This window comes from Argentina anserina, chromosome 3, assembly GCF_933775445.1.
Source record: "Argentina anserina chromosome 3, drPotAnse1.1, whole genome shotgun sequence".
NCBI classification, from domain to species: Eukaryota; Viridiplantae; Streptophyta; class Magnoliopsida; order Rosales; family Rosaceae; genus Argentina; species Argentina anserina.
Genome location: NC_065874.1, coordinates 5,875,410 through 5,936,357, shown reverse-complemented (window position 1 = coordinate 5,936,357; position 60,948 = coordinate 5,875,410). Strand labels below are relative to the sequence as shown.

The following is a 60,948-nucleotide window of genomic DNA, read 5'->3' as shown; positions in this document are numbered from 1 at the left end:
TTGCTTTCGAATAAATATAAAATTATTAATATAGCTTCAAAAGTTGTGAGGGATGCATCACTCATTCCATCTTCTACCTCTTCTCGAAAACTAAAAACCCAGTTTGCTTCATTTTTCTTCACCATCATCTCCTCTTTCTGTTTCTCTCTCTCTCTCTCTCTCTCATTTTTCTTTCTCTACTCTATCTTTATCTCTATCTCTACCTCTATCTCCAGTTGTTTGTTCCTCTCTTTATATCTGAAGTCATAGGAGCAATTTTATAAATATGATGCAATGATATTAAGGAATTTAATTTCAGATCTAGAGTCAAATAAAAAATAATTTCAGATCTGTTGTTCTTTGGTCTTCTTATTCAACTTCGGCCAATCAATGGTAATAAAGAAGTTTTTACTTTCTAGTTGTTGTTTACACTTGATCTCTTTGTATTACTCATCTACTTTGTATCTTTGTTGGCAAGGGCAAGAAGAGATCTGGAAACAGATGCGGTTGTGGAGGGGAGCTTACATCATAACACTCTAAACATATGCTTAGATTAAGGGAACAAATGAGATATGGTAATTACCTCTCACAAGTTTAGCCGATTATATGTATATTTTTCTTCTTTTATTGATTTTTGTGTGTATCTCTCATATGAAAACTCAGAGTTGGCTATCATGGAAAATATTTAGATAATTCAACTGGTAAGGCAAATATTTTATCAATTTATTTCTTGAGATTCAATTGAGTGAGCCTTGATAATATATGTTTCATCTAAATTGCAGAAATTCAGGTTTCAGATAAAGGATATGAGCTCATGTATACTGGTTGATGAACACCTCGTAGGAATTGACATTAAGTCTGTAATGGGATCCATCTCAAGAACAAATATGATCTAATGGACTTTTTGAACAATAAATTGATTTAATAAATTTTGGGAGAATTCAAAAATGAGATCCAAAAAAGAAAAACAATTTAATAACCCTCCTAATCAGAGGTAGTGGAACTTTTCTGCTGTAATTGCAAGTGGTGGGACCCAACATGCAGAGATTAGGAACTCTCTCACGAATCACTTTTGTTTTGTGACGATTTGAGCAATACCCACGGCAGTAAAGCCGACGATCGTGTTAAACGTCGCTGCATCGTGGCCACGGGGTATGGCCACAGTAAAACGTGCGCATTGCCCATATTCCCCACGAATAACAATCGTGCCCAATGTTAAATTTTTTTGTAGTGTAACGTGATGGTAAAAAACGAAGATACTGTATATTCCATTTCTACTTTCTTCTCAGAGTTTCATATTTGAATGCAAGCAACAAACTCTATCTACCTCCTTAGCTTGCCGCCACCAGCAGGGGCGGATCCAGCCCAAGGCTTGACTGGGCTGGAGCCCATGCTTAAATTTTGGGTTTCAAAAATTTATTATATATTAGCTAGCCCAAGAAAAAAAAAACAGATTAGATATTTGGATTTTGGAGTAGTTCTCGTCGCAACCAATCGTTCTTCCTTCGTCTCTCTCCTCACGCGAAACCCTTTGCTGCTTGCTGGTCTGCTGCTCAGCGCCCACTGCCCAGCCGCCCACTGTTTTGTGACTTCCGTCTGCCTCTACTCCTTCGCGCCTTCCGCCATACGTACACACAGTCCACGCTCCTCCCACCCTCACCTTCGGGCTCTGTCGATTTCACCACAAAAAGGTTCTCTCAGACTCTCACTTCTCTGATTTCAGATTTTCAATTTGATTGATTGATGTAATTTATATCAAATGGATTATGCAATTGTGACTGTAATTTGGGGAATTCCGTTCTGTTTTTGATAATTATGATGATTGATTGATTGATGAGGATGATGAAAATGTAGGATTATGATTTAGGATTAGGCTGACTTAGAATTTGATGAGTTTCAAGGGATGGTTGTGAAATCTGTTTCATCATGCTTGAGTGGAACTGTGGAACTAAAACTCGCGCAACATTTTGAATCATATGTAGTCATCATTTTCAAGCTCACCGGAACTTAAACAGAAAAAGGAATGATCAGCAGTGCGATTTTGATCTTATATGTTAAGTGAGTGTGTCTAGTAAGAAATAGGGGGAGTTTTCGAGTTGCGATTTCGTGATGTTATAAGAGAGTCTTTTGCATAAATCGTCTGTAGAGGCATGGTAATAATCATATTTGACAAAGTAAGAGGAGAGCCTGGATGCAGTATAGTTGTCGGGAGTGCTATTTCCGAATAAACACTTTGTAATGCGGATACTTTATCCTCACCTTTCCGTAGGTTGTATAGTTATCAACCATGGCCAGGAATGCCTGTTGATTGGGTTGTGATTTCTATCATCTCCCTGACTCTGTTTCATATGTGTTGCTTGAAATATTTATATTTGGTTTGGTTGCTAAGCTTCTTGTTTACAATATTTTGCAGATTTGCTTCAAGGTTCATAGCTTGGATTTTAAGTCGCGTATTAGGAGCATTGGTCGAATTTCGGGTTACTGGATGGGTATTTGTTAGGGATATTGTGGTGAAGTTTAAAAAGGTTTCCTCTTTTGCTTCTATTTCCTGTTCTTCATTATTATGACTTTAGTTTGGATGTTTTGGTTATTTAAAGATATCTATTTGCTGAGGAGATTGTTGCATTTTTTATTATATTTTGAGGTTGCACTCCTAGTACCTAGTATTATCTGAATGTTACTCTTATAGAATTACTTGTTCACTTATATTCTAAATAATTATATATATATATATATATATTAACGGAAAAGAGGTTCTCCTTTTTTCCTTCCCAAGTTAAAAGCTCATAATGTTGCTTGTCTCACTCTTTGCTGAATCACCATTTTTTGTAGGATGCCAGTATTGTACATGCGAGCTTGTTTATGTGATATATCTGTCAGAAGAAAACCTGGTTTCTACGAACTGGAACTCATATAATGAAATCTTAAATGTTACTCTTCTCTCCCCGCCTCCAAATATGGTTCTCCACATATTTGAATTAGGTTCTTTAGTAGACCACTGCTGATAAGATGATGGTATCTGTCTTTTAATGATTATATAAATTTATTTCTAAAGATCCAAAGTTGCAAGTGTTAATATCTGACTTAGAAATTGATTACTTCTTGTAGTTGACTAGTTGTGTTTGTTACTTTATTGCATTGTTGAAATTTAAAGTATGTGATGATTGTGATCTCATTTTTAGTATGATTTTGTGTTGACTTCAAGTTCATAAGCTAAAAATCTGTGTCGTTGTGATCTCATTGTTAGTATGCTTAATTTCAGAATGTCAGTTGAGCCGACTGAGAGTGCCAAACGATTGAAAACTTCATTGATTAGTTCGTGGTTTAGCAGAAGCAATGCTCAGCCATCATCTTCACAAGTCTCTGTAAGTACTCCAATAGCAATTGGAGTACCTGAACATCCTTCTTCTGACTCGCCTTTACATGGGTCGCAGAGAAATGAGTTTGATCCAAATGGCAATGACAATGCCATTGAACGTGATCCTGGAAAACGATGTCCTATATGGAAGTATCCTGTAGATAGACGCGAAGCTATCCGGAAAGCTTACATCTTATTAGGTCCTTGTCAACCGAAGCTCCAAGCTTATAAACTTTCACAACATGGGAAACAAAGGCGAGCATTTAAATATGAATGGTTTGAAGGTCACCCATGGCTTGAGTACTCGGAGGAGCATGATAAGATCTATTGTTTCCCATGCTTTCTTTTTGATAAAGAAAATGCTACTCATCGTGCTTTCACCAAAGATGGGCAAAGAAATTGGAAGCAAAAGAGTATCCTTAAACAACATGCTGGGTCTACAATGGGTGTTCATCATGAAGCTATGGAGAAGTGGTACTCATTGAGGAATTTAGCTACACAAATTGAGAGAGTTTTTGTGAAACAAACATCAAAAGAGGTGGAGCATAATCGCTTTAGGTTGAAGGCTACAATTGAGAGTGTAAGACTATTAGCCAACCAAGGACAAGCTTTTAGAGGCCATGACGAATCCGAAAGCTCTCGTAATGCTGGAAATTTTCAGCAAGTTAGGAAGTCTTATGCAAGAATGGCTAATGATGATGATAGAGCTATATTGGAGGGTGGTCCTGGAAATGCCAAGTACACTTGTCCAATTATTCAAAAGCAGCTTTTGAATATTCTTGGTAATAGGGTGAGACAAATGATTCGTGAAGAAGTTGGTAATGCAAAATTTTGCATTCTTGTTGATGAAGCAGTTGATGAGGGTGGTAAGGAGCAAATGTCCATTGTTTTGAGGTTTGTTGATCGTTATGGTTTAATACGAGAAAGATTCTTTAAGATAGTGAGTGTACCCGAGACAACCTCATTGACTCTTAAATTGGCTATAGTTAAAGTTCTTGGTATGTTCAATTTGCAAGTGGAAAACATCCGTGGTCAAGGATATGACGGGGCCAGCAATATGAGTGGTATTTGGAATGGCTTACAGGCATTATTTCTTGAAGATTGTCCGTATGCCTACTATATTCATTGTTTTGCTCACCGTTTGCAGTTAGCACTAAATGGGGCAGCTAAGAGTGTTCATGATACTTACCGCTTCTTTTCCACTCTAGTTATGATTGTGAATTTTATTGATGCCTCTGCTAAACGTAAGGGTGAATTAAGATCTGCACGAGAGGAGGAAATCCAAGATTTAGTTGCTCTTGGTACCCTTGAAACAGGTAAAATCTTTTATTTCATTGAGCTCCCAATTTCATATGTACAACTTACCAGTCATTGTCATATATAGCCATATAGATGCTTGAATTATAGATGCTACTGACCTACTACATTATATATGCTACTTACAATATATATTCTAATGTAATATACGTATATATGCTACTGTAATATATATCCTAAATTCCTAATGTAATATATATATATATAATGCCATTGTAACATATATTGTAATGTTACTAATGTTATATTTGACATGTATATTTTTATTTTGTATCAGGGAAGGGTTCTAACCAAATAAGTACCTTGCAACGGGCATGTACTACCCGTTGGAGCTCTCATTTTCGCTCTATTAAGAGCCTCATTGAATTATTTAGTTCAACCTTTACTACTTTGGTTGATATCATGGAGACTGCAAAAGTACTTGTTCAGGGAGAAGCTAGTGGTATTCTTAAAGCAATGAGAGCCTTCGAGTTTGTGTTTTGTCTGATTTTGATGTATAGAATCATGAAAGTCACAGAACATCTTTGTCAAACACTACAACGAAAAGCTATTGACATCCGAGCTGCATTGAACATTGTGGCACATACAAAATCGCTTCTTCAAGAGATGAGAGATGATGGTTGGAATGATTTTTTGGTAGCCCTTACTTCATTCTGTGAGAAACATAGCATCGATATGCCTGATATGACTGCTCGTTACTTGGATGGCACGGGTCGTCCATGTCAACAACAGAATTTTATCACCATTGAGCACCATTTCCACATAGAGGTATTCAATGTTGTACTTGACTATCAATTGAGTGAGCTAAACAAGAGGTTCAATGAGCGGTCTTGTGAACTCCTTATGCTTACTTCGACTTTGGATCCTCAAGATAAATTCAGCCTTTTTGAAACTGAAAAGGTACTTCTTCTTGCTAAAACCTTTTATCCTCAAGATTTTTTGCAAGATGACTTACTTATTCTAGAAGTGGAGTGTGCATATTATATGAATGATATAGTTGAGAATGCAACATTTCACAACTTAGAATCTATATCTGATTTATGTCGGCAACTTGTTCAAAAAAGGAAGTCAGAGTTTTTTCCGATGATATATAGATTGATTTGCTTAGTGTTGACCATTCCCGTTTCTACTGCTACCACTGAAAGAGCTTTTTCATCCATGAACATAATAAAAAACAAACTCAGAAACAAGATAGAAGACGAATTTCTTGACGATTGCATGGTACTCCACATTGAGAAGGAATTTGCTGAAGCGGTTGATAATGAGGTGGTGATCAAAGATTTTGAAGAGTTGGTTCCACGTAGAGTAAAATTTAGTTAATTTTTATTTATGTGCCTTTTATATTGTATTGTATTGCATGTTGCGCAGAGTGTTTATGAGAAAGATTTGCTACATTATTTTTATTTAATTTGTACTGTTATATAAGACGTTATTAAAGCCCCTGCATCATTTCAATCCTGGATCCGCCTCTGGCCACCAGTCCAGTGAGTCCACCATGATTCCAGCTTTCGAACCCTCTAAGCTTACACATCACTTTGTACAGCAATTAAGTTACTCAAGGAAACCAGCCTCTTCTATCACTTGCCGTTGATTGCAAGCAAAGCAATGATTTCATCACATGAAAGAACATAAGAACAAGATTGATTTACCATCTCGCAAGGAAATGTATGTACTAAAAATGATACCTGAATCCACATGCCTTGCTAATGTGGCTCAGCAATATCTCAAAAATGAGGAAAAGATCGAAATGATTTCTACCCAAATATGTAGTAGAAGTCTCTTCCATGTACCTCGTGCTTTTAAATGCTATACCATTTTTGCAGGAAGCATTCACCAGTGCTCATGGCTTTTATTCGATGTGTTATAATTTATAAACCAGAATTAACAGAACGGGTGAGGCAACCTATCTCATATATCTTCGATTAGACATTACAACACAAAGAGAATAATGCTCCATATCCCTTGATCTAGCATTCGATTGGCTCTGGGTCAGTATGATTAGTTCTGGAGACCTAAGCCTAAGCGCAGTTGGTAGCTAGCTAAGAACCTTTGTAATCCCACCACCTTCTGTTGCTTAAAGTTGGGACAACACCCATTTATCCATATAATTCCGTGGACCTAGCTAAATCTCCTTATCTTACCAGAACCACTTGTAACTTTGGTTCCTAATTGCCTTTAGCTTGCTAGGGTTTTCCGTATCCTTCAGTAGATATACTAGCTTCATGCATGGAACCCTGCAAATGGATTTCAACTTTCAAGGAATTCAAGCTATCAGCTTCCCTTATGAGTCAGGATCATAGAATCATATCATAACGTATCTATATAGAATTACGAGTTTTGTTCACATGGAAGCATAGATTTTAAATCAATCTGATCTCCACGTACATATCGTTGCAGTTGTGATCGATCTGCGAGCTCTGATAAAGGAAAGAGTCCGAAAGACAACGAGATGGAATAAATGACCTGACATACATAGTCTAGGGTTATTGATGGTGAAATTGCATATCATTGTTGTTGAGTCGCAATTCATTACGTAATACGGTAATAGCTAGCTAGACTAAAGTTTTCTTAAATAAAATACTAAAGTTGATACATGGAACTAGATATTAACATTCATGATTTGGTAAATATTACAAGTATATATTAGGTAGCCTTTCTCGATCGTCCACTAGCTATATATAATTTCTCAAGATAGGAATTAAGAGGTGTGGAGATAATTAAGCTCTAGTATTTTCCGAAAGAGAGCTAGTAGCTATAGGTCTGGATGTGAAGAAATGTCTCAGTGTCTCGGAACAACCTGAGCAAAGACAAATACACACATGCACTAGTCAATATAGCCACCACGTACTAATGCAAAAGCCATCGGAACCATAGCGCGCCATTGACGTCACTGAAGAAACAAGCCGATGTATCACAGTAATCACACTGTCGGTCGATCTGTGGTCGATCTTTTAATTTCCATTCTCCACTTCGATAAAGTTGAAAAATAGCTAAAAATACTAAAATCCAATATATGTTGATGGATGGTTCGGGGTATCCTTATTGTTGTAGTAAAAAGTAATTCACAACTCGATCGATGATTTTCAAGATGCAAAGTTCTGATACAAGTCTTCGAAGAAATTTACCCAATTTTCAGTTTTTAGGGAGGTCTACTTCACGAGACAAGAGCATAATCGTGATCTTGTCCCTATTCAAAACACCCTAAATCCTACGGGATTGATTCATTCATTGTCACTGCTTCAAGAACTGTCTAATATGTGCCAAAACATAGAATTCAGTTCTGGTTAATATTTCCTCTCGTCTTATTGCTTAACTATATCTTCCAAACTATTCCTACAAAAAAATAGTCTTGTTTTTGTGTGGTCTGTAACTATAAGTCTCGTTTGCCAAAACACTGAATCATATGGCTAAACATGTTCGTTGTTGTTTATCTACACCCCCAGAAGTGCACTTATTATTGATCGATATGAACATGTCTCACATTTTGTACCCTTTCAGCCCTTGCTAGTCAAACATGAACAGCTAGTTTTCATATCTCTCCGACTATGAAGAATTACACAGATAAACAAAAACCGCCAGAATTACTTCATATACTGTCTCTCCTTCTTCCATCTCAGGATTCTCAGCGAGTGAAACTGTGAGCCTACCCTTCTCTAGCCGTGTGGCCCGTGTATCTTTAAACATATATATGAAGCTTATATCCAGCGTAAGGTCTTGTAGTCATCCTCTGCATTGGCGGGATCAGAATAAATAATATGACACTCCACTACAAAAATCAAGTTTTTAAGGTAACTCCGTCGCAGCTTAAAGACGATGAAATTAACCAACTACTTTTGTTAATTGTTATATCAGTATGTCAGACGGTACGGTTTGACCAATATAAATTAGAGCACTCCTTGGCGTCGTGCTGAATCAGCGCTTCAATCATATGCCACGTAACATTAATGGGTTAGTAATTAAAATAATTATAAAATATTATTTTTAAATAAAAATAATAATTATATCATTATTTAATATTTATTTATTATAATTATTAAATTTAAAAATATTTTCATTTAATAAAAAAGAAATTTTTTATGGACATAATTTGGATACCATATTTAGTACATAAAAATTAAATTTAAGATGATTTAGTCACCTTATTACATTTATTCGAAAATTATTTTATGATATATGTTCAAAAAGTTACCTTAGACCTTATAAGTGATGAAAACAAGATTATAATCTTATGACAATTTATTAAATTTTATGAAACAGGACAGATAAGGTAACAAATTATTTTTGTCCATGTATATACTAATTAAGATTAGATTTTTTAATAATGAATGAAGACTAGTAATGTATTACAATGGTAATAAAAGAAAATTTCATCTTCCTGTCACAAAAATATGAAAAATCTCTAACAAAATTATTTAGGACAAAATAGTTTAATTTATTTTAAAATATTTTTTACGGATGAAATAATTTTATTTTAAAAATATATATGACATGTCACATATAATTGTGACGCCAAAACATGGGTAAATTCCTCCTATGGTACCTGATGTTTAGCTACTTGGACAATTTGGTACCTGATGTATGAAAGCGGACAATTTGGTACCTAAAGTTCTCAAATTTAGGTCATTTTGGTACCTCTATCAATTTTGACCATATTTTCAGGGTTATTTCCGTCATTCTAATCCTAAATTCATTAAATTCACATTTTTCTTCATTTATTCCTATAATTGTCTCTCTTTGGAGATAATTAAATTGATATATCTACTCCACTTAGCATCTACTTCGCATATATCGAAAATAAATTTTTTTCTTAATATACTTATTGTATCCTAATTATTTTCTGCAAATGAAATAAATTGCCTTTATGCAATTGTAATTTTTATCAAATTTTTTTAAAAATTAATTTAGATTAATAGCTACATTATGAAAACTTATATACGTAAATCATCACAGATACTAAGTGGATGAGTTATCAAATTTTTAGTGATAACTTAGAGGCAATTTGGAGGTATTATAAAAAAAATGAAGTAAAGTTGAGATAAGATGACGGAAATAACCCTGAAAATATGGTCAAAATTGACATAAGTACCAAAATGGCCTAAATTTGAGAACTTTGGGTACCAAATTGTCCGTTTTCATACATCAGGTACCAAATTGTCCAAGTAGCCAAACATCAGGGGAATTTACCCCCAAAACATTTTAAGTTATCTTCTAAATATAATATTGATTTGATTAATTTAAGGCGAGGTAAAAATATCTTGGTCAGGATCGTTTTATAGGGTTTCAATACTTTGGTTTGGTTAAAGGATCATAGGGTTCATGTATAGTGCAAATTCTTTCTCCATAGACATAGCTAGCTAAAGCTTTTGAGCATCGTATGTATGTTAAACGAACTGCTACTACAGTGTTTGAATCGTCAACAATGGAACAGGCGGAATTTTGGTATTGTTTTCTGTGATTCAAATGGTACGTTACGCTGCTTCATTTCCAGCTATGCCATCTGGATTCTTGCCGAAATCTCTTCTCCAAAGCATGCCAACTTCCATGCTCTGCAGGAGGGACTTCTATTTATCATGCCCTCGTCCTCTTTCTCTTCTGTCAAGTGTGAACAATAAAGGGCTTCTCGATCTATTTTTTGGTAACAAATTTTTTTGCTCTACGTGAGTTCTTCCTTAATCCCTATTGGTAACAATATATGGTTTAGCTCATTTACTTGCTGGGAAAGGGCAATGCATCAGAATATGTTCTCATTTCAACTAGCTAGCTAGCTCTGAGCTCTCTTAAGTCTTGAAAGTTCAAGAAGTTCAGATTTCATGGAACAAATGATCTAATTAGAAATAATTAACTTAACTACGAGATTACTTAAAACTTCTACGCACTTAGCCATGAAATTCCTTTTCACGTTCGATCACTGATCAAAAAATCAGTTGAGACACAACAACATGAACACAAGAGCTAATTAAAGATCTAATATTCATCATCTGCTAAATATTTTAAGGCTAACCACAGAATATAAAGGCCTGGCGTTCATAGTACTAAGTAGATTAGCAGTTCAACACTGATAGCGGCATCATGGATCCTCTCGCAGCAGTAGACGAAGCTCCACCAAACATAACCCCATTTGGTTGAGCCGAGACACCCCCACCCCCAGCACCACCGTAACCTGAACCGAAATTACCACGTTGCCTTTGTTCCTCATGCTGCTGCAGCAGTTCTGTCCCTTGTGGTGGCAGTGGCTTCTTTCGCTTCTTCTTCTCATAAGCAATCCCTCTAGCCTTGGCCTGCGTATCCCTCACTTCCCTCAGGTACAGCCTCACCGCGCGTGCGCCGAACGGGTTTGTCTCAGGCAGCCCGCCGTTCTCCTCAAACGCCGCCCTCAGCCGTCCAATGAGCGCGTCCAGGCTTCCCCACGCCTGACGCAGAGGGCAAGGACACGGCGCCGGAGGGTTGGGGTGGCCGAAGAAAGGGCAGCTACTACCGTGGACCTTAGTCTTCCCGAACTGGTCCAAGTACCTCAGAAACTCCAACACATGGGCCCCGCTGCACCGTGACAGTGTCAGCGGCGGGCGGTGGTTTTTCAGATACTGCCCAAAAGTGATCCAGTCCCTCCTCTTCTGCGACTCGTAACGACTCAGCTGAGGAACCACCGGCAGAGAAGGCGCCATGAAAGCTTGGTGATGATGGAGATGGTGGTACGTCTCAGCGCTGGAACTGCTGTTGCTGGAGCTCGAATGGCCCAGCAATACCGCTGCAGCAGCCGCAGCCGCCGCTGCTGACATGTTGAAAAAGAAAAGCTAGGAAGATAGGATCGCCGGTGATATACAAAGTGATGGATGGTATATCTGGGAGAAGAAAATGGCTTGGAGTTTGGGGAATGGGGTTTTGGTTCTAGCTAAGCTAATAAGCCAGCAAGATATGAAGAGATAGATGAGTTATTGATAGAGGGGGAGATATATAGACGTGTAAGAATACATAAAGTAGGGGCCGGGCAAGGAGGAAGGAGTGAAGGAGTGAAGGAGGGAAGGTAGAGAGGGCCATGGAGGAGGAAGGAGACAGAGGGAGGGGAGGGCCCGACGCAAAGCGATGACAGTTTGAATCTCATCACTTCCAAAAACGTCAAATCTCTCATGTACGAAGCTAGGACCTTTAATTTTCGATCTGCTTCTTTCTGTGAATAGTTAAGCACTAGAGGCAAAAACTCGATCAATAATAGATATATAAGTCTGATTAGGCAATGGACGTGACTTCTTGGTGGAGACCTCTGTGACCTAATTTTGCCATTTTGGTGTGGTAATTTATATTGCACAGTACATTTTGTGTTCGAGAACACTTTTGACTGTTTAAGGTTTATTAGGCAGATAAGATAGGAGTCGTACGTTTACAAGCACCGATTAAATTAAAGCACCCAAATTTAATGAAATATACACGGTAAGAGTTAATCGAAATTTGAGTCGTATTGAAGTGAAAATGTACACTTTACAATAGGGTTTACAAAGCCGATGAATTTTGTTTATGTAAGTGTCTTAACAAAGTACTTTGGGTGCATGTTTATTTGCTGGTATTAACTTAGATAGTATTATATAAGGATTACAAAATGGTTAGTCCCGTGTTTGTGCTAACAGGTATAAACTTAAATAGCCTTACGTAAGGCAGTGTTCTCAAATTCACCTCCTTAAGGGGCATTAAATTGGGTACACCTTTTCATCACCCTTAGATAACGAGGTTGCCAATTGAGAGCGCTTAAGTTTATTCTTCTTTTCTCAACAGAGCATTGTGATCTCTTCTGCAACATGTAATTTCATCTATATATGTGTCTCTCTCTTCTCTACTTGTTTATTCTTTCTCTTCTATGATAGATCCATAGATAGTTGATCTCGTAGAAGAAGAAAAAATCTGAAATTTGAGATTAGGGATTTGTTGGGAAGTTGATAGCTTTTTCTTGTTGATGTCTTGCTGGGTTCTTATTAATATGGTAGTGGTGGGGTTATTAGCAAGAATCAATTGAAACTTTAGCCAGAGGCTCTTGAACGCACACCTTACTTACTTGCAACATCAATTAAATCAATTTAACTTATGAATCTTTTGTACGTCCGCTCAACACAACTTGCAACATCCTTGCACCATCCGCTTCCCTCAATATGAACCAACCAATGGTTAATCCATGCACCAAATCCCTCATATGAGTTTCAAAGAACAATAAGACTAATCATCATATGATTTTCTTAATTGTTGTGATGTAAAGCAATTAGTATTCTTATATGGTTATTACTTGGTATTCTCTCTTTTTCATTGTTTTAGTGGTCTTCAAATATTATAGGTATCTTGGTTTATGCTTGACAACACCAAACATAGTACAAAGTTAATGTAGTTTAAGGCTATTTTCATGAGTGTAAGACAATATTAATAATTAGTGAGGTACACACTGAGGGGTACCAAACGTGCACTGTAGATCATTCTTATATACGTTCAGTGTTTATTTTACGGCTCAATATGAAACTTATTATTTTCATGCACAAGAAACTTGATACAAATAGAAGATAAATATACGTTCAACTGTTAAGGTTTACAAAATAAACTTGTGCAAAAGAATAGCTAAACCACTTAGGTCCCGTTTGGTTGGCAGGAAATCTTACTATGGAAAGATAATTTATTTTAATTTTCATGCCTAAGTATTGTTTGATTGTAATTGAATATTGGAATGAAAATAAAAAAAATATGATTTGACTAGAAATTGACTCTCTTTCTTAGAGCCGAAAATGAATTACATACCCAGTGTAGTATTATATTTCCATTCATATCAACAAAAACTTTTAAATTGCATATTCTTTCATTAAAAATGAGTTTTAATGAAAATTTTAATTAAATATTTCATTTTAATTACTTACGAAAATCATTCTAATTTTAAATTCCGATATATAACAAAACTCATTTGGAATTAACAAAAATCTTTTATATTCCATATTACCTGGAAAAAAATCAAATCATTTTTTTCCTCGCATTCCATTTAAACAAACGGGACTTTAGATGCATGACATTCGGACTTTTGATTAAACTTAATTATTTATATTGATTAATTGTTATGATTTCTTACAAAAAGTTCGACATAAAATGATATTTATATTTTACAATGACATCTACATGGATAACACGTCTTATCACTCATGTAAGTCTCTTTTATTTCACGATCACCTAAAGAATTTTGATTTGGACATGGTGCTCACTGTAAGATGGGAATTATCAGTTTTTATTATCAGATAAGTAACATTATGAATCACACCACAGTAAAAAGAGTGTGAGCTTTTTAGCAAGAACAAAGTAAAAGTGTGGGTAAATTAAAAAGATAAAAGTGGCGCGTAAAGAATCCTCAAAAGAAGCATTTGTGGAGATAAAGGCAATCAAAACCCCAACATGATTAGAGTACACGGATCACTCATATTGATTGACAGTGCAGTAGCAACCCCGGCCCAAAGACTTTTGTTGCTTCCTGCTTTGAATCTTATTAATTGTAGAGCACTGAATATGAATGAGTTGGGTAGATAGATCAAGTAGAATTGAGCGAGCATGAAGGTGGGGGCAATGTTCCATCTTGTCAAACATGTCAAATCTGATGAGACTAGGGTACTCCATTTTTCGTCCTCTCTTTCTTTTTCTCCTTCTCTTATTTTTCTTTCTGTCCACTGGTTCTGGTTTTTCCAATTGAATGGATCGATCACAGATAGGAAAGGACTCTTAACCCTAGTGCCACTTTACATTGTTGCTTGCCAGATTTAGCTACCCAGCACTGGATTTCCGATTTTTCACGTGGGTCACCAAGATCTCACCTGCAAATCCCTTATTTTGGTTTTAGGGTATTTAGTTCTATTTCAAAAGCTGGAACAGTGCACAGTGCACAGTACACAGTCTTGGTGTATGCCTAAAAGGGTTTCATCCTCATGTGCTTTTGCGACCTGTAACGATGGGTGCCGTTTAAACTTTAAAGAAGCGGCCCTGGATGAGTGATTGTTCTTTGCACAAAGGTTTTCAATTTCGTGCAAGAACTATAGGGTTGGTAGCTAGACAAATTAAGCTGTCTGTGTCACACGTACCCAAGATGACAAATTTGGTTGTGACACTCGCATCAATCGTAGCATTTGAAGTTTTCAATACAATGAAATGGAAGAAACATGAGATCATAAATTAATGAACTATACGTTGTATGACTTGTAATGAAATAACATGTATGATACCTGTCCCATGCCACACCAAAAATAATGCTCGATAAGACAGGCAATGAAATGATAACTGATTTCAATTTTCAGTCGGAGCAATGTTTTAGCAAAAAATGGATGCCAAGAATTTAGGGAACTAGGAAGGATCGGGTCATAATACTCAGAAACAAACATCTTAAATCCTTACATAAATTAAGGGTCTTACTAAATGAACTAGTCATATATCTTAAAACACCTAGCAGCATCACAGTTCTATAATCATGCATATATTTTGAATTTGTCATAACCTGAAGTATTACTTGCCCAGCGTCCTCCTCTATCTTTAGATGTTGTAAATTTCACGTAGTTTCGACATATTTTTGAGCTTCCATTGAGGTTAAACTTTGATATTGTGAGAAAGAGATTCTTTGCAAGTTTGCAGCCCTAGTTGGAAAGCAACGCTAATGGTTCTCCGTGTCTTTAATTATTTCTCAGTGTGAACGTGCTGGTGTCAAGAAGAACAGATGAACAGATCAATTCAAGGTCCAATTATTCCAAAGAGAGTAATTGACCACAGTAGCATGACCTATACTTGCAGAGATATATGCTAAGGAACCCATTAGAGATTCTGAGATAATGCAATAAACATCATCTCCATGTACGTACAGGGTCAATAACTAAGTGACTGACGTCTAATTGCTTCTGTCATTAACTTGACTTGTGTTTCTACATGTGCACGAGCCAATGATCGAAGAAGGGTAATAAATATATACAGGTCTAGTTTATGGTGGAAGCAATTAGATGCAGGGTGTGGTTGGATATATCGATTTAATGAGGGATTGAGGGGTGATCTAGGTTGGAAATAGCGGATATATCTGCTAACGAGGTTTGGCTCATTTGACAAGGCGGACTTTTGGTATATCACACAGGTTCGATTCTCGCTGACAGTAGGCCTTGTTGGCTCGCAATTTGTAAATTCTCCTGCGAAAATCTATACATAAGGGCTGTGTGACATGTATGTGTCCGTCATAGGTCCTTCAGGATTGAGATTGTGGGTATGCCCTGATGATGGTGGTGTAGCATAACCAAACTCTCACCAAAACTTTTTATAACAAAAAAAAAGAAATAGCGGATATATCTTATTATGTTGCAAAGCCCCAAGAAATTATCATTACAAAACCATTTCAGTGAGAGAGTAAGTCAACTTTTAGGTTAGAGTTTTTTTCACCAACAGTCCCTCAACTCTGGTGTACCTACCAATGTGATACCTCAACTCTTAATCGTACCAATGTGATACCCAGACTCTAGTATTGCTATCATTGAAGTACTTCCGTTAGTTTTTTTAAACTTTTCCGTTATCTTGGTGACGTGGCAGGTACGTGAGGCCCACAAAGAGGGTTAAAAGACAAAATTAACCTCATATGAGAGGAGCAATGTTTTTCCTGCCCTTTACCTTGAGAAAGACACCCAACAATTCCAATTTTGGCGCCAATTTTCCCTCTCTACTCCTTAATTTGTGTCTAATATCTAAACTAAAGAACTACCGCCAACCAGTCGACCACAATCTGATAAAACCTATATCAATCTCATTTTCTATTTTTACCCTAGCACTTGTTAAACTAACAGAATAAATATATAAATTTATATGGAACATCTCATTTCCACAATCACATAAGAATATAAAAACACATAACTTAACGAAATTCAAATACATGTTTAAGTACCATTAGTTGCCACCTTTTATGTTGATCTGCCATGATTTTTGCTTGTAAGAACTACTGGTACATGTAGTTGAATTTCGTTAAGTTATGTGTTTCTATATTCTTATGAGATTGTGGAAATGAGATGTTCCATATAAATTTATATATTTATTCTGTTAGTTTAACAAGTGCTAGGGTAAAAATAGAAAATGAGATTGATCTAGGTTTTATCAGATTGTGGTCGACTGGTTGGCGGTTGTTCTTTAGTTTAGATATTAGACACAAATTAAAGAGTATGTAGTGAAAATTGGCGCCAAAATTGGAATTGTTGGGTGTCTTTCTCAAGGTAAAGGGCGGGAAAAACATTGCTCCTCTCAGATGAGGTTAATTTTGTCTTTTAACCCTCTTTGTGGGCCTCACGTACCTGCCACGTCACCAAGATAACGGAAAAGTTGAAAAAAACTGACGGAAGTACTTCAATGATAGCAATACTAGAGTCTGGGTATCACATTGGTACGATTAAGAGTTGAGGTATCACATTGGTAGGTACACCAGAGTTGAGGGACTGTTGGTGAAAAAAACTCTTTAGGTTATGACAAGTTGACAACAATCTATGGTGCACCCAATTTAGATAAGGTAAAAATTCCAATATCATGAAGGTCATCACTCAACTCTTCTCTCACTCGTTTAATCATTCAGGAAAAATTATTATATGTATCCGATATATAATTTATGTAGCGTACAATTTTAATGTTATTTGATTCATTTTTAGTTTGTTTGTTTCTGATTGGTTACTCATTTTAAATAATTTTTTTCCTTTTCACCGCGTGCATGTTTACCACACTATGAAATAATATAATTAACTGGGTACACTATATGACAATACCACGTGATGTTCCAGATACACAGAATGATTACTCCTGAGTGTTACTCATTAATCATTATCCTTACGATCACGACCTTCCAATGTAGTGAAATTAATATTGTCACACCAATATGTCATAAGCAAATAATGGTCGGAACTAAAATACTTCATTAAGTTACAATGAAAGGAAAAAACTACAAATGAGAGGAACAAGTCCGGCAGCAAACCAAAAGCACATACACTAAACTAATCAAACAAAGCAGCTAGACAGCTACAAAGGCATAGGAAGGCAACCTTGAACCTTTCCTCAAAACACATACACAAAGCAACGAGACTGGGAGCCTCTTAAATTTCGTTTTGGCAAGCTTGGCCATTGCGTCGGCAATATGGTTGGTCGATTTCGATTGAAAAATAGGCCACTAATAATATATCATCATATCATGTACCTGAAGAAACAAAATCACATGGTTTTCAAATAACAAACCCCACACTTAATCATCCACTTTACTCTTCTAATTATAGCACATTTAACATGGGGGATTTCTAGTTTATTCTCATCATCTAGTTGGCCAGTTGCCCTATTAACTAATCACATAAACAAAAAGACTTTTATCTAGAAGCAAGTCGTTGGGCTTTGACTGAGCTATTCTTGGGCCATACTCATCCTCTCCAAGCCATCTCCTCCACATTTCATAAACTAATTTTTGTAAAAAACCTCTCCACCTCTGACTCTCTATTCTCGAGTCTTTTGACTCCTCCCTGCATTGCAATTCCATCAACCTTTGGCTTCTCCACAAAATCATATCAAAGACCAAACCTTTAACCCATCCCACGTAATCTGACGTAAGTATATTGTGACCCAAGTCTTTTGTTTGATTGATCAGACTTGGATTATGTGAAAGTTTCAATCTTTCTTGTTTCTAAGTTAGTTAATGTATTTACATGTGTAGATTTGATGACCCAGATGTGAATGGTGTTTTATGGCTCACTCTGATGTCCTGACATTGCTGTTGGCTGTTGGAGTTTGGTGCTTTGCTTACATCGCCGTTGCCGTCTTTGCCTCGTTTCGTGTCATAAGCTATGTTTGCAGATGCGCGCTATGAATTTGGTGCTGAATTGGAGATGGGTTGTGGAGCATTTGCAATGGTAATTCACAAAGCTTTAAACTTGAATCTGTGGGTTTTTTTTACATTGGTAGCTACTCTTGTTGCTATTTACATTTCTGCAATAGTTCATGATAGTGCCGGTGAATTGATTTGGTGATTGGTTCATTTGGTTATGAATTGCATTGCGATTGATAGAGTTTCCCACACATGAGTTCTGCTTAGTTTAGTTTTTCCAATTTGGTTCGGTGGCCTAATTGAGTTCCTTGTGATCCGGACTGTGGAGTTTTGTTGTTAGAGTTGAATTGATGCATTACTACCAAGTTTGCAAAACTTCGTGGTTGCGTTGCTTACTGAAAGTCCAAAGATCTTGCTGCTTTTTATCATTAATATGATAGGTTCCAAAGTGCGACATGATACTCTTTTTTGGATTAGTGTTTGAATTTCTGTTTGGGTTACTCAATATGATTATGATTTTTTGCTTTGCGTAATAGACCAAAGGGAAGTGTACCCCATACAATAATTTCTGTGTGGAGGTTGGAAATGGAACTGAAACCACTAAGCCATCAGAGAAACGAGTAATGGGGTTTCTGAATGAGTTGTGAGGAGTAAGTAGGAAGCATGGGTGAAGGAGGAGGTGATGGAAACAAGAGGCTTCCAACCGCCCTAGTTTGGTCCTTCAATTAGGCTGATTAATCTAAACTGCAACAGAAGCCTGCCCAGGTGCTTGTTTTCTTTGTATATGTGCAGCAGTGACCTGAATAACTAAAGATACTAGATTTTGAGCATATTTGTGCTGATACGAAGCAGGTCTCATGCTGCTGCCCTTTTGAGGCATTAGACTTGTATGAAACAAGAATCTAAGTTTTCATTTAAGCTCGACTATAGATGATCAATGCTACCTGTATAAATAAATAAGAGATTCTGATTTTAAATTGGTGAAATGTGGATATTTTTTCTTTATTTTTGTGTAATGGATAGTTTTAAGAATCATCAGTTATTTTTATGAGTATCTTATGGGATGTATCACAAGTTAATTTTGTATGAATGTCTAGTAAGACTTTAAAGTTTTCATCACAGAATTAGCTTCGGACTAGATCTAGTTTTTCTAACCCAATGATCTGTCCACATAATCAGCTAGAAAATCTACTTTGTACATGGTCAAGGGTTATTACGAATGAGAGTTGTTATGTGGCTCAGATAAGCCAAAATTAGATTTTGAAAGCCCTTGGCCAATCCACCATGTCATGTGTTATGGCTACCGGAAGTAACACGTTATATTTATTAAATGTTCTAAATTTATTCACTCATACTGGTGACAGCTAAGAAGCCTACTTACATGAGAATTGTCGTTAAATGTAGAATTAACTTAAGTACTTTAGTGCTTTGATATGATGAACCTACCTGAGTTGTAGGAAAGCTTGTATCAATTAGCAGTCTTGTTAGTTTGTTGGCTGGCTTTTCTCTGTGTATATGGCTTCAGAATTAATAGTTATCTGCAAGTTGGATCTTTCTAAATTACTAAACCCAGCCAACAATATGTATATTGACTGATACCACATGTGGTTAACCCTGACATTTTCCTTTCTGCAGCGTACAGTTCTTCTTGGCCCGAGGGGTTTCTCTATGGAGAAGATCCGGGAGGAGATTCGACTAGTCACTAATGGGATTGAGAATATCACAGTTGCTAAAAGTTTCTTTTGTAAGATCATGCGAAGTCTGATAATGAATTAATTAAAAATCAGGCATTCATGCCAATGTGAATAGTTAATTAAAAATGAGCTTGTTTTAATCAATATTTAATATAGCAGCATCATATGGAATCAATTTTCTCAAACTGGGTCTTGTTATTTCATCTTTTTGCATACATCTTTATTTTTTGGGATCAAGTTTTGTGTCTGCCAATCTCAAGCTTTACAGGCAAAAGAATTAGTAGTACTGCTTCTACCTTACTCTTGGAGGCTAGATTATCAGATATACCTAGAATGGGATACTGCTATGTGTAGCTTGCTATGTGTAGCTTGCTATGTATCTCTGGTTCTCTACTTCTAGTGTCAAAGTAATCGGCCGCTGGTATATCAACCACTGCTTTGCTTGCTGTCTGCCACATCCATCACTATGACACCTCAACCATTGTAACAATCTCCAAGTGATTGCTTGTCCAAACGACCCTACATCCATCCACCATTTCTAATATATAAACATTTCATTGATCTCTATTTGATAGTGAGGCAAACATTGCATAGAACCGTGTGTTGGATGAGACTCTAAAGAAGTTGCACAGTTCTTGTGCAAGTAATAAGCTACGGTTTCATTAAGGTGTTTCTAGTTTTGACTTCTGGTGATTTTTGAAGTATTAAACAGAATCCCTTTATAATTTTGCCAGAAAACACAGAACTACACCAAGACGTTGCTTCTTACTATGGAAGATATACATATTTCCTAATGAAGCTTACTGAGATGGTAAGCCAAAAAAGTGTTCCCATCCAATGCACTACTGCACATTTAAACCAAAAATTGTTCCCATACAACTGTTCTTCTCTTGTTTACTTTTTGTTCAGAAGATGGGCAAGGTATCGAAGTTCTTCAAATGCATGCATTGTGTCTGCATCAAATCCTCCTGCAAACTGCATATGAAACAAGAAATATATCTTAAACTTTAACAATAAAAAGATAGATTACCCAAAGAATGAGCAGCACTTCCTCTTTGTGCTAACTAACTAACCTGATGAATTCTAAAGGCAAATCTCACTCCCTGAAGCAGCATATAATCCATTGCAGGATCTTTTTCTGCTGCTGCCTTTGACTGTAGTTCCATAGCCACCCTCTTCATATACATCTTTGCTAGCTTGACTGAGCCAAATTTTATCTACAGAAGTAGGCTTTCAATTAGATGTAATGAAAATGTGATTAAGGCGTTTGATATTCTGTTAAAGGCTGTTAAAGGCTACAATAAAGTCTACCTTGCTTAAAATGCCATTGTCAAGCATCCAGTCTGTTGGTATCTGATAATCCCTGCAATGACGCATCAAGGACTCTCTTGTTCGGAGAATGTTGTAAACTGTACGCTCCATCCTGTGAGAGGTAAGAAAAATCTTGTTAAGTTTATTTATATGACGCATATTACTTGCTAGGAAACAACACTAATAGTTGCTGCGTACTTTTCAGACAAGGCAACCATTTTCTTGAGTGCAATATCACATGGCAATCGAGTATCATCTTTGAAAGAAGACACTTCAAGGTCCAGTTTCTTAAGATCTCTATACCCAAAAGCTGCTTCTCGCAGTGTGTCTGCTTTCTTTTCTGGCCAATCAAAGTGCTTTAGGACTGCTCTTTCATCCACCTTCAACATAAGCAAAGCATAATAAGCAGGAGTGAGCACGCAGCAGATACACCATATGGTAAGTTTGATAATATGCAGATCATTTACGAACTGGGCATCTTTATACATGATATATGTGTGTAATTCATGCTAAGTATCCTGCTGCCATTTGAATACTTCCACCTTTATACTAGAGTAGGCAATTTATGCTGCAGACAGACATTTAGATTGTTTTTCTAGTCATGTTTCAAAACAAAGATCAACTTACAAGAAAGCAAAGCTCGTCATCAAGCCACTTCACAAAAGCCACAACATCTTCAATGCTATGATATACAGCATTGTTCACCTCTCTTATCAATGAATTTACAAATTCTCCTTGAGTCTCAACATCTGCCTTTATCTGCATTAGAAAGTGGTGATCACAATCAGTAAGGACTTGCACTAGTTTACTACATCTGACTTTTGACAGTAATTTGGTTCTACACCATCTCACTGTCGTGAAAAATTAGACATAGACCAAATATTTGCTGGTTATATCTATTCTAAAAAACGAGCATTCAGTAGTTTGATAGAGTTTAATTGTGCAAACAATCAGCTTTGGAAGTTGAATTATTAATGAAAGAAAAAAGATAGCTGGAGCAGAAAACTTCAGACAGATAGAATTCAACAATGAGGTACGCAAGCACTTACAGCAAGCAAATGTGATGATCGGTTCTCAATTTCGCCAATCATATTACTACGAACGTTAGCAACATCCGGTTGATCACATATTCCTCCAGTGGAAGAATCCTTCCTGGAATCTCTTTTCATGAGAGAATGATAGAACTCAACTACTTGTGGGGCTCTTTGCACAGTTCCTGCAGTACTAGTCCTTGCTGAAAACTTAGGAGGAGGTGGTGGAGGCGGAGGCGGTGGTGGTGGAACCTTCATTGAATCATCTGCTTTGGTTCCGCTAGAAATAGAACATGAAGGCCTAGGAGGGGGATTCGGAATGCGCAATGCCCTTTTCTCAACATCAAATGAAGCCGGAATTTTATGAATTTCATGGCATTGAAGCATACCCAAGTCATATTTCTGTGAAGCCACTGGCTCTATATCCTTCTCAATTTCTGGAGGACACATAAAACCATCAGATTGTCTTCTCTTATTAGTCAGCACCAGCTCTTCCGCAAAGCACTTGGATCCGCTTATCGAGTGTCTTCTCCTAGGACTTCTTCCTTCATCTGAATCAACCCAACTTTTATCCAAGAGCTCATCTGGGGATGAATCCACATTAGGCAAATCTTCATTTGCAATAGGCCACTTCCTCAGCTTCTTCACCAAATTCAGTCTCTTCACACTCTTGTATTCCAAATACTCATTGCTCCTACTTGATAAATCTCCAGCTGATTTACTACTCCTATCAATTGAATTCGGACTCTGCAGCTTTTCAGAGTTCTGCAACTCATTTCTTAAGCACGAATTGACCCACCTAAGGTAAGCTAGCTCCTCAACCTCATTCAACCTATTCATCTGTAAGCCTTCAACTTGTTTGCACAAATCTTCATTCGTATGCCTTAACATAGACGCCTCGGCTTTGATTTTCTCAACAATGTCACTCTGATAACAACCAACACAAATTTCAATAACCAAGAAGGCAAGAACATATCAACCTAAGCATAACCAATCACAGAGAGAGTAAGTAAATGAAATTAAAAGTAAGTACCTCAGAATCTTTAGCTACAGAAGCCAGTTGGGCTGTCACAGTTGAAAGTTTACAAGCAAGGTTTCTCTTCTGAAGCTGCAGCTCCTTGTTGAGTCTTCTCAACTGCAAAACCTCCATCTCCACACTCACTGACGCCGAAATCACCCCACATTCCTGCTCTCCTCTCTTTAACACCTCTTCACTCCTCTCTGAAATCGACGCTAATTGCTCGGCTAGACTAGCCTTCTCCTCTTCCAGCACCTCAACTTTCTTCACCACCCCCTCCAGTTCTCTCCTTTTCTCCTCCAGCTCCTTCTCCAGCTCCAAAACCCTCGGATTTCGCTTACATTCCGAAAGCTCTGCCTGCAGCTGAAACTCCCTCTCTTTCGAATCCTGGAGCAGGTTCCTCAGGTGATCAAGCTCGAGAAACAAGTCCCGCGAAGACTGTCTCCGGTGGGTCTGGTACGTTTGAGGGTGCACCTGATTAGCATTGCAAGATAAGTCTCCGATCAGCGAACGCTTGACTCGTGAATGAGCAGGGGCTAGTGGCATTTGGGGCTTCGGATTCGCTAAATCGCAACCCATCAGCGGTGGCTTCTTGCTCGTTACAGCGCTTAGAGCCTTGGCCTTCTTGTCTCCTCCGAACCCTTTGACTATATGAGACCCCCATGAAGAAGCAGACTTCAATTTTGAAGTGTTGCTGTTGCCCTTTGTGTTCTGAGACTTTGGTGCTTGGTTTTGGTCGGAAAATTTGGTTGCTCTTGCTCTGGTTTCAGATGGGTTCTCTTCTCTCATCGTGAAAGTTCAAACTTTCTACTTAAATGGCTCAAAAATTGATCTGTGATTGAAGCATGGGGTTGGTCTTGGAACACAGTGAGCTGGCTACTTACTTGACTTGAGATGGGTGTGAAGATAATCAAATTCAAACTGGATGGGATTAAAGATTTGAACTTTGAAGTGTAAAGCTTGAAATGGAGCCTTCCTGAGGTTGTAGGCTTGTTTTATTGGAAGCTCCGATTCCGAGGTTTATGCGAGAAAAGTGGCAGCTTTGCTTTATTACTGTCCAGACTTGAGAGTTGCAGTTTGAAAGTTTGAAATTTGAATGTCTTGGACTCTTGGTACGAGGGAGGCTTATGCAACGGTCGTGCTCTGTGCCCAGTACCCCACGTCCATTGGGTCCTTGTCATTTAGCGACGAGGGACATTAACTATATATTTTTACTTTTTAATTTTATTTCTAGTAAACTTTCAAATGTACTTCTTGTTTCTTACTCAATTGCCGGAATGCGGTGGTGGCGGCTAGTGACGGTGGTAGGTAAGATGGCGTCATGGCGAGCCTACTATTTGGTCCTTCATTATTATTAGTAAGATGGAGACTCTTTACCTCTATAGAAGCCGCTTTTCTGTCGATGGGTGCTCTTGGAGAGTCGGATGTAACATATAGAGGTGGGTAATTGGGCACTTTGTATAAAAGAATATATTGAAATTTTGGACCATGTAGAATAATAAATATGCTGTAGTGTATGAGGCAGACATATATGTCTTGCATAGTGCATCATATTACTACATTTTTAGCTTGCATATATGAAATTGGTTTCAACACACAACTATATAAGTCGAATGATTTGAATTTCATCGTGTGACAATCCAATTTTATATTCTACAATAGTATATTGCTGAGTTGGGCTTCTCATGATGAGTATGTAAAGTTGTAAACGGGTATCAAATATATCATCATACACGATTTTAGTTTTATAAAATAAATTAAGAGTAATTCGTTTTACACCCATTTTTTAGACAACCTTTTAAAATAAACCCATACATTAATTTGATTCAATTTACATTAAAATATTAAAAAATTTGATAATATATTGCCTTTTGTTTTATTAAAATTACATACTGCCTCTATTTAATTTGATTATTAGAATTACATTCTAGTTTAAATATCTTAATTGTAGATTTTTTTTGTGGTTTTAGCAGTTTTCTTCAACTCATTAATATTGCTAAAATTAAGGAAGTTGCTTTACATATATCTATATCAAAAGGTTTATATATTTAAATCAGAATAAATTTGCGTAAATTATTATTTTTTATCTTAAAGGTACGTAATTTTTGAGTTTCAAAAAAAATTATTTCGTATGAACCTTCAACATTTTGCACTAACTATTTCTTTTTCTTTCTTCAACTTGTAACCTAATTCAAAGGTAGATATCAATCAAAAAGAAATCTTTAAAGTAGAAGTTTTATGTTCTTAACCTAGCTAATAGAGTTTACTTTACTTACAACCTATATATTAGACGTGCTGGTTTATATGATACACTTATCTATTAGACAAAAATACCTAGAACAAAAATACTTGCAATCAGAACAATAAAAGAAATCAATTTCAAGAATAATATACCTTATTAGTAGATACCAAAGAGAATGTAGACATGAATATGCATATGTGATAGTGTGATACAAAAGTTCACAACAAAAATAAAGGAATTGTCACGGCTCCGAAATTCGATTTCAAAGCCATGAAAACTCTAAAACAATCTCAAATATATTGAAATCATCTTATCATAACAGTGTATCGAATCTGAGTCCACAACATGACTTAGTCGACTTGAATAATACATAACCAGTTTATACCTCAGTATTATAACCAATGGAAATGTAAAATTCACTCAATCCTCACCACAAAACAGAAGAAAGAAATCTTCAGAGTAAACCTTCCGAATCTGCTAATCCCCACCTACAGAACTATCCCCTACACCATCGAATTGGTGCACCGGGATTGTAAACACAAACCCGGTAAGCTTTTCAGCCCGTATGAGTAAACTAACAGTAAACATACATCGTATACAAAGGAAATATGTCAAATAACATTTGAAGACAAACGTACTCATGTGACACTGGGCAACCCATATGTTACCCAAAATTATTTAAAAATATGGGTACTCATGAGACTGAGAGAACCTATATGTTACCCCTCATGCAGTACACCGACAAGCACTGGGCAACCCATCTGGTTACCTAAAATCATGTAAAACATGGGTACTCATGAGACCCATGTACTCATCTGTTACCCCTCATGCAGTACACTGACAGACACTGGACAACCCATATGTACCCAATGTCACTAAAAAATATGGGTACTCATGAGACCAGGCAACCCATTTGTTACCCCTCATGCAGTACACCGGTAGATAGACTAGAGCTCTAACTGAATCATAAACGACACCCGGCCAAGGCTCGGTTCCGATTACTGCCAATATGTCGGAAGACAGAATAACACGTCTGAAGACAAAAAACATGTCCGAAGACAGATACAACACGTTCGAAGACAAAATTTTTTTTAACAAGACTCAATGTGAAAACCACGTACAATAACAATCCACCCATGTTATTGTACTACAACAAAGTGGCTCTTGCTCAAATAAAATAAATATAGTTGTCATAGTATAATTCATTTGGAAATAAGAACGTGACAGTATATAATATAGCAACCCATATATATGTATCGTATTTACCATTTTATACACACACAACCCACTATATCATATACATGTCCTAGTTCGGTCTTTTAACAAAAAAACGTAACTATGAGTCACCACCAAGAGTAGACTCGTCATAGTGAGATTTACTCACATTCACCATAGTCCATAATCACTAAAACATTTTTAAAATCATTTATGAAAGTAGCGTTTCACTTACCCATGAACTGTAGATGATTAAGTTCACGAATTTAAGCCAAAACACATTTCTTTAAAAATAATTTTTATAACTAGTGATGCAACGATTATGGTAAGAACTCAAACTAAATTCAATAATTATAACACTACTTCGACCATGATGATCAGTGTGAGGTTTACTCACCTTTTTTCCCGCATGCAACTTCCACGACACCGAAAGCGATTCCCTCACTTGTTTCGTCGGTCACCTAATAGTATGATAAAATGTTTAGAAAAGGATAGGTAAAATATCAGGTGACGATTAGCTAAATGATGTTCATAAAACACCATTCACAGAACACTGTTCATGGTATAATATTTACAAGTTTACATAGCACTTCACAATTACTGTTCATGAACACTGTTCGCAGTACTATCCATGAACACTGTTCATTATATGCCACTGTTTCCCGACCACCACCAATGAACACCAAATTTCACCACTACAATCTAAATGACATTCTTAACAACTTTCTAGTTCACCACAAAGTCTAATTCTGAGCCTAAACAATTCAATTTAACAAAAACCGAAAAGTCCCAATTTAAAACTTATGATTTCTTTTCTTCGATTATTCTAGCATACAACGATTTGGGTTAAATCTTTTGGAGGGTTTGTAGTATGGAAGGAGACCTTCAAAATGAGACAATAATCTCACTGATTGGTTGCCGGAGGAGGGAGATCCGACGAGTTGAAGTTCGGCGAAATATGCATTTCCGGGGGAACTTCCAGGTTTCACCGGTCCCTAACGGTGACGAGATGGCGGGTGGCGCTGTCACCAATCGACAAGGGACGCAACAACATTTCAAACGTGACCGGTGCGCCGCTCTATGGTGGCCGGACGACGGAGATCCGGCGGCCCAAAGTCGGCCGCTTGGGGACAGAATTTTCGGATTTTTTTCGGGGGTGAATAGTACCCATGAACAATACTGATCCGAATTTTCTGATTTTTCTCCCAATTTTTCTCTTTAATCCCTCTATTTATACTATTTTCCAAAAATGTGCAAATACATTTTGATTCATAACTTCTTCATATGAACTCCGATTTAGGCGTGCCGCGTGTCCACGAATTCGGATTGACGAACTCTACAACTTTCATGAATGATATTTTCTGAGATTCCTAACAGATTAAAAGTCAACTCTTGACCCCTCATATTAACGTTTCTGCGTATAAAACGCTCGAACACTTTCGTTTTCTCCATCGTACTATATAATCGGATTACCACCAATTTAAATATCTCCGAACAATAATTAGAAAATAATTATAAAATTCCGGGATATTATAAGAATGCATTTTTCCTCTTTGCATTGGTTTAAATGAAATGAATTGTTTGTATATAAAGGTTTTTTCAATGCAAATTCGACATAAATGTTTGCACAAATTATGCCATAAATCACATACTCTCAAATTGTTATAATCATACAAAATAACTCTACATGGAAGGTCATCAAATGACAACTCACGCATACAGAAGAATACAAAATATACACCAAAACTCGAAAAGGAATATTGCCTACGTGGATTGGGTATAGATTAAAAGAAATATATGTGGGCTTCTTTTCAAAATTTGTGTAGAAAATTGGGTTTTATTCTAATATTCTCAACAAAATTATGATAAGAAACTCAACCATACGTCTCTTACTGCATGGCATTTCTTTCCTTTTTCCCACCTAAAAAGATGGACACTATGGCTATCAATCTGAGTTTCTACTCTACTAACTCTAAGTCTCTTGTTTCCAAGATCCATTCAAATAAGTGACAAACGATGTAACGACCCTAAAATTTTGAGCATAAAAATTCAAAATATTAAAGTCGTACAACACTAAAACAATCTCAACGAATCGAAATCGTTTAAATGCACAACGGATCATTACTGAGTTCACAATACAACTCAGACAACCAATTATTACAAACCCAATTTATAATTCAACATTACATAAAATGGAAATGTATAATTCTCACAAGAAAGTCGCACAAAATCCTCACACAAGCTGGAACTAAATATCTTCAAGTCCTCTGAGCGGTCCGTCAATTCCCGCTAATCCACACATGCGGAGTATCCACTACACCATCGAATTGGTGCACCAGGATTGTAAATACAAACCCGGCAAGCTTTACAGCTCGTATGAGTAAAAACAACAATAAAACTCGCATATCAATATATACGGAAATCCACAAAAACATCAAATATAAATGCACTCATGAGTCGATGGACGGCCCGTCTGGTTGTCCAATATATGAAAACAAAAGTGCTCATGAGAAATTGGACAACCCTTCTGGTTACCCAAATGCATTTATAATACGGGTACTAATGAACGCTGGTACAAATATGTTACCCCTCACGTAGTACACCGCCGATATTGGGCAACCACATGCTACCCAACATCCAAAAATATGAGTACTCATGAGCCGATAACCACCTGTTACCTCACATGCAGTACTCCGGCAGACAGACTAGAGCTCTAACTGTATCGTAACTTTCGCCCGGCCAAAGGCTAGGTTCCGACTTGCCAAACACGTACAATAATCTCACATCATATTGTACAAAAATCAAGTCCAAAGACAAATCAACATTTTAACAATCTCCATGTTAAAATCACGTACAATAATCACACATCATATTGTACAAATCAAAATCACATGCTCGATATATAATCTCGTCATCAAAATGACATCATCACGATAAAATCATAACAGTATATTATATAGCAAACTATATATATATATGTACCTATTTACCATTTATACAATATATATATAATCCGCTATATCATATACATGTCATATTTCATAAACACGTCCGAAGACAAAACGTTTTAACAAACACCATGTTAAAACCACGTACAATAATCACACCTCATATTGTACAAATTAAATCACATGCTCAATATTTAATTCTCGTCATCGAAATGACCAATTCCAATGAATTCATAACAGTATATAATATAGCAAACTATATATATATGTACTTATTACCATTTATACATATATATATTCCACTATATCATATACATGTCGTTTTCCAATATTTAAAACTCTTGCAAAAATCTTGAAATCACCGCAAGGGTAGATTCGTAATTATGTGAGATTTTACTCACCTTATAAACTCGAGCGTAATTCCACAATTTCCAATGATAATTCATTTTCTTGATTTATCGATCACCTTGAAAAGATAAGAAAAAAATTTAGAATCGTTTCGTAAACCTTTAAATGCCAAAACAGTAATAATCAGTAATTGTTCAGCAATTTTCGGTTTTACGAATTTACTGTTCACCGAGTACTATTTACTATGTACTATTCACGCATTTACTATTCATGTATTACTGTACAAATACACATCCAATACGTATTTCTGTACGAGTACATACTGTTTACATATTTTGTACGTATAAATACTATTCAAATGTACGTAATGTCTCAGTAAATAATAATTACTGAATTACCCTTCCAAAATTACTTTTTACAATTACTAAAAGTAATTTACATTTACATTTACCGTACGTAAATAAAATTTACATTTATCGTACGTAAATCACATTTTTATATTTACCGTACGTAAAAATAAATTACAAAATTACATTTCAGAAACACTGTTCACGCGCCGCCGCACGTGGCGGCGCGTGGGGCCCACGCGCCGACACCACCAACGGCGCGTATCACGCCACCGCCGCCCCATATCTCTTCCTTTCTCCTCCCTCTTCTCCTCCACCAACGGCGCGTATCACGCCGCCTCCTACTCCCTCCACGCACGCACACGCGCCGCCTAAGGCGGCAGTAACCCCTCCTCCTCGATCTACTCCAATCTTCCACAAATCCATCCAAAAACACAACAACAACACCACAACAACTCGATTCAATCAACCCTTACCTTGTTTGAACCGTGGGGAGCACCGGAGAGGCTAGGCAGCGGCGGAGGAAATATGCAGAAACTTGGCGACGTCCTAGCGACTTCGCGACGGCGGGGCACGGGCTAGCGAGCTGGAGGGTGGCTGTGGGAGTCCTTGCGACGACGTTGAGCTGGGCGGTGCACGTCACGGCGGCCCGGAGGGTGGCAGATCGACGAGAGGAATTTTCGGAGGGAGAGAGAAGTAGAATCGGGGAGAGAGAGAGAGCTGAGGGAGGCGGGTGAGAGGTGAGAGAGTGTGGTTTCCAGAAATGGAAACCCTAATTACAAAAATGCCCTTTTTATACTCGTTTCCAAAATCGGAAACTAACTTCCGATGCTAATAACTTTCATGTACGACCTCCGATTCGAACGCGTGAAGCGTCCACAAACTCGTATCGACGAGCTCTACAATTTTTGTGAAGGAAGTTTTCGCAACCGAGCGACGAAATAAAAGTCGATATATTCGTTCGGAAACGTAACGTTTTTTCTAATTAAACGTTCCGAGAACGTTTCCGTTTCCGTTTCGTAAAGTCGCAAACAATCAAATTCATTTTAATTGAATTTCACAACTTTATAGAATTCAAATCAAACTAAATATTGTTTTGAAAAATAGGGTTATTACAAACGATAGAAAAATCCCATGAGAACTGCAAACTCTCTTGTAACCAAGATGTAAGCATTCTCTCGATGAAAACCAAATGTTAGAAGTTTAAAATGTCACAAAATATATTTACTGAACTAAATATTGTAATGCAATGTCTTACTATGTTGCAATAATATGACCTACTACAACAGTAATATCATCGACCTTACCTCCTATGCGCTCCTTTCCAACCTTCAAAGATGCAAAGCAAAAAGGACTAAACCTGTTTACATCCTCGGAGTTCCGCAGAGCCAGCTGCTCTGCTATAGTCCAGGCCAAATGCTCCGGTTCCACGTAACCTTCTATGGTATTCTCCTCCAAAACTTGCTCTATTTCTTCCGGCCACACATTGTCCAGCAATCCATCTGTCCCAAGAACTATAACATCTCCGGGAATAACTTCAATCGGGTTTATCTCCACAGCAGATTGGGGACCATTCTTTGCTTTTCTCCCCAATTTTACAGGACAGTTAAAACTACGTATCTGTATTTCAGACTTGTAGATACACTTCTTGTTTCTAAACAACATGAAACCGCTGTCCCCAACATTCACAGCATGCAATTTTCCATCTTTGTTATTAAGCGCAACAATGCAAGCTGTTGATGACCCATCAACATCTTTGGTGTTTGCATAAGCCTCATTCAAGACCTTCCTGAGATCAACACCATTACTATCTCCTGATATCCTAGGTTGATTATGTACGGCCTTGACCGCATTGTTCATGAGCTTCCTTGCGTAAACTCCGGAATCAATGCCCTTCTTCCTAGTACCACCCACGCCGTCCGCCACGCCTATAATGTTCTCTTCTGCACAAATGAAGTGAGCATCGTCGCCCTCAATCGGCAGGTCTCTTCGTTCTTTGGACAAATAAAATGACCCACAAACCATTTTCATAGTGGTTCTCTCTTTGAGAACGACGTACTCAGGTCGAGTTGGTTCACCATCGCTTAAGTCGACGGGATTGATGCTCTCAACCCTAGGCTTCTTAATTGAGAACGACGTACTCAAGTCTTCAGCTTGGCAAGGTTGCTCTCCTCCTCCTCCCATAACTTCCATAAGTTATAATCCTTAACAAGTCGAGATACTAGTCACTTCCGACAAACGTACTTACTGTACACTTCTGAAAGGGTATCGGTCGTGCAAATCTAAAAGTTGATTCAAAGGTTATACGATGATAACATATATAAGCGAACTAGAATCCTCTCCCTAGCTACTTTGTAATCCTTTTTACGTTTTTTGACAAGCAGTAGAACAGTGTTCTACTCTTCTCATGTAATTGGGATGGCCATAAGACCAAAACAAATAGGGTTTCGTAATCCGATCCGCATTATATTCACATTTCAAAACAAATAGTTGAAAGAATCAAGCCAAATTGTTTTCTAACCTGCTAGGGAAGATGGACAAGCTTAAGCTTGCAGCGTCAAAACAGAACAAATCGTGTAGAGAAACTTTGGCCTATTCTGTAGGATACGGATAGCTGAATTTCGTTATTATTTTATATCTTTTCCGGATTTTTAGCTTTGACTTTTTTCCACAAGATTCATAAATCCTATGAATACGCTTCTATATAGATTTGTATTGAAATTAACAAAATACATGGAAGTGGTATCCTTACCAACAGCCATCTATAAGCAATTTGATCAGTGTTTTAATTCCATGCCTAAACAAATACATGGTCTTTATCTCAAATATTGTCATTCGTCTCAAATTAGGTTGCCCTATCTCCCATCGATAGCATCATCACCTATACAACCATGACTGCCGGCGCGTTAATGGGGTTCGACAGTAGGTATGATAAAGGCTGCAATGGTGGTGCAGTACGTTGCTCTTTTCTTGCTTTAAATCTGAAGCTCAGCTGCTCAAGAAGACTACCCGAATCGGTGATCTCCCCGACTTTATATTTCAGATAACAGGAGTTAAGAAGGTAACCGCACCTAAGTGTATGGGAGTGGAAGGAAGTGGTGGATGGCAACGGACACAAGGGTGGACAATGGTGCTTGATTGTTGACAGTCTTTCCATGAACGACCTGGTTTTAAAGCATATCCTTTGATCTCTGAAATAATTTGCGTTATCGTCAAGGGTTTAAGGTGCTGTGTTTTTACCCATACAATGAGGATGTGGTCTTTGTAGCGACTGAGAACCCAAAGTGGATTGCTCTGTGCAATATGAGCGAAAGGACTCTAGAGATTTTTGGTACTGCAACCAATTTCAAACCCGAGTTTTGGTCTTCGTATTTGGGACATAGATACGTGTACCCATTTGTTATCTCCTGGTTGCCAACACCTGTTCCTAAACTCTAGCTCATCTATCTAAGAGTGACATGATCATCTATCTTCACAACAACTAATTAAAGGTACGTATGCTCTTGAAATTTTTCTAGGCTTACAGCAGAGCAGTGTTCTATTATTCAAGCACATCATTCATTGTTTTGTTATTTTTTGTAAGTGATGCCTACATGGAATTTAACTTAAAAGGGGTCTTTTGGCTTTGAGAATAGATGCTTTAGTACCATCCAACAATGGGTTGATGGCTAGTAAAAAAATTGTTAAAAAAAAAAGAGAAAAAAAAAAGAGAAAGCCAAACCCAAAAAGCATGTGCAGCATGCATAATATGGTGGCCAAAATAAGAAATCATCTTGAACTTGTAGATCAATTGCAAGCAACCTAACATCCGCAAACATCCAAATTAAGGTTTGAAAAAGTTAACAAAACTGACTGATGAAAAGTATATCTAAAATTAAAGACAGCGGGGAAATGACATTCAAACTCATCAAATCCACGGATCAATTAGACAATGGTTTATTGTCCAAAAAAGAATTAGACGATGGTTGATGGGGGAACTGCAAGATCAGTCTCCGTAGGTGATAACACCAAACTGCAAAAACAGCAAAACAAGCAGGATTAGAAGTTGACAAAATCAAGCGGAAACAAGGCAATATAGACCATTAATTTAGAAGAATATATATATATATATATATATGTATCTATACATTTCAGACTGTAATTTGGTTCTCCACGTTAGCCTATATAATAGCTAAATGATCGATCACTAGAAATGAATGTGCAAGAAGTTTAACCAGATTGAGAAATCATTAGAATAGCTTAAAAGATGAGACAACAAATTTACATGGAGCTAACAAAGATGAAGGCTTAACTTTTAAACTCACAAGGGCATCCCCAGAAAAAGTACATACATTGAGCATTTGATGCAAAATAGACAACACACTATAATGCCAAATGAAAAGAATTAGTAGGACTAGAAGTTAACAAACTATATTTACCGTGTTGAACCTTGGACGATACATGTATACCCTCAGCCGATTCAAGCGGAACTGCAAAGTAACAACAGAGACAATTAATGGATCCATGCCATAAGATAACTACTCAAACAAGAGACAATGTACAGAAAAAAAAAGGTCCTGTATAACTAAGACAGTACCCTGGGGAGCGGATACTTGAACTTGGCACATAGAACTCCAGTGTCACCATGAGGCCTTGTAATCTTTCCGCAAATGCGACGTAAATGGCTTCCGTTTCTCTTCACGTTAGTCCTGTAGATGTAGGCAATGTGCTTTCCAATGTACCACTCAGCTTCCTTCCTGGTGTTGACTCCTACTATCACAATCTGTGCTCGATTCCGGTACAGTTTAATCGCTTTTGCTTTGACATGGAGTCTCATTCGCCCACTTAGCAGTCGGTACCCCCTCAACTGAGTCACCTCACTTTCCAAATCCTCCCACATTTCTGCGTTTGATGAATACACTCTGTTGAGAAACGCTTCAATATCTTCGAGATCATCACTATTCCTTGTATACTTTGTCAACACTTCGTTTACCCTTCTGCCAACACTCTTCTCCATCCTTGCTTCCATATCCCTAAGCTCCGCATGCAGCCATTTTACTGATCTGTAATTCCTAGAGAGCACCATTGACCCTTGGGGAAGTAGTGGAAAGCATAGAAGAGCCTCCAGCTTTGCAATAACTTCTATGATCTCATCAAGGAGGTCATAAAGAAACCGATCACGCTCCGCTTTATTGTCCAAATTGATCAAAAGGTCTTCAATATATCCTAGACTCCCATCTGGTATTGTTGCTCTCTCAGTAACCTGTAGCACAAACTCTTTGTGCGCGTGTCTCAAAAGAGCGTTGATCCTGTTATAAACCACTCCATAATGTTCACTTCTTCCGGGCCATTCAAACGCATCCTCTAAGAAACTGAACATTTGCACAGTCTCTCTGAACTCATTCATCATGTCCCTTTTGTTCTCAATGTTCATCACCACCATCATCCTCATAAGATGCTTAGAGACTCTCTGACCAACATGACTTGCTTGTGCTTTTATGTTATACAATTTCCTACCCTCATCCGATTCTAGATCAAATTCCCTGAGCAACTGCATGAAGCACCTGTCCTGGCCAATTCGGGGCACACCGTAGCCAACACGACGAGCGCAGTCATAGTACCGGGGCTCATCTGAGGCAATGTAGCTTACGCCATACGACACTGCCACGCGGTTTAAATCTTCGAGAATCTTGATCACCTGGACCTCTGTTACCTCACTGTTGGGATCAGAAGACATAATCTCTGTCAAGCGTGCGGTGAAGTCCCGCTTAAACTGGTGCTTATATAGCTCCCTCCCTTCAAGTTGAACACCATCATCACCGCCACCTTCACCTTCGTCGGCCATTCTTTACTCTCTTGAACTATAATCAAAACTATCAATTCGACTAGGAAATTGTATACAGAAAAATGATACAGTAGCTAACATTTCAGAAGAGGTAAAGTTACTCGTACCGAAGAATCTGCAGAGACTCTCCTTGTTTTCTCCTGAAATTCTTCAACAAATCCAAATATAGGTGAAAAGACAAGAATTGTATCAGAAAAATTAACCATATCCAGATTCACACACTCAAGAGAGAGAGAGAGAGAGAGAGAGAGAGAGAGAGAGAGAGAGAGAGAGAGAGAGAGAGAGAGAGTACTCTGTAAGTTTCTCTCTGAATTCTTCAACTGATTCCTGTGATTGTAGAGGGCAAGAAATCAAACAAAACAGAGGAAGAGGAATCGTGTAAGCCTTATTGAATATTAAGCAAGAAATTAAAGAAACTTGCAGAACAAGCTGTGTGAGAGAGAGAGACGTACAGAGTGTCACAGTGAGAGTGTGAGGAGAGGGAAGCAGAGAATTTCCGGCTTTATAGGGAAGTCACAATTTGGTAAGCTTAATAAAGACCAGCTGTCCATTTCTTACATTCTCTCTGCCTTTTCTGTTGTTGTGTGACACGAAATCGTTAAACGTCACGGTTAGACCTTCGGTGAACTTAAGATTTAAAATATCGGTATAGTTAGATATATCGTTTAAAAAAAAGATATCGGATATGTATGAGATATTGAAAAAAATATATTATTTTTCTTCTGAAATTATTTATTTATTATTGAATTACATACAAATACTAACTTTATTTAGTATAAGAAATATGCTCTAGGTGCTTGAAAAAAAGCGCGTTGGTCAACGTAGTATAATCTGACTAAGATATACGAGCCATATAGTACAAATTGTAATGGTTAACATGATAGTCATAGATTTTTTTCGAGCTGCCAACAGTTTCTCCGAGAATGAGATAGAAAATATGAATTAAACTCGATAATTGATCATATACTTCTCCAAACTGACCATAATCGTAAATAGGATAACCAAATTGATAGTTGACTTTATGAAATTCTGGATATTCTCGTATGGCCTTATGGAACTACTCTGTGACTGTGACCCTTTTATTTTAGATTCCCTCGAGGTCAAGGAGAGCACTTGTCACTGATATGACTTGACTCTTAAGAGTTAAGACTTGAACCTTCACTTCTCATTTGAATATCTTTTACGAAAAATTAAGAATTAACCGATTGAGAGATTACTCTTCTAGTCTTCTTTTTTATATCTCTCGAGGCTTGAGGTGATTAATTAATCAAACACTTCTCTCTGAGAGTCTGAGAGATTCTCAAGTTGATAATTTGTTTTAAGTGAAATTGTTTTAGATATTTCTCCAAAATATCAAAGATATATCAGATATATCGTAAATATCAGAGATATTTTATGTTATCAGATAAATATTGCAGATATGAGAAACAATAAGATATTTACTCATACGATATATTGTTTAAAAAAAAAGAGATATCAGAAATATGAGAGAGATTTTGAACCTTGGGTGGACTTATTATTGTTCACTACTTTCGAACCGTTATTGTTACGGCCGCTGTTTATTAATCCAGGCTTCAGTCGCCGCCGCCGTAATGAAAAATTTGCTAACTTGTTCCCAAGTATTACATGCATGGCTTCATTCGATTCATACGGAATGAAGTTTGAGCATTAAACAATGTTTTAAAAGGCTCAGACGTATCTAAGGCGTTTTCGGAAGAGTCTGACCTAGGCATAAGGCTTAAGGCAAAAGACGTAAGACTTATGAATAAATTCATACACTTATGCATTCATTAGTCTTATATATAGTTAATAGAGGTGGCAAGGGGGTCGAAAAGCCCGAACGCGGCACAGGCCCAGCCCATTAAAAATCAGCCCGGCACGGCTCGAGTGCGTTATTGTAATGTGTCGGGCTAGGCCTAGATATTTTAGCCCATAGGTCCGGCCTAGCCCAGACATGATAAATTCATGGGCCGGCCTATAAACTCATAATTTTATATTATTTATATAAATATTTAAATAATTATAATAATGATGATTGAATACTAGACCTTTTAAATATAAACCTCTTGATTATTTTATTATTTTAATTACATTATGTCACAAATATCATCAAAGTAGTGATAAAAAGTCATAATTTGCCATATGTAACGTTTTAAAAATTAGATTATCAAATGTGTTGTAGTATTTGATTTATTTTACTATTATAAATAATTATATAAAAAACAAATATTCTAATTACACAATTTTTTTATGTTAATTGTGTCTTATAATGCTAATGGGCCAGGCCGGCCCGTTTCTTGGACCGGCAGGGGCCCGATCCCGTCCCAACATGGGCTTGGGTCAGGCCGAGCTTAATATTTAAGCTAATGGGCCGACTGAACCCGGCACGAAAAATAAATGGGCCGGCCGAACACAGGCACCGTTTTGGTTCACTTAAAATGAGCCGGGTCGGGCCGGCCCCACCCGTTTGCCACCTCTAATTATATATATATATATAACATGATTTGTAACCAAAATAAACATGATAAAATAGTCATTCCTTTATAACAAATACATATCAAAACCGTGCAATTAATCAAATCAAATCACATTGCATAATATAAATCCATATATCAAAGTACTAATTAGTCTTGAAATATGATAGGAGCATTTTGTGCGACGTTCTTAACATGTTTTTACCTCAATTTGTACTTTACTTAGCCCTTATTGTTGTACTATTGAGTCATTGAGTCGTAGTAAGAGTCGTGAGCGGTATTGGATGCATTTTTGTGCTTACATGAGTTAAAACGCATAATTAGTTTAGAGTCCTAGTTTGACTAGGAATCCTTGTTAGGTTTTGAAACTAATTATCTCTTACTTATGATTTTATTTTCTTATTTTCAGATTGGATTGAAGAGATAATTAAAGAAAAAAAGATGGAGCCAAATCATGCAACAATTAAATAGAAGATGATCATTAAAGACATAAAACATGGCATGTTTTAGGGATTAAAGCATGGCATGTTTTAGGGATTAAAACTTTCCATGATTTAAGGGATTAAAGCATGACATTATTATAGGAAGAAAGAAGCAATTTCAAACCCTCCATCTTTCCTCTATATATAGATGGCTTCACCTCTCAAATATCATCACTTCTCATTTGCATTCAAGAGCCAAACCTCTACCAAAATACTACCTCAAACATCCTTCACGAAAACAGCAAGCCATTCTCCCCATATACAAATTCCGTCTCCACCGAAATCACCATTGAAGACACACCTCCAAGGTTCCTACAACGTGTGATTCTCGCAACTCTTCTCCACGGGTTTGTTCGTTTTTGATTTTTTTACAATACTTTGTCTATGAAGATTGTAGTATGATGTTTGTGTGAGATTATTGTTTTGTATTAAGAATCGAAATTTTCAAATTGTTTTATTGGATTTTTGGTTCTTTGCCAAATTGATGGTTTCATATAATTAATGAGTTTGTATTTCTATTGTTGTGTTCTAATCATCTTTCTCATACTTTTAGATAATTTTCAGATATGTGCATATGAATTTAGTGCTTGGATGCATTCCCTAAGATTGTGTTTGAGTGCTAGATTCATCAACCATATTGACACAAATCGAATCATGCCCTAAGTAGGTTCGATTTGTGTTGATTAAAAGTGGTAAAAATTCTGGAAATTTGCATGTGAAACCATGGTGGGTGACGCCATACATGAAACATGTCTTCAACAAAGATTTGGTGCTTAAATGTAATCTTGTTTGATTTCTACTCTAAGTGTTATTGAATTCGATTGCATGCAAATTTATATTAGGCCCTAAGTCAAGCTAAATGTTAATTGAAATCTTGCAAGATTAGATGATCCCCTAAGGCTCTAGTTGTATTAGTGTCTAAAAAGTATGTAATTGGTCGAATTAGAATGCATGATAGGTTCGAACTTGTAATTATGTGGTGTAATGGTAAATTTGGTTTAAGTTTGTTAAAGAGAAGTCGATCATGTAAATAGAAATTTAGGTTTTATTTTAGTAGTTAATAATCAATCTCAAACCCCCATTATTTGTTAACACTAAAAGTTTAGAGTTCTCTTCAATTCCCCGGAAAGAACGATCCCTGCTTATTCTATACTAACGATGATGTTTTACATGGTTTGTTATAGACGTTTTAACAAAACGCTCTATCAAAATATCAAAGTACTAACTTCAAGCTTCAAAATCGTCATCATCATCAATTAGAATATCACAATCTAATCATCATCCAAAGGTGCTACATCACCTTTGCTATTAATCAATGGTGTTTAACCTTTTGAGCAAACTAGTAGTATCACCTTTGCTATTATTCAACCACATTGATGAATGTATTGTTTTACTAGCCAGTCTACCCATTGTTATTGATTATCTTGTTTGATGAACATTGATACTTAGTCAAGTAACATAAAGATGATGCATAAAACAATCAGTTTTAATGGCTATCATGGATGTATAGCAAATACAAAACTCTCTTGATCATCAAGCACTTAAGAACGCAATGAGAAACAAAAGCCTCCACTCTCACAACTCCTTATCTTCTTGATCACTAGTATAAATGGATTATTTATGAAGAATTAACCAGTCAAGAGAGGCAATAAGAATCAATCCCAAATAGAAGTAAGAATATATGATAGCAAAACTGTAACAACCCCAAATTTTCGAGCTTAAAAACTCAAAATTTCAAAGTCGTTAAACACCTAAAACAATCTCAACGAATCAAAATCATTTTAAATGCACAGCGGATCATCACTGAGTTTTCAATACGACTCAGAAAACTAATTATTACAAACCAAATTTATAATTCAGCATTACATAAAATGGAAATGTAATAATCCTCACAATCTCTCACAAAACTCACCAATAGGTCCTCACGATTTCTCACACACAATTCTGAATGAAAACCACACCACAAACAAGATAATGACAACTTCGAGACTCCGGAGTCGTCTCTAAAATCTCCACTAGTCAACACCTGCAGGATTATCCCCTACACCATCGAATTGGTGCACCGGGATTGTAAACACAAACCCGGTAAGCTTATAGCTCGTATGAGTAAAATAAAAATATAATTCGCATATAAAAATATACGAAAAATCAAAATCAACAAATATAAATGTCCTCATGAGTCAATGGACGGCCCATCTAGTTGTCCCAAAAATATATGAAATGAAAGTGCTCATGAGAAATCAGGCAACCCTTCTGGTCACCCAAAAACATTTATAATACGGCTACTAATGAACGCTGGTACACATCTGTTACCCCTCACGTAGTACACCGCCGATATTGGGTAACCACCCGCTACCCAACATCCAAAAATCTGAGTACTCATGAGCCGATAACCACCCGTTACCTCACATGCAGTACTATGACAGACAGACTAGAGCTCTAACTGTATCGTAACTTTCGCCTGGCCAAAGGCTAGGTTCCGACTTGCCAAACACGTACAATAATCTCACATCATATTGTACTAAAAATCAAGTCCGAAGACAACTCAACATTCTAACAATCTCCATGTTAAAATCACGTACAATAATCACAACTCATATTGTACAAATCAAAATCACATGCTCGATATAATCGCGATAAAATCATAACAGTATATTATATAGAAAACTATATATATTTGTACTCATTTACTATTTATACAATATATATATATAATCCGCTATATCCTATACATGTCATGTTTCATAAACACGTCCGAAGAGAAAAACGTTTTAACCAACACCATGTTAAAATTATGTACAATGATCACACCTCATATTGTACAAATTAAATCACGTGCTCCATATATTTTTCTCGTCATCGAAATGACCAATTCCAATGAATTCATAACAGTATATAACATAGCGAACTATATATACATGTACTTATTTACCATTTATACAATATATATAATCCATTATATTGTATACGTATCATAATTTAATATTAAAAACTCTTGCAAAAATCTTGAATCTCTGCAAGGGTAGATTCGTAAATGTGTGAGATTTTACTCACCTTATCGACTCGAGCGTAATTCCACAATTTCCGAAGATAAATCATTTCCTTGATTTATTGATCACCTTGAAAAGATAAGAAAAGAATTTAGAAACGTTTCGTAAACCTTTAAATGCCGAAACAGTAATAATCTGTTACTATTCAGCAATTTCTGGTTTTACAAATTTACTGTTCACCGAGTACTATTCACTACATACTATTCATGTATGTACTATTCACGTATTTCTGTACAAATACTCATCAAATACGTATTTCTGTACGTATAAATACTATTCAAATGTACGTACTGTCTCAGTAAATAAAACTTAATGAATTACCCTTTATAAATTACTTTTTACATTTACTGAAAGTAATTTATATTTACATTTACCGTACATAAAAATAAAATTTTCATTTTTACCCCTCAGGAAACACTGTTCACGCGTCACTCGCCGGCGACCGCGCGTGGGGCCCACGCGCCTACTCCGACGCCGGAGCGTATCACGCCACCGCCGTGCCCAAACTCTTCCCTTCCTCCTCCTCTTCCTTCCCACGGTCTCAGACCTCCCCTAAGCTAACCCACGCACCCTCACGTGCAGCCTCTAGGCGGCGGTAAGCCTCTCCTCCATCCTCATCCGATTCTCCACAAAAACTTCCACAATCAATACAATAACATCACAACCCATTCAATTTCACAACCCTTACCTCTTTCAAGCTTTGGAAGCACCGGAGGATCGATGATGAGCTTGAACCAGTCGATATGGGCTTGGTGACGCGCGACGAGACTCCACAACGACGAGAGACGGTGCGTCGACCTTGGGTTCGATTGCAGGGGCCGTGCGATGCTCGCTGTGCCGGCGGTGTGGCTCACGGACGCCCGGTGGTGGAGAATCGACGAGGGAGCAAGATCGGGGAGGGAGAGGGAAAGAGAGAAAAGGGAGGCGCGCGGGGTGAAGGAGAGGGAGAGAATGAGGGGTTTCCAGTTTTGAAAACCCTAAACTGATAAGTTTTCCTTTTATACCTATTTCTAAATCGGAAACTAACTTCAATCGCTAATAACTTTTACGTACGACGTCCGATTAGAACGCGTCACATATCCACGAACTCGTATCGACGAGGCCCTACAACTTTCATGAAGGAAGTTTTCACAAACGATTGACGGAATAAAAGTCGAAATATTCATTGTGGAATGTAACGTTTAATCAATTTAAACGTTCCGAAAACTAGGGTTATTACAAAAACTAAAAAAATGTAACTTCATCACTTCAGATGATAGCAAGCAGCTAAACATTTTTCAAACCTTAATTCAATACATGTTCACTGTCCTCATTTGTTCGATCAATTTACAAACGTGTAGAGGACAATGTCTAATCATGATCCAAAGATCCAAACCAACAGAAATGACCGAAAAATGGAAGATAACATGTCTAAAATTGTAAACATATGTGAAGAGACACATATCCAATTCTCCATGCAGGGGAAGTGGCAGATCAACAAGACTAGACAGAAGTCCCGGGAACTACAAGATTAGCCTTCATAGACGATATAAGTCCTACCAAACTGAATAGAAGAAAAGGGAAATAAGCAGGATTATAATTGCAGCCGATAAAGCCAACCAACATCAAGGCAATAAGGACCATTTGTTGGAATTAATGTCCTTTCTACTTAACTCTAGAGTATTCTGTTAGCTTAATTAATAATGTATTAGAGTCCTAATGAGTATTCTTTATGTCTCCAGAATAGAATGATCTAGATTACTAAGCAACCTATAAGTATTTAGCTGATGTGTAGTTGTAAACTTTAAGTTAAGTCAATAAAATAAAAACCACAAAAGAGCTCTGCAGTAGCAACTCTGAAACCAACATTCCTTTGCCTTCATATCCGATTTGGAATACCATTCCCAATTTCCATCTTTTTCAATCCAACAAATTGGTACCAGAGCAGGTTCATTCATATTTGGGCGTTCCACATATCTTATCAAGAACATAGCTTTTAAAGAAAGTGCACCAGGTTCTTATGTTGTTCATCCTATCTTTGGTGGAGAAAAATATATTTTTTTGGAAAATTAAGATGAAGACAATGCTCTGATAAGAAGGTCTTTCGAAAATCACAGAAAAATGGTTATAAAGAACTCACAAAAGCCGAGGAGAGTTAACTCACAGCAGCCCAGAAAACCTATGAAGGATATGTCATGCCCGATGCGAAGACGCTCTCAAAGATCCAGAATGCGGTGAGTTCTAACATTTTCCCCATAATTACTAGAGCTAAGACAACAAATAAGGCTTGGGAGATTCTAGAACGAGAGTTTCAAGGCAATGAGAAGGCTAGAATCATCAAGCTCCAATATTTGCGCAGAGAATTCCACAACATGAAAATGAAGGAGTTGGAGTGCATTCAAGATTACTCTTCTAGATTAACTGCAGTAGTCAAATAAGAACACTTGGTGGTGATAAGGTGGATGATCGTTGTGTTGCGGAGAAGATCTTGGTTAGCTTACTAGAAAAATTTGATTATAGTGTTGCTACAATTGAAGAATCCAAGGATCTCAAAACTCTCACCATGGAACAATTGATGGGATCGTTGGAGTCTCACGAACAAAGGAGATTGAAACGCAGTGAAGAGACAATTGAAAGTGCCTTCCAATAGAAGCTCAATTTCAAGCCACAAAAATTCTTCAAGAAAAGGAAGCCAACAACAAGAGAGGGCCAACAGTCCAGCGACCAATAAAAGTTCAAGAAAAGAGATTGGAGCAGGAGGAATCAATACAACAATGATAGAGATATGAATTCTGGAGATTATAGACCATATTGCAAGATTTGCAATAAAAATAATCATAGTACTATGAACTGTTGGTACCGAGGAAAGCCTTAATGTCTTTACTGTAATAAGTTTGTGCATATTGACAAGAATTGCAGATATAACAATTCCAATCAAGACAAATTTACAGAGCATCAAGATGAATATAGTAGAGAAGAAAATTTATTCTATGCTAAGTGCTTGTTAGTTTGAGAAGTATTCCCTTGCATATGGTTCGTTGATAGTGGTTGTAGCAATCATATGTCAGGAAATGAAACTATATTTCTTGATATTGATACTACAATTACTCTAATGATTAGAATGGGCGATGGCTATCCTGTTCGAGCAAAGGGGAAATGAACTATTTCTGTCAAAACTACAAAATGAGTAAGGTACATTCATGATGTTCTACTTGTTCCAAATTTGAATGAAAACTTGTTGAGTGTTGGACATCTTTTGGAGAATGGGTATATAGTTGTCTTTGATGATTTTAACTACACTATATTTGATAAGAAGGCTGGAAATATAATGATAGCACATGTCAAGATGCAGCGAAACATAAACTTATCATTTAAATCATCTATGATGAAGTTGACAATCATGTCGATGCATTGAAGACTCAACTTGTTCAAGACTCTTGGTTGTGGCACAAGAGGATTTCCATCAAGGGCTAACGCTATTCCAACGAAATAGCATGGTCAAAGGGCTACCCTAAATTGAAGTAACAATGGATGCATATGAAAGGTGTATTATGGGCAAACAACATCGACTTCCATTCCCAAAACAAAGTTCTTGGATAGCCAAGGCATCACTGAAGCTTGTGCATACATATATCTGTGGCAAATGCGAACTCCTTCATTAAATCAATTCAGGTACTTTGTCACATTTATCGATGATTTTTCGAGAATGACCTAGGTATAATTTTTGAAGAAGAAATCAGAAACTTTCCAAATTTTCAAAAGATTCAAAGTATTTGTCGAGAAACAAAGTGGCTGTCAAATTAAAGTCATTCAAAGTGACAAGGGAGGAGAATACACTTCTCATGAATTTGAAGATTTTGCAAAAATGAAGGCATTTGGAAGTAGTTAATAGTTGGCTACAGCCTGTTTGGGCCTAAAATAATACTATGGTATTATCTAGACTATTTAGGCTCGTGGACCGGTTATTTGGGGAAAATATATCACAGAGCAAGATTACCTGCTGTATTGGAATAGATTTAGGGGACTATCGCCGTATAGAATCTAAGTTAAATAAGGAAGGTGAATCCAAATCAACTAGGAGGTTCTCAAGACTTGATTCGCAAGAAAGAACAATTTGTGTTCTCTATATAAGGGGGTCGAATGCGCAGAATAACACACGCAAAGTCTCCCATCGGAGCGGAGCTACCCAGACGCACGCCTCGCGCTGCATGTAGCAACAAGTCCGATTAACTTCGGCAATTCGAGTCAAGTCCATCGAGTCGCTAGCCTAGCTTCTAGCAAACCTAAAACCTGCACTAGTCAGCAAATTTCATTCGCGAGAGAGTCCTGCTATTAACGACACAGTATAAGCTTTGCTTTTCCCCAAGCGGTCAAAAGTAAGATCAGCTATCTACTTGAGGTGGAGTGAAAGGTACCTAGCAACTCTGGTTGTGTATAGGTCATTTGAACTTCAACGGTTTATCAGCAAATGCGGAGCAATCGTCTGAGAGGAAGACAGTATGTGGAGCGCGATTATTGTCAAACAAAACAACAGTTGTACCTAACTCAAAGGTACTGGCACACCAACAACAACTGAGAATGAAGGGTCGTACCGTCTAGGGTTCGACACTGGGGCTTGCTGATTGTTTTCTGAGGAGGATCCGTTTCCCCAGCTCGAACATTTGGCACACCCAGTGGGACAGTGTCAAAGATAGCAAGACGGAATCCTTACTCGTGAGGATATACCTCTTGCTCGAAACCAGAGCATTCACAGTGTATTCCTCATAACACAGTCGCTTGCAGAGGTTTAACAGCGGTCGAGGCATTACTGAAGTTTGGAGTGATGGCGACACCGGAAGACATGCAACTAGCTTTTAAAGAGTTGACGACGGTAGTCAAGTCATTGGAGGAGTCCTTCGGCAATCGAATGACTGCAGTTGAACGAACGTTGGATAATGTGTCACAACTACAGTTGGCACAGGGTCAGAGTCTGGCTGAGACCAACGACAGGATGAAGAAGTTGGTTCTGGGTGTCAATGAACACGCGAAGAACGCTCACTTGGAGTTCGTGGGGCAGGATGAGCGATTTAAGCAAATCGAGGAAGCGTTGGGGAACCAACGGACTGTCGCCGGGCTTTACGAAAGCCAGAACCATGACAAGCCTATTGCCACCAGAAAGGCTAGGTCCAACAAGAAAGATAGAGACGGTGTCAACAACGGCGCTGAAGAGGACGAGGCCAGAGGTGATGAGGCTGACAAATTTGACACTGAGCTTGTCAGACTTACAAGGAGGAAGAAGGTAAAGGCTAAGAAAGGGAAGTTCATGCTCCGAGGTTCTAGACGGTCGAACTCTCCCGAGGTTGAAACTTTACAAAAGGCGTTGGCACTTCTTCAACCAAATGGAAGACAAGAGCGTCAGCACCAGTCCCGTCGTGAGCGACGAGAGGAACATCGAGATGTGTCTGAGCAAGATGTAGAGGAAGGTCAGAGCCTTACCAAGGAGCAAGTTCAGAAGATGATACAGGAAAGTGTGAGGACCATTTATGGCCATGCTGCCGCGAACGTATCATATACAAGTCCGTTCCCGGAATGGGTGGCAGCATGCCCTTGGCCATCAGGTTATCGACCAATCAAGTTTCAAACTTTCTCAGGAGAGGGTTCTGAGAATGCAGCTGAGCATATATCGCGTTTCCACAGCGATTGTGGGCCGTATGCGTCTGATTCAGTCTTCAAGATGATGACTTTTGGTTCATCTCTGTCAGGGTCGGCGTTGTCTTGGTTCTCCAAATTAGCGCCAAGGTCTGTTTCGGATTGGTCCATGCTCGAAATGATGTTCAAAATGACTTTTGCGAGTGTTGAGCCTGAAGTGGATTTGTCATCTTTGACTTCCATGTATCAACAACCAATGGAGTCGGCAGTAGAGTTCCTAAAGAGGTTCAAGGTTAAGCAAGCAAAGTGCAGAACGCCGCTCGCGGAACAGGATGCTATTCGCATCGCCATAAAGGGTTTGGAGACCCGTCGGCGGGCCAAACATCATGATGCCTACTTTTCTAGTATGGCAGACTTAATGAACAATGTATGTTCATACCAAGTGTTCCTTAGGGAGATGGAGGACAGTGCCACAGTTCTGAAAGGTTCACCTGTATCTTATCACCCTAGAACGTTGAAACCACGATATGCAGTTCCATCCGGGACTAAGAGGGTTTCCACTATCTACTCGCATGTAGATCTTTTCTACACACCGTATCCATACGAAGAGCAGTGGGTCGAGGAAGTAAATGATAAAGTAGATGCCGTAGAGATAGCCGGAAGACAGACATTGAAGTCTAAGGCTTTGAAGATGTCCAGGGATCCTGTCAAGATTTCTACAGCAGCATTCACCAAGCCCGAGTATGACTCATACACCTACAACGCTCAGAAGGCTCTAGGAATTCTGGATGAGTTGTTCGCGAGTGGAAGAGTGAATCATGATACTGCGATGCCTACTGCAGCGCATATCGAAGGAAAGAAGTACTGCAAGTTTCATAACTTGTTCAATCACCACACAACTGATTGTGTTAAGCTCAAGGATCAGTTGCAGACTTAGATTAACAAATGAATGCTTGGGGTTGACACTGAAAGAGCTGCAGCTTGGGTCGATGTTGATCCCTTCCCTATAGTGTCAGTGGTAGAAGTTGCACCATTGAAGACCCATCGCCATTCCAAGTTTGCTGAGTATACTTATGATGCGTCATTAGCTCATGAGATCTTGGACCAGCTTATTGCGGACGGTGAAACCATTGTACCATGGACTGAGTTCCCAATCACGGATGAAGTTAAAGGTAAACGATATTGTAAGTTCCATAACGTTTGGACTCATGATACTCGTATTTACATACAGCTCAAGGACCAGGTACAACGGTGGTTAGATGAGGGAGTGTTGTCCTTCGCTTCAGATCCTGATATGGGTGTGGGGGAAACAACGAAAAGAGTATCCACGGCGCAGGAGGTTGTAATAGCCAAGCAATCTAGCCCGGGGAAACAAAAGAGCGTTGGCCAGCACAAGGAACAAAATGTCGCAAAGGCCAAAACTTATGTTTTTTGCAATCGGTGCAAGAAGGAGTGTTCCATAAACTGTGATAATGCTGATAGACGCGAGGAGTCGCGAAGGCACCGAAGGCCTCGTTCGCCGGTAAATCTTTCCAAGGGGAAGGACTTCAAGAAAGCTAGAGTTCAGAAAAATACTTATGCTCAAGTGTTGAAAAGGCCACACTCAGGTTTGGGCACGGTCGCGAACGTTCTTTGAGGGCAGCGAATGGGGACAAATGTGCCAGAAGCGCAGGCTTCGGGCGAGGTCCTACAACAGCCATACATACCACCTGTGCCGAGGTCGCTAAAACCGGATGTCTGGTATGTTCAAGAACGCGGAAGAGCTATGGAAGCTACGAAAATGCAGAAGAGGAACGTTCAGAAAAGATGGGGAAAGGCCAAGCGTATGCTAGAAGCGTATAACCGAGGGGAGCTCTCTCGTGATCAGCTAGAGCAGCCACCTTGGTTGTTACGAGAAACAGTTGAAAAGCTTAGTTTCAAGCCATATGTGCACATTCGCCGGAATGATCGCCACTGGAGGGAGTCATATACCAGGGAAAGCGTTCATAGTCAAATTGAACGACCGGTAGAAACTGCTCCTACACGAAGAGTTTCAATCCATGATAGATTGTCTTACACGACTACTGACGGCATAGCAACAAACAAACAATGCGCACAGGGTGTTTCTATTCAGCAGAAAAAACGGCGAAGTAGTGTTGCTCAATCTACGCAATCTAAATGGATACGTAAAAGGCCTGTGAGTAGGCCAGGCCATCAGAAACCAGTCCCAGAGGAAGTTAAGCCACAATATGAATGGAAACTGAAGGTCAAAGAACCAACACTAGTGGTTCCAGAAGAAGTTGAGGCTACGACAGTGGTCATTCCTCCTAAGGCTCCTCAGGAACAATCGCTAACGTCAACTGGGTCCATGCCGGATGACGATATGGAGGAGTCAGGCGCTAAGGAGCATGGGATAGAGTTTTCTGATCCAGAGGACGAGCTGGAACAAGGGTATGATGATGAGATGGTTGTTACCCCAGACTGCAACATGTTTAACTTCTCTCGTAGGGATACCTTTGAGGAGGGAACACCGAAGCTAGACAGAGTGCGTAGTTGCAACATGGTGTTCACCTTGTCATCGAAGTATGCCCTTCCACGGCCAATGTCATCTCATCTATTCATTAGAGGTGAGACGCAGACCCAAGAGGTGGGTACAGTCGCAGAGTTGTCATCTACCGAGGTGCCAACTGTTGAGAAGAACCCGAGGAAAGAGGGAGCTGATAGATCTCACACGATGACAGAGCTCCAAAGCTTCTTTATGATGTTCACAAAGCCTACCGCGACCATGACTCAGCACATTAAACCTTTTACATATTAGCTGAAATGGAGGGTAAGAGAGTGAACAAAATTCTCGTCGACGGTGGTGCATCAGTTAGTATCATTACCTTGAAAACAGTCGAAGCACTTGGCATCGCGAAGGAAAAGGTTCTTAGCAGCAATCTCAAGGTCAGGAGTTTTGCTGACAACTTAACTAAGACCTTGGGGGTGTTGATCCTCAAAGTCAAAATAGGACATTCGGAACTGTTTCAGACATTCTTCATCACGGATTGCACCGCTCCATACAACATCATACTGGGTAGGGATTGGATACATAGATCTTACTGCATCCCTTCTACTCTACACCAAGAGATGTTGATGTGGGATCCCGCAACTAACAAGACAAAATTAGTAAAAGCAGATGATCGACCATACTCGGTCGCGTCCTGTATTCTGGATGCTGAGTATTATTATGGTGACATGAGGCATTTGGGAGTTGCCGGGATAGATACTAAGGGTCGTCCAGTTGGGGTGACTTATACAGAATTGACACGATGAGGTCTAGTACAGGTCAAGACAGACATAAATAGACATGGCTTCATCGTGAAAGCCAAAAATCCTCATCCATGAGTACATTACTGGACAAGAAATAGGAGCAGGCCTATGTGTCCTTTCTCCAATGTTTATCTATTTACAGAGAGGAATAGGAGGCTTGGGGGGCAGTGGCACTAGTCGAATGCATTGAGGATGATTTGACTGAAATTAAGGTAGAGGAGGAGTTCATTCAACCAGCACCAGTAGCTTTGGATGATACTTCACCTAAAGTAAATGATCCAGTGGAAAAGATCAATCTTGGGACTACAGACGAGCCCATGGAGGGTGGAATAAGTAAGCATCTAGATGAGGAACTGAGACAATGTTTGGTGGAGTTGTTGTAGGAGTTCCGCGATTGCTTTGCTGAGAAATTCGAGGACATGCCGGACTTGTCACCAGATTTGGTCTGCCATCGTTTGCCCATCATGGACGGGTACAAGCCGGTACAACAAAGTCCACGACGAATGATCGCAGACACAACAACAACAGTCAAGAAAGAGGTTCAGAACATGTTCCAAGCCGGTATTATCCGACCAGCCAAATATTATCAGTGGTTGTCAAACATAGTACCGGTACGGAAGAAGAATGGTAAGATTCACGTGTGTGTGGACTACAAGAACCTGAATACCGCGACACCAAATGATGTCTATCCCATGCCCGTGGCAGATATGTTGGTCGACGCGGTCGCATGACATGAATTATTATATTTTATGGACGGTACTGCGGGTTACCATCAGATTCCTGTTTATGAACCGGATAGCCACAAAACAGCATTTCGATGCCCAGGGTTCACTGGAGTGTTTGAGTATAACAATATACCGTTTGGTTTGACCAACGCGGGGGCTACATACAAGCGAGCAATGAACTTGATTTTTTCATGATGTGCTGAGGGGCATTCTCGAAGTATATATCGATGACGTGGTGGTCAAGTCTAAGAAGAGGGAAGATCACATCGAGAATTTGCAGACACTGTTCACCAGGATGAGAAAGCACAAGCTCAGAATGAACCCAGCTAAATGCATTTTTGGGGTTCGAGCAGGAGACTTCTTGGGTTTCATAGTGCACGAAAGAGGTATTGAGGTCGCGGAAGATAAAGCTAAAGCTATTTTAGACACGCCGGCACCAAGGAACAAGAAGGAACTTCAGAGTTTGCTTGGGAAAATAAACTTCCTTCGACGCTTCATTTCTAATTCCGCTAGAAAAACCGCAGTCTTCTCTCATTTGCTGAAGCTTAAGGCGGATCAAGAGTTTCAGTGGGGACCTGCGCAACATGTAGCTTTTGATAAAATCAAGGAGTACCTCACCCACCTGTTCTTAGACCCCCACGGCCGGGAATACCGTTGAAGCTATACATCTCCGCATCTCCTTATTCCATCGTAGGACTCCAGGCACATGATGGTGATGGAGAGGGGGGTAAGAAGGTTGAACGTGCGGTTTATTACTTGAGCCGAACCTTGTTAGACGCTGAAACTAGATACTCGCCGTTTGAGAGGTTGTGTTTAGCTCTGTACTTCGCAGGTACTAAGCTTCGCCATTACATGCTATCCTTTACTACGGTGGTGGTGGCGCAAACTGATTTAGTGAAGTATATGCTTACCAGACCTATGCTTAGGGATCGGATTGGTAAGTGGATTTTGGCGTTATCAAAGTTTTCTTTACAGTATACACCCTTAAAGGCGCTCACAGGACATGCAGTGTCCGACTTTTTGTTACATCATCCTATTGTGGAGGATATTTACGACAAGCATGTGGTTGTTCCCTTCGTTCACACTCAGCCTTGAGTTTTATACTTCGATGGTAGTAGCACCGATCATTTGTCCGGAGCAGGTGTTGCATTGGTTAATCCCTCTGGCGTCAGACATTGTTATTCTTTTTAGCTGGAGTGGAAGTGCACTAACAATCAGGCAGAATATGAGGCCATCATCATTGGCTTAGAGTTATTGCTTGATCTGGAGGTCACCGAGGTAGAGGTATTAGGTGATTCCCTCCTAGTCATTAACCAGCTCAAGGGGGTCTACAAGTGCCACAACTTTACATTACTCCCTTTTTGGGAACGAGCATCGGAATTATTAGACCAATTTGCCGATGTGGTGCTTGATTATATTCCTCGCGAACGAAATTTCGCTGCCAATGAGCTAGCACATCTGGCTAAGGGCATTCGCCTGGCAGATGGCGTTCGTGAAAGAATTTTGAAGGTTCAGAGACGCACATTACCTTCCTTTATGGCAAGGAAAGAGGTTAACGATGAATGGTTGGTGGCTGTTGTCGACACTATTGATGAGGATTGGCGGCAGCCAATCATCCAGTACCTCACTGATCCTTCTGCACCGGTGGACAAGAGGGTTAGGTATTTCGCTACTAACTACGTCCTTCGAGGCAATGAGCTATTGCGCAGGGCAGAAGATGGTTTGTACCTACGATGCATCTATGGAGCTGAGGCTAAGAGGTGTTTGCGAGAGGTTCACTGTGGCAATTGTGGTTCTCACCAAGCTGGTCCAAAGATGCGGTGTCTCATTCGCCGATATGGTTTCTATTGGCCTACCATGCTCAAGGACTACATCAGCTTTGCGCAGGGTTGCATCGAATGTCAAATGCATGGACCAGTCCAGCATGTGCCTGACGTTCCTTTGCAACTAATAATTAAACCTTGGCCAGGTCGCGGATGAGCTTTAGACTTTATTGGGGAGATTCATCCCAATTCTTCTTTGCAGCACAAGCACATTCTACTGGCTACATATTTCTTCACCAAGTGGGTCGAGGCTATACCAGTCAGGACGACATATTCAGAGGTGATCACTGACTTTATCTTCAAATATATTATCACCAGGTATGGCATTCCAGAGTCCTTGGTCGCAGACAGGGGGGCAGGTTTCATGGCTGAGAAGACCCAGAAGTTCTTAGCTGGCTATGAGATCAAGTTTCTGTATTCTTGTCCTTATTATGCTAAAGCGAATGGCCAGGCAGAAGCTAGCTACTGCGTTATTATGTCTATACTCAAGCGAATGTTGGATGCAAATCCGCGATCGTGGCATACAGAGTTGGATCACACATTGTGGGCTTATAGAACTTCCAAGCGTACTCCAACTGGTACTACCCCCTATGCGTTGATGTATGGCCATGATGCGGTCCTTCATATGGAAATTAATGTTCAGTCGCTGCGGGTTCGCGAACAACACCAATTGATTGGGGAGGACTATGTTCAAGCTATGTTTCAAGAACATGAGGACTTGGACTTTCGCCGGATGGACGCTCTTGATAGCCTGATTGCCGAAAAGAAAAAGATAGCAGGACTTTATGACAAACGCATGTGGGGACGCAGCTTTGGAGTTGGGGACTTGGTTTGGAGTTGCCTTTTGGTGAACGAGTTGATGGTCGCGGTAAATGGTCTGCTAAATGGGAAGGTCCTTATGTGATTGATCGAGTAATGGGCAAAGGCGCTTACTACCTTCACGACACTGACGGGAATGCTCATAGAAATCCCATGAATGGTCGCCATCTTAAGAAGTACTTTCCTAGTGTTTGGGAGTATGAAGATCCATCGGCAGCGGTGCAGGCAGCGTAACTGGTGTTTTGACTTAGTGTTTCCTTGGTTTTCATCATTTCACCCAAGTAAACAGGGGGGCAAGACCATGGATAATCAGTACTTGCGGGTCGCGAGCCCAAATTGTTTTCTGGAAACTACTGAGTTTCTTCATCATGTTCCGGCATTTTTTGTAAAAACATTGGACCAATACCTGTGGTCAAGAATTTGTTGTGACTTTTGTTATGCGACGCTGAAACAATACAAGTGTTTTATGAAACAGGTTGTGCTCGGGCCTGGACGAGTTCTGGAGACTCGAGAGGTGTCAAGGTGATGACATGACCCAACATATCATTTAGAAGATCTTCCAGGGATGGACTAGAACGATGCTCTGATGGATCAACAACTGGTGTCGATCCAGAGGCTCCAGCAGTTAGCATGATTGGCAGGCCAATACCTGTGGTCAATAATTTGTTATGACTTTTGTTATGCGGCACTGAAACAATACAAGTGTTTTATGAAACAGGTTGTGCTTGGGCCTAGACGAGTTCTGGAGACTCGAGAGGTGTCGAGGTGATGACACGACCCAACATATCATTTAGAAGATCTTCTAGGGATGGACTAGAATGATGCTCTGATGGATCAACAACTGGTGTCGATCTAGAGGCTCCAGCAGTTAGCATGATTGGCAGGCTGGAAATAGTCGCGATCGCTACAACCTGCAGAGGGTGAAGAACAGTTAACCATACAGTTAAGTGTTTATAAAGGGGAACATAAACATATAAATCAGGAAGTGGTTAAGGGTTTTACCTCATCAGTTTGAGTGGAGGGAACGCTGTTTTCTGGAAGGGGGTTTGGTGCAGCATTATTGCTTGCTGAGTCCACGTTCGCGAGGGACCGTTCCACATTTTCACCTTCTTGGGGAGAGCTGGTCACAACTTCTTCATCTTATACCTCACTCTCCAGAATCTGAGTTGAAGAGGAGTGGGAGAGTAGTGCCGTTGGGTTGATTAATGTTTGGGGTTCCAAGGTCCGAGTGCTCACCACCGAGATAGGAGGAGTAGCTTGAATGTGTTCATTGTACACGACCACAGCCTGTTGGATAGCAGTCGCGATTTCTATGGTAGGCGACTGAGCGTCAACATGAACCTGTGTTAGAGACCATGAAGGATATCATTGATTCACAGACGATCAACATAGGGTAAATGAATTACATCTTAGCAAACAACAAAGTGTTGCTTGGGGGGCAACAATGTGTTTAACTACTTACAACAATGTCTTCCATCGTGGCGGCAGCAGCTAGAGGGGTAGACAGAGATGGTGAGGTTGGGTTCTCGCGAACCTACAAATTAGGTAAGAATCAGTCAAAGTGGTTCATGAATGGATCGCCAGTTGGAACAAATATGGTGTTCTTTTTATCTCAATTGCGGTCTCTGGGTTGCTGGTCCCATTCTCTGGCTCAGGGTTGACCTGGTTAGTGGATGCACGCGACATTGCCTCAAATGATGGTCACAGAGGTGCTTGGGACAACTATTCTTGTCCTCTGAATCAAATGATGGTCACAGACGTTGGTCAGTCGCGAAAGGTTGGAATAAATTATTCTCCCTCGCTTATGGATGAAGACTTACAAGATTGAAGTTTACAACGTTAGGATCGTCCTCTTCATTGTCAGAATAAATTATTCTCCCTCACTTATGACCTTGGGAGGAGGAAGCACCAACTGTGTCCTCAAAAACACGCAACATGAACCAGTTAGTGGTTTTTAGTTAGTGTTGGAATAGAAACTGAAGGGGTTTCTGAAATCGAAATTGACGGGTTCGGGGAAGAGTCACGTTTGCTCGATTGGAACTGGTTTGAGTTTCTGAAACAGTAAGTGTTTCTCGCGTACTTCAACTCGAAAGGTTGTGGTGGTTTGAGGTGAAGTTGCGCGTCAGTTGGCAACGGGGGAACGTAAAGCGTTTCAGATTATTTTAAAAGATAACCGTTTGGGGTTTTTCTTCTACCCCTTTTCAATTTCGCGGGGTCTTCAATTTCAAGGCCTGGGGGAAATGTTTGGGCCTAAAATAATACTCTGGTATTATCTAGACTATTTAGGCTCGTGGATCGGTTATTTGGGGAAAATATATCACAGAGCAAGATTACCTGCCGTATTGGAATAGATTTAGGGGACTATCGCCGTATAGAATCTGAGTTGAATAAGGAAGGTGAATCCAAATCAACTAGGAGGTTCTCAAGACTTGATTCGCAAGAAAGAACAATTTGTGTTCTCTATATAAGGGGGTCGAATGCGCAGAATAACACACGCAACGTCAAACAAACTATCACGCAACCGCATAGTCAAGTCTCCTCGCGGAGCAAAAGTCTGATTAGCTTCGGCAACCAAGTCTCCTCACGGAGCGAAAGTCCGATTAGCTTCAGCAACCAAAGTCTCCCATCGGAGTAGAGCTACCCAGATGCACGCCTCGTGCTGCATGTAGCAACAAGTCTGATTAACTTCGGCAATTCGAGTCAAGTCCATCGAGTCGCAAGCCTAGCTTCTAGCAAACCTAAAGCCTGCACTAGTCAGCAAATTTCATTCGCGAGAGAGTCCTGCTATTAACGACACAGTATAATCTCAGATTTTCCCCAAGCGGTCAAAAGTAAGATCGGCCATCTACTTGAGGTGGAGTGAAAGGTACCTAGCAACTCCGGTTGTGTATAGGTCATTCGAACTTCAGCGGTTTATCAGCAACTGCGGAGCAATCGTCTGAGAGGAAGACAGTATGTGGAGCGCGATCATTGTCAAACAAAACAATAGTTGTACCTAACTCAAAGGTACTGGCACGCCAACAACAACAGAGAACGAAGGGTCGAACCGTCTAGGGTTCGACACCGGGGTTTGCTAATTGTTCTCTGAGGAGGATCCATTTTCCCAGCTCGAACACAGCCCCCCAACATAACGGTATCGCTGAAAGAAAAAATCGTACCATTGTGGAGATGGTGACTTCAATAATGAAAGAGAAGAGATTACCGAATGATTTTTGTAATAACCCGATTTTTCGGAACGACTTAATGGATTGATTTTAAATTTATAAATTTTGTGAAACTCATTAAACGTATTTGTGTCGCCTTTCGATGTCGGAAATCGAAAACGAAAACGTTCTCGGAACGTTTATTTAGAAAAACGTTACGTTCCGCGACGTGAATATCGGTTTTTATTCTGTCGCTCGTTTGCGAAAACTTCCTTCATGAAAGTTGTAGAGCTCGTCGATACGAGTTATTAACGTCGGAAGATAGTTTCCGATTTTTGGAAATGAGTATAAATAGAATATTTTAGGGATTAGGGTTTCCATTTCTGAAAACCCTTCATCCGCCCCCCTTTTCTCTCTCTCCTCTCGCGATTCTCTCTCCCCGATCGCACACTCTCTCTCTCAAAAACCCACGCCTGCGACCTCACCGACCGGCCGCCGTGGCGCACACCGCCTAGCCCAGAGGCATCACCCACTCCTTCGCAGTCCACCCCGAGCTTGCGACGCTCCGTCTCGCCGCCGAGAGCCTCCTCTCTCTCCCCGAGCCTTCCTCTGCCTCACACCGTGATCTCCATCTCCGGGCCGCCGGTCCCTAGAGCATTGCGCGACCCTCCGATGCAACCCTCTAGCTCGCTGTGCTTCGCCTTGCCGCCAAGGAGCCGCATCGACGAGCGGAGTTCCTGCAAAGGGCTCACCAGCGATTCAACCATTTCCGGGGCTGTTCTAAGTCCGATCTAGGTAATTATGTATTCAATATCATGGATGTGATGTTTGTGGTTGATTTTTGGATTGATATGGTGGAGATTTGAGAAAATCGGAGGAGGAGGAGGAATAGGAGGAAACCGCCGCTTTAGGCGGCGCGTGAGGTGGCATGCAGGGGGCATGGATGTGGCCGGAGGCAGGAGGAGGAAAAGAAGGAAGGAAAGAGGAGATTAGGGGTGGCGGTGGCGTGATACGTGCCGTTGGTAGTGTCGGCGCGTGGGGCTCACGCGCCGCTACTTGCGGCGGCGTATGAATAGTATTGTCGAACGGTAAATTTGTAATAATTTATTTTTACGTACGGTGAATGTAAAAAAGTAATTTACGTACAGTATAAGTAAATTTTATTTACATACGGTAAATGTAAATGTAAATTACATTCAGTAAATGTAAAAGTAATTTCGGAAGGGTAATTTGGTTATTATTATTTACTAGAACAGTATTTACGAATGAATAGTGTGCATACGTACATGAATATGTAAACAGTACGTACTTGTACATAAATACGTAATTGAGATGCATTTGTACAGTAATACGTGAATAGTAATTCGTGAACAGTAATTTCATAAAACCAGACTTTGATGAACAATAACTTATTATTATTGTTTCGGCATTTAAGGTTTACGAAACGTTTCTAAATTCTTTTCTTATCTTTTCAAGGTGATCGATAAATCAAGTAAAGGAATTACCTTCGGAAATTGTGGAATTACGGTCGAGTTGATAAGGTGAGTAAAATCTCACATATTTACGAATCTACCATCGCGGAGATTCAAGATTTTGCAGAGTTTTAAAGATTGAAATATGACATGTATATGATATAGTGAAATATATATATATATATATATATTTGTATAAATGGTAAATATGTACATATATATATAGTTTGCTATATTATATACTGTTATGATTTCATTGTGAATATGTCATTTTGATGACGAGAATTATATATTGAGCATGTCGAGTTAATTTGTACAATATGAGGTGATGATTATTGTATGTGGTTTTAACATGGTGTTTGTTAAAACGTTTTGTCTTCAGACGTGATTTGATGTCTTCGGACGAGTTTTGTCTTCGGACGTGATTTGATGTCTTTGGACGAGTTTTGTCTTCGGACTAGTTTGGCATGTCGGAACCTAGCCTTTGGCCGGGCGAAAGTTACGATACAGTTAGAGCTCTAGTCTGTCTGCCGGAGTACTGCATGTGAGGTAACAGATGGGTTATCGGCTCATGAGTACTCATATTTTTGGATGTTGGGTAGCAGGAGGTTGCCCGATATCGGCGGTGTACTATGTGAGGGGTAACAGAGGTGTACCAGCGTTCATTAGTACCCGTATTATAAATGTATTTGGGTAAACAGATGGGTTGCCCAATTTCTCATGAGCACTTTCATTTCATATTTTTTTGGGACAACCAGATGGGCCGTCCATTGACTCATGAGTGCATTTATATTTGTTGATTTGTGGATTTTCGTATATATTGATATGCAAGTTATATTTTCATTTTACTCATACGAGCTGTAAAGCTTACCGGGTTTGTGTTTACAATCCCGGTGCACCAATTCAATGGTGTGGTGGATAATTCCGCATGTGTTGATTAGTAGAAATCGAAGGACAACGCTGAAGACTCGAAGTCGTTCATTATCCTGCTAGTGGTGAGGTTTTTTATTGCGGATTTGTGTGAGAACTTGTGAGGATTTATTTGGGGGTTTTGTGAGAGATTGTGAGGATTATTACATCCCCATTTTTATGTAATGTTGAATTATAAATTTGGTTTATAATAATTAGTTTGTCTGAGTTATATTGTGAACTCAGTAATGATCTGATGTGGAATTTAAAATGGTTTCGATTTATTGAGATTGTTTTGGTATTTCACGACTTTGAAATTTTGAGTTTTTATGCTCGAAATTTTAGGGTCGTTACAATTTTTTCGCAGAAGGGATATCTCTGCTCAGAAATAAAGTAATTTTGATGATAAAAGTCAAAAATGCATATTTGTTAGATATAGGTATCAACTCAAAAGAGTATAGATTTTACAATGTTGAAACTAAGAAGTTAATTGTGAGCAGAGATGTTATTTTTAATGAAAAAGCTAGCTAAGATTGGAATGGAAATAAAGTGCACGAGTTACCATATGCTATTGTTTAGCAAGACGAAAAAATTCAAAATGGAGCAGTATGAAGATGATGCCATTCCCCAATCACCAACAACTCTAGTCAGTAATTCAAATAACGATCCATCTACTTCATATTACTAATCACCAGAGAGCCCTCCTCAAAG

The 60,948-nt window shown here is 38.9% G+C and overlaps 4 protein-coding genes and 2 long non-coding RNA genes across 6 annotated transcripts; 2 read left to right on the top strand and 4 right to left on the bottom strand.

Annotated features, from left to right (window-relative positions):
• The first annotated feature begins 3,242 nt into the window (after positions 1–3,242).
• LOC126786902 (uncharacterized) lies at positions 3,243–5,974 on the top strand. Its single transcript, XM_050512864.1, has 2 exons — positions 3,243–4,653; positions 4,932–5,974. The coding sequence occupies exons 1-2, from the start codon at positions 3,243–3,245 to the stop codon at positions 5,972–5,974; spliced, it is 2,454 nt and encodes an 817-aa protein (XP_050368821.1).
• A 4,556-nt stretch (positions 5,975–10,530) lies between these two features.
• LOC126785994 (protein LIGHT-DEPENDENT SHORT HYPOCOTYLS 4-like) lies at positions 10,531–11,589 on the bottom strand. The gene has a single exon (XM_050511692.1). It carries the CDS (start codon positions 11,428–11,430, stop codon positions 10,696–10,698), a length of 735 nt encoding a protein of 244 aa, XP_050367649.1. The 5' UTR covers positions 11,431–11,589; the 3' UTR covers positions 10,531–10,695.
• A 6,479-nt stretch (positions 11,590–18,068) lies between these two features.
• LOC126788457 (uncharacterized) lies at positions 18,069–20,302 on the top strand. The gene is made up of 3 exons (XR_007671369.1): positions 18,069–18,246; positions 18,368–18,549; positions 20,100–20,302. It is a non-coding gene; the product is annotated as an uncharacterized LOC126788457 (long non-coding RNA).
• Positions 20,303–20,835: 533 nt separating this feature from the next.
• Positions 20,836–24,666, bottom strand: LOC126787639 (protein CHUP1, chloroplastic-like). The gene is made up of 7 exons (XM_050513521.1): positions 23,534–24,666; positions 22,519–23,427; positions 22,097–22,228; positions 21,668–21,849; positions 21,470–21,581; positions 21,232–21,375; positions 20,836–21,133 (listed from the first exon to the last, which is right to left on the bottom strand). Exons 1-7 carry the CDS (start codon positions 24,305–24,307, stop codon positions 21,053–21,055), a joined length of 2,334 nt encoding a protein of 777 aa, XP_050369478.1. The 5' UTR covers positions 24,308–24,666; the 3' UTR covers positions 20,836–21,052.
• A 7,209-nt stretch (positions 24,667–31,875) lies between these two features.
• On the bottom strand, positions 31,876–32,811 carry LOC126786901 (probable protein phosphatase 2C 55). The gene has a single exon (XM_050512863.1). It carries the CDS (start codon positions 32,809–32,811, stop codon positions 31,876–31,878), a length of 936 nt encoding a protein of 311 aa, XP_050368820.1.
• Positions 32,812–34,519: 1,708 nt separating this feature from the next.
• LOC126789176 (uncharacterized) lies at positions 34,520–35,283 on the bottom strand. The gene is made up of 3 exons (XR_007671492.1): positions 35,195–35,283; positions 35,037–35,087; positions 34,520–34,630 (listed from the first exon to the last, which is right to left on the bottom strand). It is a non-coding gene; the product is annotated as an uncharacterized LOC126789176 (long non-coding RNA).
• Between the last annotated feature and the right edge of the window lie 25,665 nt (positions 35,284–60,948).

Bases quoted from the DNA above. Each gene is read 5' to 3' on its own strand.
- LOC126786902 (XM_050512864.1), top strand. From the start codon at position 3,243: ATGTCAGTTGAGCCGACTGAGAGTGCCAAACGATTGAAAACTTCATTG. The intron at 4,654-4,931 runs GTAAAATCTTTT...ATTTTGTATCAG, and splicing joins TCTTGGTACCCTTGAAACAG to GGAAGGGTTCTAACCAAATA.
- LOC126785994 (XM_050511692.1), bottom strand. From the start codon at position 11,430: ATGTCAGCAGCGGCGGCTGCGGCTGCTGCAGCGGTATTGCTGGGCCAT.
- LOC126787639 (XM_050513521.1), bottom strand. From the start codon at position 24,307: ATGAGAGAAGAGAACCCATCTGAAACCAGAGCAAGAGCAACCAAATTT. The intron at 23,428-23,533 runs GTACTTACTTTT...GGTTGTTATCAG, and splicing joins CTGTAGCTAAAGATTCTGAG to AGTGACATTGTTGAGAAAAT. The intron at 22,229-22,518 runs GTAAGTGCTTGC...TTTCTAATGCAG, and splicing joins GATCATCACATTTGCTTGCT to ATAAAGGCAGATGTTGAGAC.
- LOC126786901 (XM_050512863.1), bottom strand. From the start codon at position 32,811: ATGGAAGTTATGGGAGGAGGAGGAGAGCAACCTTGCCAAGCTGAAGAC.